Genomic DNA, 72,089 nt, shown 5'->3' on the forward strand with positions numbered 1-72,089 from the left:
GAAGTTTTGCTCTCTAAATATAAAAAGGAGTTGAGCAATAAAAAATATTTTAAACTTTATTTCCTTCATTACTTCCACATTTAAGATAATATCATGGGAGGAACAATTATTGGCTTGTTTATTTTGATTTATTTGGTCCTCTGCCTCTTCACCTTGCTGATGCAAAAGAAACCATTTTACATGGGTCATTTATGATGTGATTTAATAAGATGCTTTTTGTATTTCTAGGCTGCAGCATAATCTATTAGCTTCAAACTACCCAGCAGGAAAGCACTTCTTGGGTGGGTGTGAGGGTTGTTGGGTCTTTCTGTCTAATGAGTAACTTAAAGCATAGGTGTTTGTCATCAGTATAAGGCTTATAAGATGCAAAGGGTAAACAATGACTATTATCAAAAGAAGGTCTTTTGTTAAACCACGTTCCTCTATTTCCTAATATCCTGGCAGTGCTGCTGTGTAAATAGAATCTTACTCTTGTCCGCCATGCGGACAAGAAAATAAGTGTTGCTTATTTTTATATGTATTATATATTTATGTGTTTTGGATGAAGACTATGATCTCTTTTCTTTTAGATGCATTTGTAGATATTTCTCAGCATTAATAATTCAGAACTTAGTTTCAGGTAGCCAGCTCTATGTAGTCACATTACAGTAAAGATATTAATTTTATTTTTTCTTCCAAAGACCTACCAATATAAATTTAAACTTCATCAGTTTCTTTTTCAAGATTATGCACCCTCCTAGGTTTTCAGAGTTGCTGTTAATCTTAAAGGTGTTTCTCACAAGTACACAGGTATAGGTACAAAACAAATGAATATAAAAATTTCCATGGAAAGAAAAAGATGTACTTTCATTACTCATGGACTTTATAATCTTGTTGAGAGCCATTATTGTCAGGGAGTGATTGCACAAAAGTACCCACATGAATGCATGAACTATAATTACAATAATTTGCAATAAATCAACACTCTTTTTTAGTCAGAGAGAAGTACTCTTCTGCCCGCATTTCTGTGTGGTTATGTATTATGTATTTTGTGTGGTTACAGATTCGAAGGCTCACAGATGGTCATTATAACCTGACATGCTCTGTTGTAGAAGAGCTCCTTAAATTCATTAACCTCATGTTAAAAAGATACAAAAAGCTAAATCAAGAAAATTCCTTCTGATCATTTTAAAATCAGTAATGACTTCATAACAGTAACATCTCTTTTGGGTGTCTGACAGAAGCAGTATGTTTTTTGGAAAGAAGTCATTACAGGGAATTTAATAATCACGGTAATGAATAGGGAACAAACTGGAAGTCTGCTCATTATAACCTTATGAGCAGTGTTAGAGGTGGTGGACAACCGAGAAGTAGAAAGAGCCGTATTCACAGCAGATGCTAAGTTAAGAAGGAGGAAGATGCTACATTTAAAAAGGAATCCCAGAGTTACAGTTGAAAAAACCAGTGGAAGCAGTAAATTCGGGAACTAACTCTACGATACATGGCATAGGAAGATCACTGACCTTCAGCTGATTCAAAGAGTTGTATCATATTTGGAAAATGACTTCAGCTTTTTGAGACACTGAACCTTCCCTAAGACAGAGTTCTTCTCATTTTTGTCATAAAAAAGATTTTCCCCAAGCCAAAGCAGCACAGATTTATAGGTTTAATTGAATTGGAATTGATACTTGTACAGTATCTTTGAAGCAGCAAGGTTGATCACTGAGTACATTCAAATAATCATAAGAAATATTGTAAACTTGTTCTTCCCTAATATTCTACTAACTTGATTCTTTTCAACTACAGTGTATACAGCAACAGACAAAGGTTGTCTTGACTTAAACAGAGTGTCATGGTGCTAGAACAAGATCTTCATGACTATTGATTTATTGAAAAGATATGCTGGGAAGAGGGAGTGTATTTTAGATTGAAGGATCCTTTGGTGGTGAGCACACAGTTTATATGACCAGTATTTATGTCTTTTTTTTTTTTTTTTTTTTTTTGGTGGTACTGGGGGTGGAACCCAGAGGCTTTCTACCTCCAGGCTATACTCCCAGACCTTTTTTATATTTTATTTGGAAACAGGGTCTCACTAAGTTGCTGAAAGCCTCACTAAATAGCTGAGGCTGGCTTCGAACCCGTGTGATCCTCCTGTCTCAGCCTCCCAAGTGCGGGGATTACAAGCATGAACCACCATGCCAAGCTCTTATTTATGTCATTTTATAAGTAATTGCAGAGAAAGGAAGACCACAAGTTCAAGGCCAACCTTAGCCTTAGCAACTTAGTGAGGCTTTTGGCAACCTAACAATATCTTTTTTTTTTTTTCCCTTGGTGGTACTGGGGTTTCTGGAAGCCCTTCTACCTCCGGGCTACACTCCTAGACCTATTTTTATATTTTTATTTGGAAACAGGGTCTCTTAAGCCAGCATGGCTGGCTTTGAACCAGCGCGATCCTCCTGTCTCTGCCTCCCAAGCACGGGGATTACAAGCATGCGCCACCACGCCCAGCAACAACATCCTGTTTTAAAATAAAAAATAAAAAGGACTATGAGTATAGTCCAAACGTAGAATACATGTAGGTTCAATCCTTAGCAGTACAAAATGTCTCAAGAACATTAGATAGCCTCTAAATTTATAATTGTAACAGGCCTTTTAATTTTAAGGTAAATTCTTTTGCATACAAAATTAAGATAATAAAATATAAAAGTAAAATAAAATTTCAATCCAGGCCCAACTCAGGACTATGCCATTTCTTAAGCTGTTTTCTAATTAAGAAATAAATTAAAGAGAAATTAGTAGGAACATATTTTTAACATGTAGTAATTAAAGAAAACAAGTACTTAAAGTGAACAGATGTTTGGCTGAATGAGAATGGAGTAGACATGAAGAAAGAAAGCAAGAGAAGAAGAGAAATCAAGGGCTCTTAGAAAAACCTATTAAAGAAGGGAGGTATTAACGAGTTTCTAGTAATTTACTGGAAACTATTCTTATTTTTTTTCAGTCTCATCCACACACACACAGATCTAGAACCCTGTCCCCTCACCTTCACAAACAGATCTCCTGGTCTTTCATGAAGCCATGATATCTTTGTTCATGATATTTGCCTTATCATGATTCCTCTCTGGTTGGTAGAAGACATTCTAGTACATGTGTGCATGTCAACTTTGATGTCCTTAGAATGGCTCAGTAAACATCTGCTTTTCTGTGTGTCTTATTGTTAATCTGCCACTTGGGCATATGGGCTTGAAGGAAAGACAGCAAATAAAACAGGCCACCCTGCATGCTAGGAGTAGCACCCTACATTTATTCTGGTGGGGGAGACCTCTGCTAGGCTTCGGGAAATCTGGGTTCTGCCTCTCTTTAGCAATTTGACCTTGAACAATCAAGTCTTCATTCTTGTATTTAGTTCCAAGGGATGATTGGATTTGTTCTCTGTATTCTTCCCTATGCTAATTTTGTCCACACTTCCCATCTTAGGGTTAGAGAAATTAAACTATGGAGAGAATTATCTGCAAACATCTCATTTATCTTGTCATAACATCAGTCTGTTTATATTACTTCATTGATGAAACTGTGTTTACATTGAATTATATGTGTATATAAAATAAAACTATTGAAGATCCTCCCCACTCAAAACAACAAAAATATTAATCTCTCTAAACTACCAATAATATTTTTTATATACTCTTCCACTAACCAAAGTTCTCCTTAGGGTTTTCCTTTAGAATGAGTAATAAAATGAATAGTTCCATAGTAGTAGAAGTAAGAGAATGAAAATTTTTGGTGCAGATTAAGTTATCCAGGAAAAGAAAGAAGTGGTCAAGAATCACATGCTTTCTGCAACAAACAGATTCAGGTGTTGTGGCTACTATTATAGAGCAATTGGATACATTCTTATGTGATAGGGTTGGTCTATTTTGTTTTGCTTGGGTTTTTTTTTTCTTTTTGGTTAGGGTAAACAAAAGTCTCAGCTGTATCTGGTTGTTTTTCTATTCCTATGTTGTATTCAGAAAGGTACATAAACACACACTCATCCACATATTCCCAAATGGTATTTTATATTTCATATATTTGTCATCATATGGGTATACACTGGTGGTAACTTTTGTAGCAAATATTTGCTTACCCTATTAGGGATAGAAGAAAGCAGAAATAGGAAAGTTGTTTTTGGAAGAAGCAGCACATCAGGCCTGATGTGTCTCCCCATCTCCAGGGCACACATATTTCCAAGATGTTCTGCAGAAGCCTGAAACTAAAGATTTTTGGTGCATAAGAATAAGCATAGTCTCCCATGTAAGATTTTTCACAGATTGAATAGGATAGAAAAACAAATACAGTTGCCTGACTTGAGTCAAATGTAGCAGAGTACACAAATCAGTCTATTAGAAGCTATGAATGTGATCCAGGCTGCCGTCTATGCCATTCAGCCTCTTGCAGCCACTTTCTCCATTGTGCCTGGCAGGTATGTACACGTGTGTGATGATAGGGACAACTGGCAAACAAAAACTTTCTTCATCTTAATATAAAAATGTTCCCATTTTTATTTGCTAAAGTACTGCCCTGCTGAATTTTCTTGGTAAATATTGCCCCCTTCAGTTCACTCCAAGGTTGTGCATGATGGGAAATGGAGTTAACTCTCACTAGAGAACTTCAAGGCAACTAAACCCACTGATGGCTGATAGGACCTCACTAATTGTTTGGAAACTCTAACTCTTTCCCAGGCTTCACTTACTCAAGAAAAAAATGTGTCTGAAGGAGTAAGGAATAGAAATGTAAATCCACATAAAGAAAATCATTGACAACTAGTGGAAAAGAACGATGTGAATTTTGTGTAATTTTCTCCTAAAATCACATAGCCCCAATTTAATGTTTAGAGATTAAGAGAGAGAGAGAAAAGAGAAGAGAGGGTGGGGGGGAAGCAACAAACATGAGTGCCAGTGCAAGCACGAGCTGGAGAACATTTAATCCAGCCAAGCTTCATTATTGGTTTAATACCTTTAATAGCAGCTATTTTCACAGCATTCTGTTTATTGAGCAAGTCAGGATATTACAGAAAGACTCCTTGTTTGTAGAGGGCTTAGGAGAACTTCTGAGAATATTTGGGAAAAATAGACTGCGTTTTTCAAAGAAGATATAATATGACATTTGATTTTTAAAGAAACTATTGATCATTTTAACAACCACAAAACATAATTGCCGACATTTTGAAATTCTCATTAGAGGCCTAGGAAACTATTTAGTGATTTCACAAAATGTTCCACAGACTCATACCAGTCTTGAAAGTAGTTTCCAGAAGGCAAAAGGTGCAGACACACCATTTGTCACTAGGCAACAGTGTATTGCTTAAGTATTAATTCCATGGTATACTTTGCTGGCTTCTTCCTACTGTGTTCATTTCCAACTAATAAAACTTAAACCTACTTCTATATTTAATTATAGAATTTCCCCACAACCAGAGGTTTTCAAAGAAATAGCATCCATCAAATATTATAGACAGAGGATTCTCATACCATGGAAACATTTTGAAAATGGCTATCTTATTTTTCACAAAATACGTTGACAGAAGATAGAAGGAGCATGTTAAATATGTTCGGTCTTTAATCTTCCTTCCAATATTAAATTACTAAGCTTCATATCTGTGATAAAAGGTGATTAATATCTGTGATAAAAGGTGACTATTTTAACTATTATTGCCAAATTTATGTTAAATGCCATTATGGTGTTCTGTGGGATCCTTTTTTAATAAGGAAAAGTATGAAACACACATATAGGCATACATATATATGCACATATTCTTCTTTGGGGAGGAATATCATACAAAAAGCTGACAAATCTAATACCAATGGCAACTTGGTGTATGAAAAAAACCTTCTGTAATCTCAGTTCTTGGGAGGCTGAGGCAGGAGGATTACAGGTTCAAAGCCAGCCTCAGCTACTTAGCAAGACCCTATTTTAAACTAAAAAATAAAGAGCTGTGGATATATCTCAGTAGTAGAAAGTCTCTGGGTTCAATATCCAGTACCCCCAAACCATCCTATAAAACACAAAAACAAAACAAAAAAAACAACAAAATTTCAGTTGTAAATTTCTTACTTTAAAACTCCACTAAAAGAGGGTCCACATTTTATTTTAACTTTTAAATTGTGTTTCTATTTATGATAGTATGTGTTATTTCCCCCACTAATATCACTAAGATATTATCACTAAGATGATTTTAATAGTAAATATTTGTAAATGTAAAGATATAGAAGGACAAAAAGAGGAAATATGCTTTATTGTTGCTGTTCATATGCTGAATTTTGCTTTATGCCTTCCCTTTTGTTGTATGATTATATTTGACAAAACCTTTGTATCTTCTCATCTTTGTCGAGAAGTTGTCCCTATTATTACTTAAGACACCTCCAAGTCCGATCTCTACTCAGAAGCCAAAGTGACCATTTTTAAAATGAATTCAATTGTGTTGCTCCTTTTCAATGGCATCGCAGTGCACTTAGGAGAAGAGCTAAACCTCTCTTCATGGTCCTCAACGCCGTGCATACCCTCGCCTGCCTCAGTCTGCATGTCCCTCTTATGAAACTCCTTTTCTTCTTCTGTGGAACCCATTTAGAGGGACTTCTTTCAATTTACCAAATGCTCTTTCCTGCTGCAGAATAATACTCTAGGGAAGTTATTACCCCTGTACCTCATGCGACAAAGGGCTCAGTCTATGCATTTTGGTTTGATACCTCCTGAGAGCGGCCAACTTCTGGATCCTTCCAGATGTTCTCTGATGCTGTACTCTGTTTCTTTCTTTTAAAGCACTTATCTTATAAAAATATGAATTTATTTGCTTGTATGTTCACATGTTCAGAGCTTACCAATGCATCCTTAGGGCAGTTGAATGAATAAATAAAGTTATGTACCTAATCAAAATTTAAACAACATTGATTAATATACTGAGCTAAAGGTAGATCTCAGCATAAATATGAAATAATAATTTATTCATTGGTTTTGTTATATGATAAATATTTATTGGCCATTTATTTTATGCCAAGAACCATCCTAGGTTCTGAGAACATGTCAATTAAAAAGCTCTTTGAGTTTCTATCCTGGGCACGGGTGAGTGGGTAGGTAGCCAAATAGTGGGACAAATTAATAGGTCAAAAGTGCTGCAGAAACCAAATAGGAAAGGAGGATCAGTAGTGGGGTACAGGGAAACAATTGTAAGTCAAATGACCAGGGAAGGCTTTACTGAGAAAAGATGAGCTATCAATGAAGGAACAGGCCAACTTCAGACTGGGGAAAAATTCAAGAGAAATAATGCAAAACAAAAATAATGAAGCTGGCCAAGGTGGTACACACCTGTAATACCAGTACTCAGGAAGTGGAGATGGAAGGATCACAGGTTTCCAGGCTAGCCTCAGAAACTTAGTGAGACCCTACTTCAAAATAAAAAGTAGAGTTGGGAATGTAGCTCAGAGGTAGAATGCCCTGGGGATCTAACACACACACACACACACACACACACACACACACGCACGCACGCACGCACGCACGCACGCATACACGCACACACACACACACACACACACGCACGCACACACAGCTGTGAAGTACCATGAGATGAGATAGGAACATGTTTAAGAGGAATTGGAAAAATAAGTATTTTATATTTCAGGCCTTTGGAAGGGCCTAGGCTTTTGTTCTGCTTGAAAAAGCCATTTGGGGTTTTAAGCTAAAAATTAGCAAATTCTTTAACAGACCCTTCTGTCTGCAGGGTTGGAAATGTCTATAGAGGATCAAGAGTGGAAGCCAGGAGACCATTCAGGGAATTTTGGAAATGACCAGGGGAAACAGGTTACCGGGCTGAGCATGGTCAGCAGTAAGAGTGGAGAAAGTAGTTAGATTCTAGCTATACAAATGTCTGACCAGATTTATCACCCAAATTTATCCTGGAAAATAATAGCAAAGAGAGCAGCATTAGTATAGGGCAATGGATAGTCTATTACATGGAGAAAGCATATTTTTTTGGATTTACCTTTATAAGTAGTATGTGTTTGTAAGAAATCCTGTAAGGCATTTAATGTGAAGAGAAAGGCAAGTGTAGACTGAGTCTGAATTTAGGAGAAAAATAGTGTTCTTCCTGGGAAAATAAGGGGAAAAAATGCCAATTACTCTGGAAAAGCAAAGTGCTGAGAGAAAACAAGAGGCCATGGGCTTGGAGCCAGATAACAGAAGTCAGGGTGTTCCACGATGCCATGCAGCCATTGCCTTAGGAGTCTGTCTTTCTTCAGCAAAGGTAATAAAATCATGAAGTGCTTGATGTGAATCCTAACTGTTTGTTCTACTGGCCTTTTGAAATGTTGTGACTATACTTGTTGTCACCTTTGCTGTCAGCTATTCTACTTCTTGGTGACATCATCCGTAAACCAGTTTTGATTCTGTGATTACAATCACCTCAAGGTATTTCATTGTTTGGCTTTTGTTTTAAATGACAATGGTGCACATGTTTTATCTCACTCCTAACTTGGTACTGTCCTGATCCATCTCAGCTGATTGGTTCATATACCTGAGACAAATAGGAGGATCACACAGGTTCGAAGCCAGCCTCGGCTACTGAGTGAGGTTCTCAGCAACTTAGTGAGACCCTGTTTCCAAATAAAATATAAAATAGGTCTGGGAGTATAGCCTGGAGGTAGAAAGCTCCTGGGTTCCACCCCCAGTACCACAAAAAGAGAAAAAAAAAAAAGAAAAGAAATAGCCAATATTGAAAACAGTGGGGCAAAAATTAGGCAGAGATAAGGACAGAAAGTTAGACACGAAGACTTCTCACCAAAGAGAAGGAAGAGCTTGTGTTCTCTCATAAGACCAAGAAATTTGAGGCTGAGGACAGGCTGTCTTGATCTTGAAGGGCAAGGTCACAGCTGAGCTCCTCAAATAAGCCTGATGACTTTTAAACAAAAAACCATTGATGTGGAATTTGTCTCAGGTATATGAACCAATCAGCTGAGATGGATCAGGACAGTACCAAGTTAGGAGTGAGATAAAACATGTGCACCGTTGTCATTTAAAACAAAAGCCAAACAATGAAATACCTTGAGGTGATTGTAATCACAGAATCAAAACTGGTTTACGGATGATGTCACCAAGAAGTAGAATAGCTGACAGCAAAGGTGACAACAAGCATGGTCACAACATTTCAAAAGGCCAGTAGAACAAACAATTATTTGAAATGACAATGCTATCATACAATTTCATAAAATTGTTTGGGGATTAAGAAAGAATCTCAGTACCTGGGAGGCTGAGCCAAGAGGATATGCAGGTTCATGTCCAGCCTTAGCAATTTAGCAAGGCCCTCAGCAACTTAATGAGACTTGTTACAAAATAAAAAAATAAATAAAGTAAAGCTGGGGGTGTGGCTCAAGTGGGCTCACTCGCAGTAACACATACACACACACATACATTCCATAAAAAAATTCTCTTAGGACTCATATTCCAAGTATAACTGATATTTGTCCTAACATAATTTTAAAGTGTCTTTTAAAATCAATACCAAAGTTTGATTTTTGCTACTTTTCAGGCTCATAATAATAGCCAACAACTTGAACTTTTTTTCTATGTTGTATATATTTTGTGGTTTGAATTTTTTAAAAATATATAATATCATTTAACCATGCTTAAAAATAACAAAGCATGCAGACATACTTAACCAATAAGGATAATTGACCAACCAAGGTAGCTCCTGCTTCCTACCTGCACACACCGGAATCATGTCACTCTTACATGACAGGGCTTTCTTTTTCCTTTTCATATGTGACTCGTATGTTTATATTAAGTAAGCTTTATTTATTTTAAAATGATTATAAGAATAGAGGACCGCAGAGTGGAATGCATGATGATATTCCTGAAGTGTCTCACTCAACAACAAAAGTGCTTTCTAGAGATGGACTTTAATTTTTTTATTTTTATGCTTCTATTGGCGTAACGTAATTATATATCATAATGAGATCCAAATGAAACAAACATACAAAATATTCACACATTAGTTGTTGTATTTTCCTCTGTTTACTCACGTTTCCCTTCCCCTTCCTCCTTCCCATACATGTTAGATTGGGAGTGAAACCTTGTATGGACATAACCTTATTTGAACTGTTCTCTTCTTCAATCCTCATTTCCCCTCTCCCTATTTCCTTCCAAAATCCTCTTCTCATGTGACTGAAGTTCCTTTTGTTTCCTAGTTTTTTTTCGAGTTTCAACATATGAGAGAAAACCAGCTTTCTGAGCCTGGCTAATATCACTTATCATCATATTCTCTAGTTCCATCAATCTTCCTTCTAATGACATAATATTTCTTCTTTATGGCTGAGTAAAACTCCATCATGTACATATACCACAATTATCCATTCATCTGTTTCATATATATACGTACTATATATATATATATATATATATATATATATATATATATTACATATATTTTCATTAGTGAGTTGTAGCCTGATATCATAATTAATTCATCTGTTGATGGACAGATTAGTTTCATAATTTGTCTATGTGAATTGTGCTGCTATAAACATGAGTATGCATGTATCACTATAGTATACTACCTTAAATTCCTTTGGAGTGTTATGGCTGAGTCTTATGGTTGTACAATTCTTAGTCTTTTGGGAAAACTCTGTACTGATCTCAAAAGTGTTTGTACCAATTTGCAATCCCACCGAAAGTGTATAAAAGTTCGTATTTCACTACATTCTTACCAGCAATTGTTATGGTTTGAATTCTTGATAAATGTTAACTAATTAGCATCATATGGAATCTCAGGTAGTTTTGATTTAATTTTCCTGATTGCTAATGATATTCAACTTTTTATCTGTTGTCCATTTGTATTTTTTCTTTTAAGAAGTGTCTATTCAGCTGGGCATAGTGGCTCATGCTTGTAATCCCAGCACTTGGGAGGCTGATACAAGGGGCATCGCTAAAGTTTGAAGCCAGCCTCAGCTACTTAAGTGAAGATCCCAGCAACTTAGTGAGACCCTGTTTCCAAGTAAAATATAAAATAGGTCTGAGAGTGTAGCCCAGAAGTAGAAAGCCCCTGGGTTCCATACCCAGTACCACACACACACCAAAATAAGTGTCTATTCATTTCAGTAGTGCAATCCTTTAGATTTCTGTTGTTAAGTTTTTTGTTTTTTTTTATGTTCAAGACATGAGTCCTCTAACAGAGGAGTAGCTGGTAAAGATTTTCTTCCAATCTGCAGCTCTGTCTTCAGACTCTTAATTGTATTCTTCATTGCACAAAAGCTTTTAATTTGATAGTATCTCACTTACTGATGTTCAGTTTCATTTCCTGAGCGTTGGGGTCTTGGTGAGGAAGTCTTCACCACTGCTTACATATTAGAGAGTTGGACCTATGCCTCCTTCTAGTAATTGCAAAATTTCTAGAGATAAACTTTTAAAAACAATAATCTTCCAGAGAGGTAGGTTTGCTCAACTTTTCATCATAGAGCTGACAGCTTTGAAAGAGATTTTACTTATTCATTTGGTTTTAAGCCACATAACTAGAATGAAGACATATACACATATATGCACACAAGTATATTTTCAAATATGTACATATATCTGAATATATACATATATATATATATTAATATGTCATCTATCATGGCTGCATTCAACCCTAAGCCTCAAGATATAAACACCAGAATAAGACAATTAAGTTGTGAGGACTCTAGATAAATAATCTTTGTCTCTAGGACATTGCTAGAGAATTGATTTCATTTACAACCTAAGTAGCAGGGCAACTTAGGAGAAAGGTAAAGTCTTTGCTATAGTCTAAGCGTTCATGTCTTCCCCAAATTCATATGTTGAAATTCTACCTCTAAGGTGATGATATCAGGAAGTTGGGTCTTTGGTAGGTGATTAAATCATGAGAGTGGAGTCATCATGAATGAAATGAGTATCACTTTATAGAGACCTCAGGAAGCGTTTTGCCCTTCTTGCCATGTGAAGCCACAGTATAAAGATACTCATTCATGAGCCAATATTTGAACCCTCACTATACACTAAATCTCCCGGCATTGAACTTCACAGCCTTCAGAACTGTGAGAGATAAATTTCTGTTGTTTATAAGCCATGAGTTTATAATATTTTGTAAAAGCAGGCCAAATGAACTAAGATACACGCAAACAATAGCTCTACCATTTACAAGCTAAGGTAAACTTGGACAGATTATCTAGCCTTTCTGAAATTATATTGCTTTAACTGTGTTGAAAACCACAGTTTCTATTTTATTGGATTTTCCAGAGGACTGTAGTAACATGAAATAATTTATATGTAGCAGTTAGTATCTAGTAATTCTTCTGGAGTTTAATACTTGAAATTAAAAAAAATATGATAGGAGATTAAAGTATATACTTAAAGTGTACACTTCATAGTCAGACAGACCAGAGTTTGAACTCCAGCTTTGCAACTTCCTGGCTTCATGAACTTAATTACTTCACTGGCTTAAGCCTCGGTTTTTTAATTTATAAGATGAAGATGGAACTACTCTATAGTGTTGCTATTATATAAATGAAGTACTAGTTATAAGTAATTTAACTTTTCATTGGTATACAGTAACCACAGTGATGATTATTTTCCCACCAGTAACTAGGCTACCATAGGACTTGCCATTATTAGGGAAATATCTATTTGAAGGATACTTTGGAAAGTTAAAAGTATTGCTAATTGATGAATAAAATGTGGAATTTATCATTTAAAGGAGAAAATTTCATGTGAATTATATCTCCAAAGTTTTTTTTGTTTTGTTTTGTTTTGTTTTTGTAGTACTGGAGATGGAACCCAGGGGCATTCTACCTCTGAGCTACACCCCCAGCCCTATTTTTTAGTCCTTTTTTATGTTTGAAACAGGGTCTCACTGAGTTACAAAGGGCCTCACTAAGTAGTAGCTGAGGCTGTCCGTGAACCGCGATCCTCTGATCTCTGCCTCCCGACTGCTGGGATTACAAGCATGGGCCACCACGCCCGACACAAAGTTATTTTTTAAGTCTTATTTTTTAACATGAACAAACCTGAAGGACATTAACTTAAGTAAAATAAGGCAGGCACAAAAAGACAGAGCTTTTATATGTGAACTATCATAAAGCTGATGCAGATAAGCAGAGAGTGGAATATTAGTACCATGGACTGGAATGGTTGTAGGGATGGAGAGATGCTGTTTGAAGGATAAAGAATTCCAATAGGAGAAATAAATTCAACATATTTATTATACAATAAATATGATGCCTTTGGTAATAACAATATATTATATTCTTAAATTATTGACTTTTAAGGTATTCTCATACATTAAAAATGATGTGGGATAATATATATGTTAATCCCAATATGTGTACCTATATTAGAACATCTTGTTTTACACATTTAATATATACAATTTTTAGTTGTCAATTAAAATTTAAAGTGAATATATGAGATTTAGATGAAGAAATTTTATATGAAAAATAGAGATGTTTAGTTTTAAAGCAAGTCCAATAAGAGGCACTATTTATTTATTTATTTATTTATTTATTTATTTATTTATTTTTGCGGGTCTGGGGATGGAACCCAGAGGCATTTGACCTCCAAGGTACACCCCCTGCCCATATTTTTATTCTTTATTTTGAAATAGGGTCTCACTAAGTTGCAGAAAGCCTCACTAAGTAGCTGAGGCTGTCCACAAACCGCGATCCTCTGGTCTCAGCCTCCCAAATGCTGGGATTAAAAGCGCACACCACCATGCTCGGCTAAAAGGCACTATTTAAACCTTTTGAAAAAGTTTTTTGTTTGTTTGTTTGTTTGTTTTGGTGGTACTGCGGTTCCTGGAAACCCTTCAACTTCCGTGCTACACTCCCAGACTTATTTTTTTTTTATATTTTTATTTGGAAACAGGGTCTCTTAAGCCAGGGAGGCTGGCTTCAAACCAGCGTGATCCTCCTGTCTCTGCCTCCCAAGCGCAGGGATTATAAGCGTGTGCCACCACGCCCGGACAACCTTCTAAAATTTTGAGTTGTCCAAAAATGTAATGGGTTCCACAGGACATAATGAGTTTCTTGTCACTGGAAGCATTAGACCATGGGTGGATGACTGCCTGACAGGGCCATGAACAGGGGATTTGAGTATGAGATGAGTGTTGAGTTTAGATGACCTTTGAGACTGTATTCAACCCCACAGTTCCTGATTCACCAATTCTGTGATCAATGTGGCAAAGATACCAGAAAAGACAATGGAATACAGCTCCCACCAGTAAAAGAGAATTACACTAACGGAGGTAATTTTTTTTTTTTTTAATAGTAACTGTATTCAAATAGAGAGTCTGGAGAGCAGCCAGGTCCAGAATCAGGGTTTTGTGGAGCTCACAGGTTACTAGTTTAGGATTTAAAAGTTGCAAAATTACAAATGCAAAAGAGTATGTATAAAAACTAATAATTATTTAAAAGAAAAGAGTTCATAAACTTTAAAACATAAAACTGAAAAGTGCTATAAATTTCACAAAATTTTCCGCAATAATATACCTCTCAAAAACATCAGTTAACTGTAGAACCTCATATCACCTTTGTATAATGTCCATTTTATATTTTTTTTCAATCTTTCTTCTAGCATGGTTGATTGACATTTTTTTTTATTACTGATTGCCTAGAAACACTGCTTAAAGCTTCACAACTTGGTAACATCATATCAATCTTTATGATTATTGTCAACTTTAGAAAAATTGCTCGATAGTTTCTTTCATATATAAGCTATAAGACTTAAGACCATTTTTTTTGTGTGTGGTGCTGGGGATGGAACCCAGAGGCTTTCTATCTTCAGGCTACACTCCCAGACCCTTTTTATGTTTTATTTGGAAACAGAGTCTCACTAAGTTGCTGAAGAGCCTCACTAAGTAGCTGAGGCTGGCTTCGAACCTGCATAATCCTCCTGTCTTAGCCTCCCAAACGCTGGGATTACAAGCATGCACCACCACGCCTGGCGACTTGATACCATTTTAATTTTATTATGTACTTATTTTTAAAATTAACCAGATTATCTTTATTTCCTTTAGTCAGAATATTTGGAGAGTCACTAGAGCAGATGTAGAAAGACTGCTAGAAGCCAGTTCTATATTAGGACAACTAGCAGTATCTTAATCACAAAAGTGATCACAAGTCATATAATTTACATCCCACTAAACAACCAAAATAATAGCAGTTAGCTAAATTCAAAAATGCCTAAGGCCAATACAAAGTCACTTGGTATTACTACCTAAAGTCTAGAAAGCAAGACCAGTCTCAACCCATTAAGATTTAAATATATTATTTTTGCAAGTTTTGCAAAACGTATTCCAGTGTAAGCACATGGCTCTGTGTCCTCCTATATCTGTGGAAGGGACCCAGGCTAGTATGCCCTGCATTGTCGAGCTTCATGGCAAATCCACTCCTGCTAGAGGATGATTTTTAAAGACAAACCGACTGCTAGAATGCCGAAACCATGCAGCATGAGAAATGTGTGAGGAAACTGGGGATTTTTTAGCCTGGAGCACAAAAGACCTAGAGGGACATGATTATTGCCTTCAAAAATATTTAAAGGACTGTCATGTAGATGCCTGTCCAGACAGTCACTCTAAGTAACTCTCAAGGACAAAACTAAGAACAATGGGAAGAAGTTCCAAGAAAGAACATTTCAGCTAACTAAAAGGTGGAACTTTCTAAACAATTAAAGTTGTTCAAAAATGGAGTGGATGGCCTCATGTAGTAATGGGCTCCCTGTCACATGAAATGCTCCACGGAGACCAAATGATTAACTGTCAAGATGAGTGCTCACTGTAGACAAGATTTTTACAATGGATTGAAGCTCAGGCTAAATAACTTCCAAGTTACAATTCACTAACTTCTCGATGTTCCCAGATCACCAGGAGAAAATTAATCTTTCACTGCATCTGTGGTCAGACTAGCTTAGTAAGCAAATTTCAAAATGAGATATTAGAGAAGTTTCCATGTATATCAAATCATACCTTTTGGAGAATTAAGTTATATGCTTTTAACTATCCAATGGCATATAGTTCTCACCTCCAAAATCAACTCAAAATGAGATGTTATCATATAACTCTATGCACAATTTTCATTTATTCATAAATAATTATTGATTGCCTTCTATGTGACAAATACTATGTTACACTTGCTAGGTGCTAGTAAAAATGTATTAGTAAAACACGTCATAGTTTCTTGCTTATTATCAAGTTATATTTATATGTACAATAAGATTACATATTTAGAAATACAGATATGCTCTAGAGAATTTTATTAAGCATAAGCTTTCAAGACAATATTCAAATCCTAGCTCACTATGTACATGGGCAAGCAACTTAGCCCTTTTGCAACTGTTTCCTTTTCTATAAAATAAGGATAATACACACTCATCCCACATTTCTATGAACATAAATGTGATAATGTCTTTAAAATTTTTGGCACAAAGAAATACTCTGTAAATTATAATAATTCTCTTTTTAAATGAGTTATGCACAGCCATTTTACCAGTGTTATTTATTGTAAAAGAGATTAAAATCATACGCCGTAAACAGAGGCAGCCAAAAGAGAAACTTACATATCCCTACAGCTCCCTTCTAGTCACTGAAAGCATAGCATATCTGGAATAATTTATCTAAATTTTAAAAAGGCCATGTAGTTAAAATAACATTCTTAGCAATAAATCATATAAAACCCTTGTTGATCACTAAATGAAAAGCACATTTCAAGAAATAAAGAGAGAGAGACAACACTTGAGCTTGTATAATAATTAGCTCCATGGTTGCAAAAGGGTGTGCTGCTGAGATTTCATGAAAATGTGGAAGGAAGACCCTTAGGTGCTCCTGAAATACTTTATTTATTTTAATTTATTTTTTGTTTTTTGGTACTGGGGAAGGAACCCAGGGGCATTCTACCTCTGAGCTCCAACCTCCAGGCCTATTTTTTAGACTTTTTATTTTGAAACAGGGGCTCACTGAGTTGGGAAGGGCATTACTAAATAGCTGAGGTTGTCTGCAAACTGTGATCCTCTAGTCTCTACCTGCCGAATGCTGGGATTACAAGCATAAGCCACTACACCAGGCTCTGAAGTACTTTAGATTGTGCTTTTTGATAAGAATCACTGAAACCATTTTATTCCCTGAAATTTTTTCCCTGAAATTTTTTTTTATTTTACATGTCTATGTGTATGCATGTGGTTGTATATTACTGGGAATTGAACCCAGAGCTTCATGTATGCTAGACAAACTCTCGACAACTGCGCTACAGCTCAAGCCCCTTAATTTAGCTTATCATTTTAACAATTTTTTCTTTTATCAACTACTATTATTTTAAGGACTCAAATTAGTAACCACTTGAAATAAGCTGCTTATCAAATAAATAAAATCATAGTTTTCTAAATATGGAGGCTTATAAATGGATGCAAATGCTTTTTAATTCGCCTCTGACATACCAAAGTGTCAACTAATTTTATTAGTTATATTTCATTTATTTATTCCCATAGGCAAGATGACCTAGAAATGATACACCTACCACACTTAATTTATTATTTATTAAAATGAAAAACCCAAATTATTAGGCTAGAGTTCTACCTTCCTAGCATTGCATCTCTGACAACAAATGAAAACAAGTTTTATTGAAAGGTCCAGTTGTCTTTATGGAAAGTTATTGTTTTTCTGTCTTAGCCAGTTTGATCCCAACATGCACCAAGGAACTAAATGCTTATATATCAAAACTGTGATGGCAGGCCCTGGACTTGAGCAGGGCGTGGTGACGCATGCTTTTAATCCCAGCATTCAGGAGGCTGAGACTGGAGGATCGCGGTTCGCCGACAGCCTCAGCTACTTAGCGAGGCCCTCCGCAACGTAGTGAGACCCAAAAATCAAGAATTAAGATCAGTACAGTGGGGCAAGATGGCAGTGGCTGGAGTCGCAGTGGTGATTGTGGCCACTGAAAAGAACATGCTTTCCTCGGAGAAGCCCTGAACACCAGATTTTGGTTTAATATCTGATTGGGATGACTTAAGGAGACATTTCCAGCCATGACTTCCTATCTAGAATACAGGAGAGAGAGTGCATAATGGAATTAGAAGCAAGATGACAAGGAGGTGCCCATCACGCAAGAAAAGTGATTTTTGGAAGAACAACCCAGAAGAGACTAGAGAAAAGACTGCTTCAGCCGCACATGCTGGGGAACCCTTAACAACTTACCTTGTAAGAAAAATTATCCGGGCGTGGTGGAGGGAGCCCAGCAATGCCGGGTGGGAAGCCCAGGGGCACATCCCGGGGAACTCAGTGCTCTTGACCGCCGTGCTCCACTATGCTGTTCTGTGGGCCGTGACGTGCTCAGAACAGCAGATCCTGCTCTATGCAGTGATGCTGTGGCCTCCACTCATGGAGGGGAGATAAAATTCATTGCTGCTGAGTACTCAATCTCACCTCTTCAAAGCACACATACTGTCAACTCTTATTAAAAAAATATTGTAGAGGGTCCAAGATGGTGGCAGCAGCAGCCAGGATTCAGGAGATGCAGACAAATCCTATGCAATCCACCTTGAACTTTTGGAAAAAAAATTCTCCATGAAGGGGGACTGCTCCTGCTGCACATGCTTAGAAATTCTGGACATCATACCATGTAAGGAAGGTACTCAGTGGAAAACCAGGAGAATGGCGACACCAGCAGGGGTGACAGCAGCCAGTATTTGGGAGAGGCAGAGATCTGATCCAATCCACCTTGAACTTTTAAAGAAATCGCCCCAAAAGTAGGCTGCTGTGGCCACAAATGCTCAGGAATTCTGGACAACTTGCTGTGTGGGAAAAGTGTTTGAGAGAGAACTTGGATGGTAGTGGCAACGGCAGTGGCAGAGGCCAGTATTTGAGAGAGGTAGAGTTCTGATCGAATCCACCTGGATCTTTTCAAGAAATCTCCCCAAAGGTAGAATGCTACTGCCGCACATGCTCAGGAATTTGGGAAAACATGCTGTGTGAAAAGGTGCTCGGAAGAGAACCAAGATGGCAGTGGCAAGTGGCAGCAGTGGCCAGTATTTGGGAGAGGTAGATATCCAATTCAATTCACCTTGAAATTTTAAAGAAATCTCTCCAAAGATAGACTGCTAGTGACACACATGCTTGGGAATTCTGGAAAACATGCCTTGTGGGAAAGGTGTTCAGGAGAGAACCGAGATGGCAGTGGCAGCAGAGGCGGCGATGGTGACCCGTATTTGGAAGGGCAGACAGAGCCAGTCCAATCCACCTTGAACTTTTGAGGAAATCTCCGCAAATTGGTCTGCTCCTGCCACACATGCCCGGGAATTCTGGACAACATGCTAAGTGGTAAAAGGGCTTGGGGTGTATCAAAGGGAGCCCTGCATAACTAGGTTGGGCTGCCATGCTGCGTGTTCTTGGAGACATAAGCCCTCATGGCCACTGTGCTCCTCTGCACAGGGCTGGAGGCCAGGGTGCACATGGAGCAGCAGAGCCTGCTTTCTGAAGTGAAGCTGTGGACTTCTGCCTTTGGAGGGGAGACAAAATTCATTGCCACTAGGTATCTGGGGTCCCAGCTTTTGCAAAAGACATGTACTCATTTCTCTCTCTCTCTCTTTTTTTTTTTTTTTTTTTTTTGGTGGTACTGGGGTTCCTGGAAGCCCTTCTACTTCCGAGCTATACTCCCAGACCCATTTTATACTTTTTTATTTTTGGAAACAGGTTTCTTTGAATCTGCGCGATCCTCCTGTCTCTGCCTCCCAAGAATGGGGATTACAAGTATACACCACCACACCCGGCTCATTTCTCATATTAAAAAAAAAATTGGAAGAATGCTGGGTGTGGTCGCTCACACTTGTAATCCCTGCACTTGGGAGGTAGAGACAGGAGGATCCCACAGGTTTGAAGCCAGCCTCACTGGCTTAAGAGACCTGGTTCCCAAATAAAAATATATATAAAAAAAATAGGTCTCTGGGAGTGTAGCCTGGAGGTAGAAAGGTTTCCAGGAATCCCAGTACCACCAAAAAAAAAAAAAAAAAAAAAAAAGGAAGAAAAAAGGGAACATCTGTAGATGACCTGCTCACAGTGACAGACACCAGCAAGTGTCACCACAGTGACACCACTACACAGCAAGGCTGGTGCCAGGGCCTCTGAGGCCAGGTTAGGAGCCTGCCATGTGGTAAGGCTGGTGCTGGGGCCAGTGAGGCTGGGATTGGTGCCTTCCATGAGGCAAAGCTGGTGCTGGGGCCTCTGAGGCTCGAATCGGAGCCTGTGGAGGGGTGATGCCAGTGCCGGGGCTAGCATGGCTGGGATTGGAGCCTGGCGTGAGGCAAGGCCTGTGTTGGGGCCTCTGAGGCCAGGATCAGAGCCTGCCATGAGGCAAGGCCTGTGCTGGGGCCTCCAAGGCTGAGATCGGAGCCTGCTGAGGGTTGAGGCCAGTGCCTGGGCTGGTGAAGCCAGGATTGGAGCCTGCCATGAGACAAGGCCAGTGCTGGTTCCTCCAAGGCCAGGATTGGAACCTGCCGAGGGGTGAGGCCTGGGCCGGGGCCAGCAAGGTCAGGATTGGAGCCTGCTGTGAGGCAAGAATGGTCCTGGGGCCCCCAAGGCCGGGATTGGAGCCTGCCAACGAGTGAGGCCGGCACTGGGGCCAGTGAGGCTGGGATCGGAGTCTGCCATGTGGTGCAGCCATTGCTGGAGCTAATGAGGCCAGGATAGGAGCTTGCCTTAAGGCAAGGTTAGTGCTGGGGCCTCTGAAGCCGGGATTAGAGCCTGCTATGAGGCAGGTGCTGGAGCCAGTGAGGCTGGGATCAGAGTCTGTTGGGTGGCAAGGCCGGTGCCAAGGCCAGCGAGGCCAGGATTGGAGCCAGCCATGAGGCAAGGCTGGTTCTGGGGCCTGCGAGGCCGGGATCAGAGCCTGCCATTTGCCGAGGCCGTTGCTGGAGTCAACGAGGCAGGGATCAGAGCCTGCCGTGTGGTGAGGCTATTGCTGGAGCTAGTGAGGCAGGGATAGCAGCTTGCCTTAAGGCAAGGCAGATGCTGGGGCCTCTGAGGCCCAGCAGATTATCAGATATCAGAATATCAGATTCTATTATGAGGCAAAACCGGTGCTGGACCCAGGGAGGCCAGGATCAAAGTCTGTCCGGTGGCAAGGCTGGTGCTGGGGCCATCAAGACTGGAATCAGAGCCTGCTGAGTGGTGAGGCCAGTGCCAGGGCCTTCGAGAGAGCGATCAGAGCCTGCAATGCGGCATCCACAGAGAAATATCACAAAAAATAAAAAATCAGATGCTTTCCTTAATATGCAAACACTAGGAAGAAATGGGTAATTGGAGGAAATCTAGTTGAAGAAAGGGCCCTATGGAGGAGCAATTAAGGCAACCTATCAGAGGGGATGGGATGGGGGAAGATGGAATCTCTTTAAAGCACATGGTGTACTTAAATATATCAAAGTCAATCAGTAAATCAAGCATGGGATCAAGGGAGAGAGAGGGAATGGGATGGGGATTTGATAAAGGCTAATTGGATAATGTGTGCTTGTATATCCTCACAAGTCTTGTATGCCATTGAGATGTTTGACTACAAAACACCAATATAAATATATTTTTTAAAAATAAAGAATTAAAAACAGGGCAGGAGGTATAGCTCAGAGGTCAAATGCCCCTGGGTTCCATCCCAAGCAAAAACAAAACAAACAAACAAACAAAAATCCTGGACCTTTCCTCATGGTCCCTTTTTTATTTAATTTTTGCATCTCTTCAGCCTAAACCTTTAGTACCTTGGCTGGGCTTAATTCTTGGGCCCTTCATGTTTTGATCATTGCAGAGCCAACTTTGTCTCATGGATATTTTATATTAGTCAAACTTCTGATTGTGAGTAATATAAACTCACCTCAAACTTGATTAATAAAGCCTAATTTATTAGCTTATGTAACTGAAGAGCACGTTTCAGATTAGCTTAGTCTAGGAAATCAAATGATGTTTCAAGCCTTTATCTTTTTCCTCTGATTTCTTATGGATTAATTTTTTTCCTTTCCATCCCATTACCATTAGCAGTTCTTGATTTTTGCAGGCTTAACACTTGGAATTGAGCCTTTTTGCCATGTTGATTTAATCTATCCATCCTTAAAATTAAAGACAGGGTGGGATCACAAACTCAAAAGACTTACACTAAGTGTGCAAGAAGATGGTTCCCTCCAAGGAAAGCAACTAGTTAGTATATATCAAAATAACAGGGCTTCGATTCTTAACTTTAGCACACACACAGTAGATTAGAATTATACTTGTTAAAACACAGGTTACTGGGTTCCTTTCCAAGTTTCAGATTTAATAAGCTTAGAATAAGGCCCAACAATTTGTATTTTTAACAAGTGCCTAGATGATTTTCGTTGTGGATATTCCAAGGACCACATCTAAAGAACCACTAGAATAGGAAATAAAAATCTAATTTTATAAAACATCAGACACTCACTTTATTTATTGGCCTTGTTTCTATGATTTCTGGCCTGTTATGCTGCTTCAGTTAAAAGCTTGTATTTTTGTTCTTAATTCCACAAAATTTCTCTTCAACCGTGAACATAGGCACTTGGCCAATGCCCCTGCCAAACTGTTGAGATTATTAAAATTATGGCCATACTCTCCAATAGTCAATTTAATAAATCTGTATTGAGCCTCTTGAGACCCATAATACTCATTTCTAAATATTACAGAACTTTGTTTTATAAACCATGGTATTTATAGGTCTTGTATCAGAACCACAGGGGATCTTAATTAAAATACCAATTCTTTGATGATTTTGAGACATAACAAAGATGTTTATGACTGGCCTGAGAATCTGGAATTTTAACAAAAAACATTTTTAACCCATTACAATTTGAAAATTAAGAAGGTATTCAGTTCCTGTCTTTGCCAGATCTCTAAACTTTAATACCAGGGTTTTTTTTTGTTGTTGTTTATTTTATTTTTTTTATTTTGGCTACAGAATATGATTCTGGCCAGGCATGGTGGCATATGCTTGTAATCCCAGCATTCAGGAGGCTGAGGCCTGAGGATCGCGATTCCTGGACAGCCTCAGGTACTTAGTGAGGCACTCCACAACTTAGTGAGACACTGTTTCAAAATAAAGAATACAACATAGGACAGGGTACACGTGTAGCTCGGAGGTCAAATGCCCCTAGGTTCCATCCCCAGACCTGCAAAAAATAAAAGATAAAAGAATATGATTCTGTACATCAGAATTCTTTTTTAAATTTTTTTATTGGTGCATTGTATTTATACATCATAATGGGGTAAAAAAAATTGTGTAGACAAACATGCACACATCACCCAGTTAGCCCTTACCCAATTCCCACCACATTTCCTTCCTGTCCCTCCTTCCCATGCTTGGCTTAGTGGTTGACTTCGATATGTTTAAGTACATAATTTGCTTTAGAGTTTTCGTCTGTATATCAGAATTCTTGAACAACTTAGAAATTCACTTGGAGAACTTAGAAATGAGCCAGCCATAGTGGCACATGCCTGTTATCCAAGCACTTAAGATTGCAAGTTTGATGCCAGTGTGCATTAACTTAGCAAGATCTTGTTTCAGAAATAAAAATAATAAAATAAGGATGCAGTGTATCTCAGGGCCAGAATGTTCCTTGGCTAAAACCCAGTGCCATACCAAAAAAAAAAAAAGCAAAACAAAATCATTACTCAAAACAATTGATGGCACATAGAAATCTGTAATAAGCCAACTTTAAAAAATAAAGAACTCCATTTTGGGTAAAGATAAATGATCAGTTATAAAAATAATTAAAAATGTACAAAGAAAGAAGTTTTCAAAAATCCTGAAATCACCTGAGGTTTGAAATTATGTTTTATGCTATAAGGAGCAACTACTAATTTACCTAGCAGTATTAAATAATAAGGCATGTTTTCAACAGGTAAGATTTCTTAAAAATAAACTAGCTTAATACATGTAGGGAAGGTTAACAGTGATTTATATGTCTATAACTTTCTTTAAAAATACTTCAGCATAGCCGGGCGTGGTGGCGCACGTTTGTAATCCCCACGCTTGGGAGGCGGAGACAGGAGGATCACGCAGGTTCGAAGCCAGCCACGCTATCTTAGGAGACCCTGTTTCCAAAAAAAAAAAAAAAAAAAAAAAAAAAATATATATATATATATATATATATATATATATATATATATATATATATATATAAAATAGGTCTGGGAGCATAGCCCGGAGGTAGAAGGGCTTCCAGGAACCCCAGTACCAAAACAACAACAAAAAAAACTTCAACATATGCAGTGTGATTTTGTGTGATGTTTAGATTGAACTGAGTATGAAAAGGTTTGTTGGAATTTTTATTAGAAAGCTCATACTCTAGAGGTAACTACTAGAAGTGCTCTTGTTTTCAAAATGTTAATTAACAATAAAGGCTTCAATAGCTGGTGTACTTTCAGAAATGGGTTTATATTGGACACCATAGTGACTAGCATAAAATTTTGAAATTGAACATGGCATTAAAATTAGTTATTTGTAATATGTGGATAAAATGTTTTAGAGACCTCCAATTCATTCATAGCCCGGGGGTCAGAATCTATGGAAGGCTTCCTTTCTACTTCCTACTCTGACAGGTTTTACATTTTCTTCTATTACACATACATTCTGATTTATAAGAGAGTAACAAATTTCTTGTATGAGCCACTTTCTTGGCACATAATCTTACCAGATTATTTTTAGCAAGTGTTTTAATTGGTAAAAATTTGTCAGCATTACATATAAGATGTATTGATAATACAAAATGACTTCTTACTGACTCAGGGGGTTTCTATTCATTTTGTCATTTTTTAAAAACATATCACTATAAGGGTGTATTTACCATTATGTTTCCGAAACACAGAGTTTAAATACTAGTAGCTCAATTATACTAGGGAGTTAGCAAACCTGTATCATGAGCATTGAGCCAGGCTGGCAGCTCTACGATTCCAACTCCCTCCCAAACATCTCTACCAGTTCTAGAGAAGCAAACAAAATAGCTTTCTAGTCAGCTTTTTCATCATCGTGACAAAATACCTTACAAGCACAACTTAGAGAAATAAAAGTTTATTCCGTGTTTATGATTTCAGAAGTTTCAGAGGTCAGACCATGGTCAACCAGTTTGCTGTGGCAGAACTGCTCAGGGCTTCAGGGTCTGGTGAAAGCAGAAAAGCCATGCTCAGCTCAGGGCAGTAGGAAGCAGAGAGGGAAAGGCTAGGTGGCCAGGGCCAGATACAGCCCCAAGGCCATTCCTCCATGCCTCACCTTAATACCTATCTGCATTGTATAACACATAAGCACTGGGCAGCCTTTTAAATCCAAACCATAACAGCTTATGTTGACTTTTTCCAAATCTCACACACACACACACACACACACACACACACACACACTACATATTATATTATATATCACACATTTATAGCATGTAATGACCAGAGGTGTACTCATTATCTCATGTAAACACATCTTGGACAAATCTGAATTAGTCTCCTGTATTTGTTAAACTCTAAGAATATGACAAAATCCCACGCCTCCTTTTCCTATAAGTAAATAAAAGAGGTAGAAAATATGAGGAATAACTGATGTACAATAAAGAGTGATAAGCAAGCATAAGCCTACACACATATTCTCTCTTCAGGCACACATAGCTCAAGTGCTTCCACAAAGACAATAAAGTATAAAAATGACAGTTTTGTGTCTTAGAGTCCTGTGGGGAGTTGAGGACAAGGTCATTTTAGTGGCAAATAGAGGATATATTTGAAAGTGATTTACCAATGGCAAAGACAGGATAATGTCTACTGAAAATTTCCTGGCACACACAGATGCTATTCTGATAGTTATTTTGTTCATGCATGGGACATCAAAACAAATGGCAATATCCCTGAGGGCATAAAGACACAAAGTTAAAGTGACTTCAGAAGTGCTGCCACTTCTGTACGTTTATTAGAGCATAAAACCCATGTGGACCCTCAGTGCTGCATTACACACTACATCAATGAATCTGAATAAAAAATTAAGGGAAGGTCATTATATAGATAGAGAAGAAGAATCAGTAGAAAAAAATAAAAATCAAAAGTATTACTTTGTATAATGGAACCCAGAGGTTGTCATGGGCTTGTATCTTGTTGCAGTTTTTCACTCAACCAGTTAGTTTAATGTAAAATAAATTATAAAAGCCTAGGTTGGGGAATTCACAGGATCAGAATGAATCTGACTTTAATGCAGCCCTAAGCCTTCGAAATTCAGCTTAAATCATGGCATCTCCACCAGTCATTTTTCAGTCATTTTTAAGATGTATAATGCATGTGTGATAGTTTTTATGAATTTTTCCCCTAAAGGTAAAACCCCATTTGAAATCCTGATGCTTTTAAACATAAATAAATCTTGTTAAATATGTTAAATTATTCCAATGATTTCACCTTTTTTCTATTTGAAAGGAGATTCCGGACTCAGTTTCAACTCTGCTTTCTAACTCTCTCTAACAATTCACAGTTCACCAGACTAGGCAAGCATGAAATTAATACTGTGTAGTAGTAATTTACTAATGCCAAGAAAGTTTGTTGCTTGATTACTAGATAATACTTCTGGCATTTCAGGGCCTGATTTTCATTCAGTGAAATGATGATTGAAAGTGGTCAGAGGTTTGCAATTCTTTGAACCAAGTAATTTTAGATTTGTGAACAAATAAATGTACTTGTTTGTCTCTTTCTAAATCCTCATGAGGGAGAATTACATGATAATTGTTTTAGCAAAAAAGAGATCCACATATTTTTAGCTTCAGTTAAATCTTTTGGATGCATAGGTTTTCATTTTTGTTTCTTTAGCAAATCTCTCCCTGATTTAAGCCCAACTGTATGTTCAACTGGCTTGTAGTATTTGTGTTTCCAAAGAAACTACCAGTTGGGATATTTAGCCAGAGAATTTTTTTTTTGGCAACCTTTCAAACACTTTCTGCATAATGATTTTAGTCATGTGAATGACTTAAATCTGTTGATAAGCTAAAATTATCAGGGCAAACATTTCTAAATCTACTGTGGAAAATCAATCTTGGTAAAACAGTTCTCTTCATAGTATTTGAAATCTTTTAACTAAATATTACTTTGTAAGGAGACATTTTCTGGTATTCTGAATCTCTCTAAAGAAGTGGCAGTCTGTTATTCTTATGTATAAAGCTTGCTCGTGTGATTTGATTATAACAGCAATATTAATTTTGCTGTTACTTAAAAATGCTATACTTGAAATTTGAGTCAAATAGGTTTTTGGTATTTTCTTTTTTTAATATTTTATTGATGCATTGTAGTCATACATCATAATGGAGTTAAGTTAAATCTAAGGGTAGTTTTGATTTGCATCTCTCTGATTGCTAATGATGTTGAGCATTTTTTCATGCACTTATTGGCCATTTGAATTGAATTTCTTTCTTCATGAAGTGTCTGTTTCTACACACAGCCAATTATTTTTTGACAAAGGAGTCAAAAGCATACATTGGGAAAAAGATAGCCTGTCCAATAAATGGTGTTGACAAAACTGGTTAATCATATGTAAAAAAAAGAAATTGAAATTTAAATGGCCAATAAATGCATAAAAATGCTCAACATCATTAGCAATCAGAGAGATGCAAATCAAAACCACCCTGAGATTTCAAGTAACTCCAACTAGATGGAGAAGTGGAAACTCTAATGCATTGTTGGTGGAATTGCAAATTAGTGCAAACACTTTGAAAAATAATATGGAGGATCCACAGAAGAATGAGAATGAACTTACCATATGATCCAGCAATACTACCAAACAAATGCATGCATATCTATGTTCATACATTCACAATTCACCATTGTCAAACTATTGAACCAGCCAAAATGTCCATCAACAGATGAATGGATTACAAAACTCTTGGATATGTACACAATGGAATTTTACTCAGCCATAAAGGAAAACACAATTATATCATTTACAGGGAAATGGATGGAACTGAAGGATATTATGCTAAGTGAGATTAGTCAGTCACAAAAAATAACCAATCAGATGCTCTTCCTAATTTGTGGAAGCTAGGAAAAAATGGGTCATAGGAGGAACTGTAGGAGAAGGAGAAATCTTAGATGAGCAAATAAAGTGACTTAAATAGGGGTAATGGGAGGGGGGAAAGGCAAATTTCCTAATGTACATGATATACATTCACAAATATATCAATGTCAATCACTAAGCCAAATATGAAAATAAGGGAGAGGGAGGGGATGGGGAGGGAATTGGGTAAGGGCTATTTGGGTGATGTGTGCATGTATGTCTCCACCTTCCTGTACCCCATTAAGATATATGACTACAATGCACCAATAACATTTTTAATTAAAAAATAAAAAATAAAAAAGACAAGCTGGGCATGGTGGCACACACTTGTAATCCCAGCATTTGGGAGGCTGAGACCGGAGGATCTCGGTTCTCAGACAGCCTCAGCTACTTAGTGAGGCCCTCTGAAACTCAGTGAGACCTGGTTTCAAAATAAAGAATAAAAACTAGGGCAGGGGGTGTAGCTCAGAGGTTGAATGTCCCCAGGTTCCATCCCCAGACTTGCCAAAAAAATTTTTTTTTTCAAAAAAAGTTTCGTAGCCAACATTGATATCCAAAATGATCAAAAGTCATGAGATTTTTAGCTCATAATTTTTTAGTATTTTCACATTTTAGTCATAATGGTTTATTTTAAAAATTAGGCAACTGATAGCCTGATTTAAAAATATTCCAACTTGTTAGTTCTCCTCATAGAGATTTGTATTTATGGTTTGTTGTATGAACTGCAGTTAAGTGAAAGTTAATTGAGATAGAAAGTTCGCAACTCAGTTGGCTGCATGAGTGGATTGACCTAATATTATTTTTCTATTATTTTTTGAATTTGTGAGTCATCAGGTCATTCTAAACAAGATTGTAAATAAACCTTAGTATCAGAGAATATGATTTGGTTTCTATGTCCTCAATAGTACTTTATTTAAGAGGGTTTTGTAAAAAAATTAATTGAAGATATTTCTGATATACAGTCCTTGGAACATAATATCATGACAGCACTGAAATGTAACTAAAGGCACCGAGTATAACTTCTTTTGTGTGCTGTGTTGAAATTTGTTTATGCCACTTAAATGTTATACTAGTGCCCATTTTCTCTATCTCCTCCCATGTTTCTGTGATCACTGCTTTACTTCACTCTCATTACCTTCATGTACTCTATTTCATAACCTGCCTTCTGGAAGATGTGTCTTTTTATTCATTTTACCATAAATCTAGGTCAGTGCATCTCCCAGAGGTATCTGCTTTGCATATCCAATGCTTAATAACATCATTAAAGAATTTCATCTTCTGCCAAATGTTCATCTTGATATTACAGTGTAAAAAGAGATGCCTAAGGTAAAGGCCAATACCTGGGTCCTTAAAATTATATAATAAATAGACATGAGCATATCCACAGTTAAAGTTGGTCTTGGAATTATGTACTTGTGCAGGGAATAAGTGACCATGAGCATGGAGCAGAGTCTTGGGGAGATTTTTCTCCTCTAGCTTGATGATAAAATGTTTTAATATCAATAAAAAAGCCACACTAATTTAGATGTCAAAATAAGAAAGATACTTTGGGTTATTGAAAAGTAACCATAGGGGAAATAAGCACATTTAGCTCTGTCACTGGGGAAGTCAGTACTTACATTCAAAGATCTAAAATATCTGTGAAAGTAGAGCATTAGTAATTTTATTAGATGTCGACAACCCATATTTCCCTTACACCCAGACCTCATTAAACCACCTTCCAAGGCTTCCTGGTCTCACACAAGAACTCTGGGCACTGCAATGTTTGTCCATACTAGATGGCTTTTTTTTTCATTTCCCACTTGAAGAAAAATCAAATTTACTTTCTAGCCAGTGTTTGAATATTAAATCAGATATTCCAAGTTACAAAGCTCAGATGGATGTTCTATGAAGTAGAACATCTTACTATGTAGTCATATTGGAAAGTTCTGTGATTGATTTCAAATAGAAATAAGCTTCTCTTGAGATCTGCAGTATATTTTGTGACTGATCCCCTCTTATGGTATAATCCAAATTATCACCATCATCCATTGGATATTATGCATTATCAAAACACTTATACAGTGAGATTCCATTCAAAAGCATGTGATATAATTTTAACCTGACCTTTGTAATACAAAGTATTGGCCAATTATTTAGTTCTATTTAAATTTAGAATGTTATAAAAATTAATACTAATTCATAAATGGGGGAAAAAAATCTTAAAAATAACCTAAAGCTATAAGTAGCATATTGCATGTAATAGATCTACATATTATTAAAGATTTATTTCCTTCTCCCAAGTTTATTTTATTTTACTTCCCCCAAATATTTTTTACTTAATGCTTTTACTCACTTCTATTAATTAGAAACAAATTGGATCAAAATAAAAAGCTTGAGTTGACCTGTGCTAACAGAAAATTTTGTTGTATCAATAAATTTTTACTTAAATTATATTTCTAGAATTATAACATTTTGACAATTCAGTAAAAATGTTCTCAGGAAGGATTTTATGAAGATAGTATATGAACCCATCCATCATTCACTTTGTGTGAACATATAAGTAATAAAAGTATAAGGATTAAAATCTGTCTTTAATAACTACCATAATTTAGGTAAGATGATCTAAAAAGAGGACACATTTATTTAGAGCCTTGGAAAAGTGCTTTTAAAATGATTCGTGTGCCTTAATTATGCCAAGGAAGAGAAAAAATTTACTCCTTCTTCATAAAGGACACTTAGAATTTAATTTTAGGTGTTCTGCTTGGTGAGTATTTGAAAATAAAGTTTGACACAACTTATGGCTTCAAATTTAATCTAATCTTCTTGTGACCTACATCTTAAAAAAAAAGAATGAAAGATATGTTATTCTCATCTTTAAGTCTTGAGGTAGTGTATGGTGTATTTCCTAGCATTAGGAAATATAAAGATTTTAAGCCATTCATTAAATTAGTTATATTTATATTATCAAGGGGGACTTTGGAATGACAAAAATGATATTGATATTTTTGCAAACTCTAGAACTGACTTTATGGTTTTTATTTTAAAATAATCTTAGAAAAGTCTTTCACAAAGATTCCACATAATTGATATATAAACAACTGTTTTCTTCATAGCTCTAACAAAATCCTAATTGGCAAGGCACCCTGCTCATATTTCAGGCCACCTACTATGATCATGCAGCAAAAAAAAATATCTAAAAATTGAAAATAGCAGTAAATTTGTTTTCTCAGGATTGCATGTATTCTACCTCCATATTTAAAAGGTGATTATTAGAAATTCACTTAAAAAATAAAAAGAGCGAGAAGAGCAACAGGGTAACCAAAGGGGTTAGCTGTATACTCCATTTATTTGTTTTCTTTGAATTTATTTTGAATTGAGCACATAAGAGTTGTGGAGAGAAACTAGATTGTTGCAGCGAAACTTGACAACTTGAAAGCTGACTTACATCTGCTTTTCAGAATCCTTTAAGATTCCAGTGAGACACTTTAATTCTCTTCTTCCCAAGATGGTCTCTATGATTTGAAAGCAAGTGAGATTGTAGGTGTTGCGCCTGACTCAGACAGGGTTTGAAGTGAGGTTGGGTCACCGTCAGGATGAAAAGCAAAGGCAGTGATTTAAGCATCTGAGAATGTTGAAAGCAGGTGGAAAGTTTAAAAAATTACTAACTTCACTTCAATCAAGACTGTTCTGGAGTCATTGGTCGAGTAAAACTGTGTTAAGGGAATTAGTTTTATTTCCTTCCTTTTTGTGGAACAGATGGAGCATTACACACCTTCCATATACTAAGAGAAAATGACAAGTATACTAGTGCCTATGGTAGTCCCAACATGTTCTACTGTGCTCAGTGCCATGGAGTCTGGGATCTCTGTTTACACCTGACTTCAGAACAAGAGGGCTTGATTATTCAATGAATGTCAAAACAAAACAAATGTTGGTGAGGGTATAGAGAAGTGGGAAATAATCTAATATATTGTTGGTGGGATTGAAAATTAGTACAACTTTGGATAACAGTATAGAAGATACTCAGAAAAATGAGAATGAACCTACCATTTGATCCAGCAATACCACTTCTGGGTATCTACCCAAAAGAATGGAAACCAAACTACAAAAGTAATGAATGCATATCTATGTTTATAGCCGTGCAAGTCACAATTGCCAAACTATCAAACCAGCCAAGATGTCCATCAACAGATGAATGGATTACAAAAATATGGAATATGTACTCAATGGAATTTTACTCAGCAATAAAGAACAAAATTATGTAATTTGCAGGGAAATGGATGGAACTGGAGAACATTGTGTAAAGTGAGATTAGTCAGTCACAAAAAGTAAAAAAAATCAGATGCTTTCCCTAATATGTGGAAGCTAGGGGAAAATGTGTCATAGGAGGAACTCTAGACAAAGGAGAAGAAATATTAAAGGAGCAAATAAAGTAACTTGACTAAGGGTGATGGGAGGGGAAAAAAGGAGAATTTCCTAATGTAAATGATGTACATTCACAAATTGGTAAAGGCTTAAATGAGTGATGTGTCCATGTATAACTTTATCATCTTGTACCCCATTAAGATATATGACTGCAGTGCAACAATAAAGAAAATATGTCCCACATCAGAACTACTTCAGTCTTACTGTTTGCTATTGAGGAAGCATACAGATAAAGCAAACTACATAGAGACTGTTGTTCATATTTTACTATGTATTTCAATATAATTTCTCTTTAAAATTAAGCAGCCAGCCAGGCATGGTTGCATATACCTGTCATTCCAGTATTTTGGAGGCTGAGACAGGAAGATCACAGATTCAAAGCCAGCCCCAGCAATTTATCAAGACTTTCAGCAATCTACTGAAACCCTGTTTCAAAGTAAAAGTGGCTGAGGGTATAGTTCAGAGGTTGAATATCCCTGAGTTTAATCCTCAATAACAAAAATAAATAAGTAAATATTAAGAAGCCATATTTTTTACTTTTTATTTTTGCAGTACTGGGGATTGAATACAGGGGTATTCTACCTTTGAGCTACACCCCCAGTCCATATTTTACTCTTTATTTTTGAAACAAGGTCTCACTAAGTTGGGGGAGACCTCACTAAATAGCTGAGGCTATCTGCAAACTGCAATCCTCCTGTCTCAGGCTCTCAAATACTGGGATTACAAGCATGCACCACCATGCCCAGCTTGTATTTTTTCCATTTAAGAGAGAAAATATTAGGTTATTGAAGGGCAAGGGAAAGAAAACACCTAAAGCTAAAATAAAGAAGCTTGCATATTCTAAATATCACCTTGATCTCCTATCTCAGTGTTTTTTGTTTTGTTTTTGTTTTGTTTTTGGTATTGTTATTGGGGATTAAACCCAGGGACATTTTACCTCCAAGCTACACCCGCAGCCATATTTTTTATTCTTAATTTTGAAACAGGTTCTCATTAAGTGGTGAGGACCTCACTAAGTACCTGAGGCTGGCCACAAACCTGCGATTTTCCTGTCTCACCCTCCCAAATACTGGGATTACATTGCCTGATTTGCCTCAGTGTTTTCAAGCAAGGATAATTTGTTGACAAATACATTTCCATAGAATTTGTGAGAATATTAACTATATCCATGACTGTAAAGGTGTGATTGTTGCTTTAGTATATTTTAGAAAACAGCTATTAAATAACATCTACTGTATAAATGTAAATAAATATTGCAACCCCCAAACTTATAGACATACATGAGGCAGTTACAAGAGCAACTTCAAGATGTTTCAACCAAAAGGTAGGAGTAAATAAAAGCGTTTTCATTTTCTTTTGAGTGATGTGTAGAAGGAGTCCCCTTCCCCCAAGAATACTAGCCGCAGTGTCAGTTTAATCAGCATGTGCTTAAGTACCTTTTGTATAACAGGCATTGTTATAATCATAGAGGGAGATCCAATAAAACTAAAAAGAAGTCTATAATCTGCAAAGAAAAGACCAACCCTCCCTCTACCTGAGCCAGGAATTCTGCAAAGTGCTTCAAGTGTGGTGACAAATTCTCACAGCCTCCACATGGTAGAAGATACAAGAGACTAGGGGATGACTAGGTTTTTCTAGGTAAAGGGTAAGAGAGATATCAGGCTATAGAAACCAGGGTGATCTATGCCTTCTGGTCTGTCTTTTTTTCTGTGTAATGTGGAGAATATTGGAAGGAGGAAAAAGAAAGGAATTTGTCAGTCAGCAATCCTCTACTACAGAATTCCTCCTTAGGTCAGGCATGTGTCTCTAGAGAGAGTAGGCACAAGTGAGCTCAGTTGAACAAAAAAGAGGACAGTATAGGCCTTGAAGCTTCTAGTAGTCAGATGGTATTTAGTTGAAGTGAACTTAAAATGTCAAGAGAATTCCACCCAGAGGCCACAAATATTTATCCATAGGTTTGTGCTCATTTTATGAGTCTCAGCTAGAACAGCAGTTGTGACTCATTGATGTTTTTCAATTAGGCTCTCTTCTAAAAGAGGATGTTTGTCTGCAGGCTCTCTGCTAGCTATGCAAAGTTCCAGGCTGACATTCATTTTGTTGTTTTTGGAGTTTCTTCTGAAATAATGTATACAAAAGGGCACAGTAAGCCTGGCATGGTGGCGCATGCTTGTAATCCCAGCATTTGGGAGGCTGAGACCAGAGGATCACGGTTCACGGACAGCCTCAGCTACTTAGTGAGGCCCTCTGCAACTTAGTGGGACCCTATTTCAAAATAAAGAATAAAAACTAGGGCAGGGGGTGTAACTTGGAGGTAGAATGGCCCTGGGTTTCATCCCCAGACCTGCAGTAAAATGAAATAAAATAAAATAAAATGAAAGGGCACAGTAAAAAATCAAGATGTCTTTCAAAAATATACATACAACCTGACTTGAGATTTCTAAATCTAAACAATGATATGTATCTTTCACATAATTATCAAGAAACTAGCAATAACATAGCAGTAGCTAGGGTAATACTTTGAAAATTCAAAGGCTTATGAATAAGTTCCAGCCAAGCATGGTGGTGCACTCCTGTAAATTTAGTACTTGGGAGGCTGAGACAGGAGGATCACAGGTTCTAGGCAAACCTCAGTAATTAAACAAGACCCTGAGCAACTTAGACCCTGATTAAAAATTAAAAATAAAATAGGTCTGAGGTTATAGTTCAAAGATAGAATGCTCCTGGCCTCAATATTTAGTACCAAAATAATAAATTCCAAGATTTTCTATTGAGCTCACCTCCCATAAACACAACATTCTATAACTTGACTGGAAAAAGTCTTATAGAAAAAAATATCTGCCCCTGACACGTTTATGGTTTAAGAGAGAGTAATTTCCTCATTTATTGTTCCATAGTGTTGCAAAAAATCATAACATAACTGTTTACATAATAGGGGTTGAGAGCAGAGACCTAGTGTTTTCTTTACTTCATATTTGCTATTTCAATGAGATTACAAGACACAAGGAACAACTTAAAAACTGATGAAAATAGCATATCTGACAAAATCTTTTCTAAGATCATAAAGAAAGGTTATCAGAGTTAGAAAGAGTTGGGAAAGGAGTGGGGTCTAGAATTTGAATAAGCTAGGAAGTGGGAACAGAAGAAGGGAAATTTTGAAAAGGGAATTTTTCATGAGATTTGATGATACAAATAAGCATAGTGAGTGGTATGGAAGGGGATGAGAAGATAGGGCTGAGTGGAGAGTCCACAGAGGTTGGATGAATAGAGTGGGGTCAGGCTAGAAGTCTTGAGGCTTGGTATAATGCCAGGATTTATAAATGGCTCCATAAAAGACAGACATGATTGTTAGTTCCTGAGGTGTAGGTTCACACCCTCCACTTCTATGCTGACTATGCTCATCCTCTCTGCTAGCCCCAAGCCTGAATGGGAGGAATGAAAAGTCTTGAGTTGAAGAAAGTTGGTTTATCTCAAAGGTAAAAGAGGTATGTGCAATGGAGTACCACACAGAAGGGAGAGAAAGACAGAAAAAGAAATGTGTTTTGGAGAGAGAGATGTTGATTACTACTCTACCATGATTGTTTTCCTAGTTATATCCCAGAGAAGGGGAAATTAAACTTTCTTGTTTCTCAATTCTCTTATCTTTAAAGTGATCATTAAAAACTCTTACATTTTGATGAGAATAAGAATAATTGTGAGACAGTTCAAGGATTAGGCACAGGAAAAACAGTAACTATTACAAAGATCTCTTTTCCAAACATCTCTCTCCTTCAACTTTGTCAGTTTTTATAAGTTTCTAATGAAATAAGAGTACCTTTTGGTAGATGAAGGCTATAATAATATTTAGAGTAAGAAATCATGCACAGAGCTAAACTCTACATGACCAAGAATCCTATAAAAAAGCATTAAAGAGGGAGATAGAAGATATCCAAGGGAATTGATTTATAAATTGGCCTATGATAGACCTTGAAAATAGGTATTGTGAATTTCTTTCCCTTATCTCAAAATCTTCATTCAAGTAAAAAATCCATCTTTGCAACTGAGTCCTCTACTTGACATCGTCATATTGATGGCCTAGAACTCTAATTTTCTCATCCAGTTTGAGTGCACTCTATCAGTGCATCTTACCCTTTCATGGTAAAAGATTAGGACCTGTTCTCATTCTCCTTTGAAGAATTATGTCATCAAAAGTTCTTTGGCTCTCAAAGACTCTGCAAGTAGCAGAAAAGCAGAATTACCTCTCGCCTGATTTCTTTCACATTAACTCTCATAGAAGTAAATTAAAATCTTGCAACTGTTTTTACAATGTAACATACAAAGTAATTTACATCTGAAAAGATATTCTTTTAAAAATGGTAATATAAAGACTTAACTTTACATGGATCCCAGCCCTGTTTCCTTTGTTTTATAGGATTGTGTTTAGGTGCTAGGTGGCTGAGTATGCCTTTGTATGGTCATTGTCATGGACTGATCAAAGCGCAGCCTCTCAAACTTTCATTTAAGCATTTCTGTAGTTCAACACCTTCTTGGGGAATGCAGCATAGGACTACTAACACACTTTGAAGCATTTTGCCTGTAAAATCACAACTACTGTTTTTAAACAAGATGCCTCTTTTTGTGAGCTGCTGAGATGGTTGTCTTAAGATTAATTGGCAGGTTACTATAAGGCCCATTCATTTAGAAACAGATCAATTTATGAGTAATCTCAAATTATATTTACAAATAGTAAGGATTAAGCTGTGTATGGTGGCAAATGCCTATAACCCCAGCATTTAGGAAGCTCAAACAGGAGGATCACATGTTCAAGGCCAGTCTCAGCAACATAGTCAGACTACTAGAAAATTTACCAAGACCCTGCTTTAAAATGAAAAATGTAAAAACAAAAGGGGTGGCTGGGAATGTAGCTGGTAGCTTGGAGGTAGAATGCCCCTGGGTTAAATTCCCTGGCATCAAAAATATGTATATAGATTTCAACCAGATTCATTCTTATAGTTCCTATTAATACATTAGTGCCCCCCCTCTAATTTCTCTAGTTTACAATTCAACTTACAAATTACAGAATTATTCATTTAAAATTTAGGGATTCTGTGATGGTACACTGGATTTCTCTTCCCTTTTGTAAAAATACTATGCATTTGCATTTTTATGGAAATTGCTCCTTTACTGTTATATATTTTTTCTTCTATATCATTATTTCATAATACAAATATCAGATAAAGTCAATTCTAAGAGCATAACAAAATAGAATCATATTTAAGGTAAAACCACCCACTTAATTCATGCATGGAGAAGTTAAAAATGAGACTGCTTAAGTGATGTTAGAAACATTGAGTTAGTAGAAAAACTGAGTATGGCTTCTGTTATGGTTTAGGAATGTTATGGTTTTGGGGAAACTGTCCCCAGGGACCTCTGTTAGGGTCCCAGACACAATTTCCCTCAAACCACAACAAAACCCAAAAAACAGAAAAACAAAAACCACTGGTTCTTGTCTTGAGCTAAGGATAAATACACATTAGCCCAGACACTTGCTGAAGATTTAATGAAGTTTATTAAAAAGAAAGTAATACAGAAGATAGTTACATCCCCATGCCAATCAGGCATGGGAGGGGGTTCAAATGGATTCACCCAGATACAACACGTGGACTATACTTTTTTATACCTATGATCTCCATCTTGTTCATGTAATTCTGATGTAGTAAAAACCCTGTAAGGTTCCTCCCCCACCAAGATGTCTCCTTTCATGAAGGTCGAATGTAGAATGTCCCCCTTCTTCCAACCTAGCTAGATTATTATGTAGATCTGTCTTTAGAAAGAGGAAGCCCTAGCTCCCTCTTGTTAATTACATTTGTTATTGACTTGTTAATTACATTTATCTAAGTCAATTTAAGTTTCAATAGCTGTTTGCTTCCTGAATGAAACTGAAACCAAGTCTTTCTCTCCCCAGGTCTGCCATTTTGACACAATTATTTTTTAAATATATCTATTAATATCATATATCTATTAGTATTGGGAATGGCCTAGGAAGATTTGAGAAAGCTCTGATTATTAACAGATATATTTCAAAAATTGGACTGGGGCAGATCTGTGAAAGGACTTGGTTTCTGCCAAGAAGCAGGCAACTATTCTAATATAAATTAACCTAGCTAAAAGTAATTAGCAAGATAGGAGAGGGGAACTAGGACTTCTTCATTCTAAAGACAGGTTTACATAATTGGATAATCTAGCTAGGATAGGAGGAGGGGGTCAACCTTCATGAAAGGAGACACCTGGGCATAAACTAAGAGTTCGGCGGGAAAAGTAAGGGGAGGCACTTTACAAGGATTTTACCTACATCATAGTTACATAGGAGAGAATAGGAATAGAGGCAGTCATGTCTATAAAAAGGCTGTTCGGTGTTTTGTGCTTCGGTGATTTCATTTGAAGCACCCCCCTCATGTTACATGAGGCTGTCACTGTCTTCTGTATTTCTATCTTCTTAATAAACTCCTTTATATCTTCAGCAAGAGTGCAGGCTATTACATATTTATCCTTAGCTTAGGACAAGAACCCGTGGTTTTGGGGGAAATTATTCCCTAGGGTTTAACAAAGGTCCCTGGGGACAGTTCCCCTAGACGGTAACAGTCACAGTCCAAACTGTAACGGATTCCAGTACTCTTCATACTACGAGGTCCAGTGGACTTTTCCATTACACTGTATTTTTCTGTTTCACATTCTCCATAGATCAACCAACTGAAAATATAAATATATTAGCAATCTATACAGAAGTTATTATAATGTGTGGCATTGGAGAATACTATATATTACAATTCTTCTCCTCCCAAATATCTCTCTGCCTGAAATTTTTCTAGTCAAGATTCACTCCTAAAACATGTTGCAGCTATATAAAAGCTGCTTGCAAAGTGCCAATATGCCCTTCATGAAAATAATTTAATTGTTAGCACTTTAGTAAGAATTATTTCATTATTATTTCATTGCTTCATTGCCCTCAAAGAATACTGCAAAGAAGTAAAAATTTGTGTTACAAAGAGGAACTATGTGAGAGGTGATTCCAGAGCAAAAGGGCCTGATCTCCAATAGAGGGGCTGCACATTGTGGCAAGTTTGTGTGTGCATGCATGTGTGTGATGGTGGTACTGACATTCACATTATTGTGAATGTTAAAGAGTATCAAAATCTAAGAAAAAACAAGTAGAGAACTGAGGTTCACCTAAATAACAGTGTATTTGCTGGATGCCTAGATAGGGTGATAGCTATAGGGAAAAATATTGGGAAGACTTCTTAATAGTGTGTGTGTGTGTGTGTGTGTGTGTGTGTGTGTGTGTGTGTGTAAATAGCACTGGTGGTGTGGTATTAAACTTAGTTATACACAGCATCATTGCTGCCATGCAAAACAAATACTCTGAATTCTAAACAGTTTTTGAAGTTCCAAAATACATATCAAATTCTGAATTCCAGGACATATGTCAACACAAATACAAATATGAACACAGACAAAAAGGATAGAGAATTTTCACTGTGAACATTCTCACATCAGTGCCAATGATTGTATATCACATTAGATAATAGGAACTAGCATCCAAAGAGATAAACATGACAGGAATAATATAGTAATTTGGGAAGAGCTATTAAAGAACTTTGAGGATTCCTACACACTTGTGCAAGCCTGAATTTGACAGCAGATGGAGATGCTTTTATGAGAAGTATGGAAGCCTTAAATAACAAAGTCTTAGAACTTAGATAGAGCTTCGAGTCTAGCAGGTGGTTAACACATTGTAGTTAAATGGACTCAAGTCTATTCTGTGGAAAGCTTTTCTTTTTACCCTGAGATGAGATATTTGCATTCCAGTGAATTGAATGAAACTGAATTCTCCTTTTGTAGGTGGGTGGGGGATTGGGAAAGATAAAAGAGGCTAAAAGCAAACTAACTAAATCTGGAAAAAGAAAAGAACTTGCAGTGACTATATTAGCAAAGAAATGGCAAGAAAATGCACAGCAAAAGCCTATTAAATGTGTTTTAGCATTTTTTAAGGGCTCTGAGTATGTTTTTAGTCATCAATCACTAGGAATGAAGCAATAAAATGCACACTTTCCCTAATTAATCACTTTAGCACATTCTTTCCTCTGGCCCCCAACTCACTTATCTACACACACACAGACACAGACACACACACACACACACACACACATGCACACAGACACACACACACATGCACACAGACACACACACACAGCTCTCTTTAAGTGGACTATTGATATAATGTATTTTCTATAAAAAATAAATGAGTCTATAGAGGAGCAACCACTCTGAGCTAGTGCATTCCTAAAGATGAATAAACTTCCATTATCTCATCCCACTCACATTCTTCACAGACTGACATTTAAAAGTTTCATCTGTATGCCCCATTAATTTCAAATGTACCTTCATAGATATTTCAAGTTCTCTAATATTTGCTACCATAGATAACACCTTTACTAGGTTCTATCTTATTTACCTCATTTATTTTGTATGGCTAAGTTGGAATTTGTCTTAAAGACCTCAATCTCTGAAAACAATATTTTATTACTTGCAAGGTACATAAACCCTTTCTTAATGATTCCACTCTTGCTAGCCCCTATTGGGTCAGAGTAATTGAAATTCTCTGTGCTTAATGCCTTCAGCATTTGCAAGTAACTTTATCAGCATAAATATTTCATTCCCTACTCATCCCAAATAAAGGCTCTATTTTTGATAAAATTATTGCTAGAATTTGAATAGTGACTCAGAAAACCTGGCTGGTCAGTACAACTTTATTTTTAAAGATTCTCATTTCAAAGGCAATTGGATTGCTGCATTCTAAGGACCTATATATGTGATGTGGCCAATCTATACACTTTATGCCTTCCTGATCAAACTCAAAAGCAAAGACATTTGTGCAAACTACTAGTTCTACAGAAACCATTGGTTTGTAAAGGAGTGTTGTTCAGTGGCTTGATCTCTTCAACCTGTAAGTGTCACAGGGTGAGGTGTTTGAATATTCAAACCTGAGTTAATTCACCAGTAAGTAATCTTATTAATAACCTAGCTCATAGAATTGAGGTGATGTTAATTTTTATGAAGCCTTAGAAAAAATGTCCAGCACTTAGTTCAAACTCAATTTTTAAAAATAAAAATTGTGACTTTTGTTACATTACAATTACACATCTTAATGAGATTCAGAGTGATAAAAACATACATGTACACAAGACTTGTGTGTTTCCCTCTAGGTCCCATCCTACTCCATCCCCCTCCTATACATAATATTATAGTTGGTATTAATAATTTCAAATGAGCATAGGATTATTTGAACTGTTTCCTTCATCAAATTTTCCTTTTAACCTCCCCACTTCCCTCCCCAAATTCCCCTTTTTTTAAATTCTTCTACTATCTCCCTTATTTATTTTTTTTTTTTTTTTTTTTTTTTTTTTTTTTTTTTTTTTTTTTTTTTTTTAGAGACATGGACAGAGGTTTATTGGGGAAAAGGGGAGGAAATTCACATTCAGGAGAGAATGCGGGCCCCTCAAGATGAGGAAGGCATTTTGGGGAGTTCAGGGTTCTCTTCTTTTTTTTTTTTTAATTTATTTATTTTTATTGGTGCACTGTATTCATACATCATAGTAGGATACATACTTTTGTAGACATACATGCACACTTTTCCCAGTCAGCCCCCACCCAATCCCCACCCCATTCTCTCCCTATCCCTCCCTCCCATGCTTGGCTTAGTAGTTGACATCTAGTATTATGGCAATTTATCTAAAATTAAAAATGATAATCTCACATAACAGTTTCATTTGTCTGATACCAAGCTTTTGATGACTTAAAGATAACATTTCAATATTTCTTTTTGCTTTCTTTCTTACCAGAGAATATTTTTTTTCTATTTTTTAGGTGAAACTATCATATATTTATATATTTATTTTTCAGAAAAAAATCTATCCTAATATGGAATATGGACTCTAGGTACCCAAAACGATCTTGAAAAAGAACAAAGCTAGGAGATATATATTTTCTGATTTCAAACCATATAAAGCTACAATAATTGAAACAGTGTAGTACTATTCTAAAGGCAGATATATAAACCATGGAAGTTAAATAAAAGCCTAGAGCTAAATTCTTCCCTATATTGTCAAGTTATTTTTGACAAGGTTTCCACAAACATTTGGTGGTGGAAATATTAATCTTTTAACTAAATATTGTTAAAAAATAATAATTACATGGAAAAGAATAAAATTGGACCCTTACCTAATCCCATATACAAATATTAACTCAAAATAGATAATAGACCTAAATATAAATCTTAAGACTATAAACTTTTAGGAGAAAATCTGGGTCATAAAACCTCACAACATTGAAATTGGCAGTGATTTCTTGGTTATGATTTCAAAGGCACAGGCAACAGAGGAGTATACAAACTCCCTAAAAAAAAAAAAATTGTATATCCAAAGACAATGTACACAGAGTTAACAGTTACTAATAGAATGGGATAAAATATTTCCAAATGCTATATCTGAAGGTGTATTAATATTCCAACTAGGAATCCTAAAAATTAACAACAATAAAGGCAAACAATACCCTTTAGAGATAGGTAAAAGACTAACATAAATAATGAATCTCCACAGATAACCAATCTTAGTTGTTTGTTGGATGGAAAATCTTGTTTCTCTAGTTCTGGAGTGTGTTACCTATTTCTTCTTTGTAGTTAATCTCTTTGAGTATTTTCTCTAGTGCTGGTTTTGAAGACATAAATTCCTTCAGTTTCTGTTTGTCATGGAAGCTTCTTATTTCTCCTTCTAATTTGATAGAAAGTTTTGCTGGGTAGGACATTTTTGGCTGGAAGTTGTTTTCTTTCAGAGTTTGGAATATGTTACTCCAAGCCCTTCTGGCTCTCATAACTTGGTTTGGGAAGTCTGGAGTGATTCTAATTGGTTTGCCTCTGAATGTCACTTGGCCCTTTGCTTTTGTTGCCTTTAAGATTCTCTGCTTGGCTTCCACATTGGTCATTTTGACAATTATGTGGCGTGGGGATCCTCTTCTCCGATCCTGTCTATATTTTATCCAATTCTATTAGTAACTTTTAATTCTGTTTACATTGTCTTTGGATATACAATATTTTCTTTTATTTTTTAGGGAGTTTGTATATTCTTCTGTTGCCTGTGCCATTGAAATCATATCCAAGAAATCACTGCCAATTTCAGTGTTGTGAGGTTTTATGACCCAGATTTTCTCCTAAAAGTTTATAGTCTTAAGATTTATATTTAGGTCTTTTATCTATTTTGAGTTAATACTTGTATATGGGATTAGGTAAAGGTCCAATTTTATTCTTTTCCATGTAATTATTATTTTTCAACAATATTTAGTTAAAAGATTATTATTTCCACCACCAAATGTTCGTGGAAACCTTGTCAAAAATAACTTGACAATATAGGGAAGAATTTAGCTCTAGGGTTGTATTTAACTCCAATGGTCTATATATCTGCCTTTAGAACAGTACTACACTGTTTCAATTATTGTAGCTTTATATGGTTTGAAATCAGAAAATATATATCTGCTAGCTTTGTTCTTTTTCAAGATCATTTTGGGTATCTAGAATTCATATTCCATATTAGGATAGATTTTTTTCTGAAAAATAAATATATAAATATATGATAGTTTCACCTAAAAAAACAGAAAAAAATATGCTCTAGTAAGAAAGAAAGCAAAAAGAAATATTGAAATGCTATCTTTAAATCATCAAACGCTTGGTATCAGACAAATGAAACTGTTATGTGAGATTATCATTTTTAATTTTGGATAAATTGCTATAATACTAGATGTCAACCACTAAGCCAAGCATGGGAAGGAGGGATGGGGAGAGAATTGGGTGGGGATCGGGTGGGGGCTGACTGGGCGATGTGAATCTCGCTCTTAGAAGATGAGCAATCCAAAAATGAACGCATAGTTTCTAATCTAGAAAAAAATATCCGACAGCAGGAATCTGATATTGAAGAAATATGGGCCCATTTTAAGAGAGCTAACCTAAGAATAATTGGAATAGAGAAGGGAAAGGAAAGTGATACCAAAGGGATCAACAATCTCTTCAAGGAAGTAATAGCAGAAAATTTTCCAGACATAGAGCAAGAGGTCGATACACAGGTCCAGGAAACTTATAGAACTCCCTTTAGACAGGATCGGAGAAGAGGATCCCCACGCCACATAATTGTCAAAATGACCAATGTGGATCCCTTATTTATCAGAAGTATTTTTTTGTTTTTTAATTTCTCTCTATATTCCACATTAGGGTGAAAAGATATGGCTCTTCACTTTCTTGAACTGGCTAATCTCACATAGCATGATATTCTCTAGTTTTTTCAGTTTTTCTGCAAATGACATTATTATCTCCTTTATGGCTGAATAAAATGCCATTGAGTGTATATACCATAGTTTCATAATTCACTCATCTGTTGACAGATACCTAAGATACTTCTATAGTTTTAGCTATTGTGAATTGTGCCGTTGTAAACATGGATATGCATGTATCCCTTTAAGCTGATTTCAGTTCCTTTAGAAAGATCCCCAAGTATGGTATAACTGGGGAATATGGTATGGTTCCTTTCCCAGACTTTTGATGCATTTCCACACTGATCTCCATTGTGGCTATACTAATTTTCAGTCCCACCAACAGTTCCATAAGTATTCTTTTTTCCTCTTATCCATGCCAGCATTTATTATTGTTTGTATTCTTGATGATTACTGAAGTTAGATGATTACTGAAGTTAGTGTTATTTTGATTTTCATTTCCCTGATTGCTAATGACATCGAGCACTTTTTAAATATGTTTATTGGCTATTTGTATTTTTTCTATTGAGAAGTTTCTATTCAGATCCATTGCCTATTTTTTAAATTGGGTTTTTTGGTTTTGTTTTTGTTTTTGGTGGTACTGGGGATGGAGCCCAGAGGCCTTCTACCTCCGGGCTATACTCTCAAAACTATTTTATATATATTTTTAATTTGGAAACAGGGTCTCTTAAGCCAGTGGAGGCTGGCTTCAAACCTGCGTGATCCTCCTGTCTCAGTCTCCCAAGCACAGGGCTTACAAGCGTGTGCCACCACGCCCGGTGGAGTTATTTGTTTTTTTAGAGTTAAGTTATTTTAAGTTCTTTGTATGTTTTAGATATATTTCCTCTATTGGAGGAGTGGGCAGCAAAGATTCTTTCCCAATCTATAGACTCTTTTATTAGGTTCAAGACAGATTCCTTTCCTGCCATGCCATTTATTGAGTTTTTTATTTCCTGATCTTTAGGGAATCTTCTTGAGGAAGTCTCAACCAGTGCCTATATGTTAAAGAGTTGGTCCTATGCTCTCTTCTAGTAAATGTAAATTTGCTTGTCTAATTTCTAGTTCATTCTTCTTTAGTTGACTCTAGTGTAGGATGAGCAGTTGGGGACTAATATATTCTTTTACCTATGAATACTCAGTTTTACCATGGACCATATGTTGAAAACACTGTCTTTTCCCCAACTTTTGTGTTTGCCATCTTTGTCAAAGATGAACTGATTAAGTTTTAAAGATTTGTTTTTGAACCTTCTGTTCCATGGATCTATGCCTGGTTTTGTGCCAATACCATCCTGTTTTGTTACAATAGCTCTGTAGTATAACATGAAGTCAGGTATTGTGATGCCTCCAATGTGGTTCTCATTAATAAGAATTTTTTTTTCTATTCTGAGCCTTTTGTTCTTCCATGTGAATTTTAGAACTCGTTTTCTAGTTCTCTGAGGAATGACATTGAAATTTTAATAGAGATTGCGATTGCATTGAATATGTAGAACACATTTGGTAGTATAGACATTTTGATAATATCTATCTTTTCAAGATGTGAAGATGGCTTTTCATCTTTTAAGGTCTTCTCCAATTTTTTCCTCAGTGTTCTGTATTTTTTGTTATACAAGTCTTTCATTTCCCTGGCTAGATTTATACATATTTCATTCTTTTTGAAGCTATTGTTGATGGAATTGCTTTCCTTATTTCTTTTGCAGTAGATTGATGGTATATGGAAAAGCTATTAAATTTTATAAATTTATTGTGTATCTGACTACTGAATTTAGCAGTGCTAGAAGGCTGATAGTTGAGTTTATTGAGTATTATAAATATAAGATCATGTCATCAGCAAATACATGTAATTTTCCTTCTTTCCCTATTTGATTCCCTTTAATTTCTTTTTCTTGCCTTATTGCTCTGCCTAGAACTTCAAATACTACATTGAATAGATATAGTGATAATGGGCATCTTTATCTTGTTCCTGGTTTTATTTTATTTATTATTGAAGATAATGGATTATGTATGGTTTAATTTAACTTATTTTTTATTTTTTATTTTTTGTGGGTCATACTGAAAATGTCATACATTCAGACAGTGGTTGGTGCCCTCTCCACCCCTGCGTCTGCTTCCACCCCCCCAACAAGGAGTGTCTAGTCTGACCATGCTACATTCATACTGTTACACATATTCAAATGTAGCTCCTCCATTAATCAACATCAGCCTTCTTCCTCTCCTACCTTTCCATTCTAGCTTTGCTGAGGTTTTCCCTCCATTATCTTGAGTCCCTCTGGTATCCCCAATACTCTCTAGTTTAAGCATATTAGAGTAAACATATGTCCCTTCTCTTTCTGTGCTAGGCTGATCTCACTTAACATAATGTTCTCCAGGTCTTTCCATCTTATTGTGAATGACATGAATTTGTTTTTTATTGCTAAGTAGAATTCCGTTGTGTGTATTTTGCAATCCATTCATCTGTTGATGGAGACCTAAGTTGGTTCCATATTTTGGCTATTATGAATTCTGCTGCTATGAACATGGGTATACATATATTACTTTTGTTCTCTGATTTCATCCCCTTTGGAAAGATACCCAAGAGTGGTATCCATTTCCAAGTTTACTAAGGAATCTCCACACTGATCTCCATAATGGCTGCACTACTTTGCACTCCCACCAACAGTGTAAAGGAGTTCCTCTTTCCCACATTCTCACCAGCATTTGTTGTTATTTGACTTCTTTATGTTTGCTATTCTGATTGGTGTTAGATGGAATCTCAGCATAGTTTTGATTTTCATTTCCCTGATGGCTAATGATGTTGAATATTTTTTCATTTATCTAGTGGCCATTTGTATCTCTTCTTTTGTGATGTGTCTATTGTTCCTGATTTTAAAGGGAATTCTTTCAGTTTTGCCGCCATTCTGTATGATGTTGGCTTTGGGAACTTAAAATCAGAGCCCTGGGTTTTAAGTTGAAATGCTTTGGAATGAACCTAGGATAAGAGTAGTACCTTGTATGCTCTGATTAAGGATTTGAGGAAGGACATTTTACACAGTCCTTCTTCAATGGTTCATGATTAAAAATCCTTTAGGAGAAAGATATTTTAAATCACATGCAAATTTTTTAAGTAGAAAACAACTTCATTATACTTTGTTCATTTCTTTCCTGCCTACTGTACTCTCACCCTGTGATAGAGAAGAATATTTAGTCACTCTGTGCACATTTAATTATTGAATTACAATGGCTTTTTATCTTTTAGTTAGACAGTGTTTCCTTCTGCATCTGTTTATTTATTTAAAATTAATTTTTCTGCTCTCTCATTCTATCTCAAAATATGCATTTTTCTTATTTTATGGAAATTAAAATGGAACAGTCTTTAGATAGTCTTTAGATAGATAGATTTAGATTTAATAGTCTTTAGATAGAAAAATGACAAATGCTAAATATAACAAGAGGCTATATTTTGGTTGCTCTATTTTATATAATACCTTATTAAACCAAATGTTATATTTATTCCTTTTTTGTAGTACTGGAGATTAAATTCAGGAGTGCTCTACCACTAAGAGAATACCTAGCCACTTTTTTTTTTTTATTTTGAAAAACAGTGTCTTGTTGATCCTCCTGAATCAGCCTCCCAAGTTACTGGGATTACAGGTATGCACCACAGTGGCTGGCTGTTCATATCTTGGACAGTTCAATATTATATGCATAATGAATATAATGCTTTTATGATGGATTTATGCAAGTCAGTGTTTTATCTTAGGAATTTTTCTAAATATAAAAATAGTCTTAGTGTTTTTATAATGTAATATAGCAGCCAACTATTCAGCACAATCATATGGTGCACTAAGAAGGCTCCCAGTGAGTAACCTGAAGCTCTGTACCATGTATATTCTTGGAGGAATCCATAACAACTGAGTAGGCTTGCCAAGGGTGACACGCATGGATGAGTTTTCCATTTTGTAATTATTTGATCTAATCAAGCATTAGATGACTTTTAGTTTATTTCTAAGAATGCCAAAATTAGGTTTAGGAATACCTGTTATAAATGCTCAAAAGTATTTGTTCAATAAATAAATCATTAAATGAAGAAATGAATGCTGTAAATAAGGAATTTCTTGTTTCTGTTATGAAACAGTAGATGAAGGTAATATTGCTATGAGACACCAAACACTACTACGTTATTAACTAAGAAAATTAATTCTTTCTTTAAAAAAGAAAAAAACGGTGCAACATTTTTTATATACCATTGCTCAGAATTAAGCAATGTCTTAGTTTTCTTCCTTGAATCTCTAATATCACTTGACCTGTAATACTATCCCTCACCTCAAGACCAGTTTTATAAAATAGTGAGCCCTGTAGCGAGAGTGTTGATTGTTAAATTTTCTTATTCCTTTTTCTATGCCCTAGTCTTAGCATCATTTTAATGCACATCTTTAAGTGTTAATGGTTCATTAAAGGAGAATGTTGACCTCTGCAACATCCTCTACAGTGCTATTAAGTTTTACCATCTACATTTGTGTTTGTAGATTTACTTCATGTGTCAGAAGTAATTTTGTGACTCCTTAGCTTGCATATTCCTTGTTAGAGAGTTCAAACTCATTAGAAGTACTGTGTTTTCTCTGCAAAGTAGGTCACTGATTTCAAGTGGTGTCTCCCTGTTGCAAAATTAGGTGACTTTATACTCATTTTTTATTTACTTGCTTTTGTCCTTTGTAGCATTAACAATTTTATAATTATGATTTTTATCTATTTGTTTAATTATTCTCTTTATATCTCATTACAAAATAAGCTACATTGAAGCAGGTCTCTAAAAGTATTGGTTAAGAGTCCATCAAATAAAGCATCATAGCTATTTAATAGACAGATTAATGAAAGTGTACAATGAACAACTCACAATACTAATAATGTGCTGGGATTTGGATATTTCACTCTTATTGTTTCAAGCATTTGGGTTTTATTTATTTATTATGTGTGTTTTTTATTGCAGTACTGGGAATAGAATCCAGGGACATTCTACCTCCGAGCTATACTCCCAGCCCTATTTTTTTATTCTTTATTTTGAAACAGGGTTGCACTGAGTTGTAAAGGGCCTCTCTAAGTAGCTGAGGCTGTCTGTGAACTGTGATCTTCCTGTCTTAGCCTCCCAAATACTGGGATGACAAGCGTGAGCCACTATACTCAGCAAGGATTTAGGTTTTAAAAATTCATGAATCTGGAAACTAAGAACAAAGACATAGCTATATATCTTTATATGTGACAAACTAAAGGAGTGTCTGACATATTAGAAATAAGTAAATGTTTCAGACTCAATGTCCAAACATCTTGTTGAAATAAAAAGTTTTAAAGTATTTTTCTGCTGTATAATGGACCAATGTAGGTTGTTCTGTTACTAATAAGAGTTTTTCAAAAACTGAAATTATTTTAATTCATTCAGTTCTTCTGTTCTATATAGGCAAATATGAAATCCAGTAGCATATACATATTTTGGTTACTTGATTACAAAGCAAAGCTAATTACAGGGAGGCAAGAGATCTTGGTCTCAGCGCTGCTCCATCGGGGACTGTTCTTGTGATCAATGATTAGGTGGTTAAAAGTTTTTGATGTGAATTTTCTTTCTGATCTCCCCAAAATATTGCCCAGATACATCATAGGAGGTCATCACAAGTTCATACACTGGCCACAACCTCTCTCACCTCACTTCCTTTCATCTTGGCTTCCACCATTTTCATCCTCTGTTTTGCAACTTACCCAATTCATGTTGCTGTTGTTGTATTAAAATAGCTCGTCAAAATATCCCTGTAGATTATTTGGAGAACCGGAATGAATGAATAAAGTAATTGGTTAATTTTTTTATTACATTATATTGAGCTTCTGAATCTGTTTTTATGCTGTTGTAAAAAATATCCAACACTGCTGGGCATGGTGGCACACTCTTGTAATCCCCGTGCTTGGGAGGCAGAGATAGGAGGGTCCCGCATATTTGAAGCCAGCCTCATTGGCTTAAGAGACCCTGTTTCCAAATAAAAAATATAAAAATAGGTCTGTGAGTGTAGCCCAGAGGTAGAAGGGTTCCATCCCCAGTGCCACTAAAAAAAAAAAAAAAAATCCAACATATTTAATAATCACTAATGAGTCCTCAAATGATGCAGAGAAATTATCCACATTACAGGAATAACTATGTTAAACAGCTAGCTAATATAAATTTTCAAAAACCTGGATGGTATACCTTTGTACCTTTCCCTGGTTACTTATAAATTCCACTTTATTTCTTAAGCCATAAAGCTCTAAATAACAATTTGAAAGAAAATGTTCCATTTTCAAAGGATCACAAGACTTAAGGTGATGTTTAAGTGTATAAACTTACTTTCTATTTGATTAAACAAATTTGTGAGCTCATTGATTAAAAACAAATTTGACTGAATAATTTATTCAAAGTGTTAGTTTGGAAATATACATCACCTAAGTATATAATATACACTGGATTTCAGGCCACTTTCAAGACCAGGATTTAGGAATTTATAAGAGTTTGTGTCTTGAGGTAAAGGAGTCAATTAAGTTATAATGTAATATTTTTAAACTTGCTTTAGGCGAATATTAAAAAATGGCTGCCAGCCAGGCGTGTTGGTGCATGCTTGTAATTCCAGCATCAGGAGGCTAAGAATGGAGGATCGCAGTTGCGGACAGGCTCAGCTACTTAGTGAGGCCCTCTGCAACTCAGTGAGACCCTGTTTCAAAATAAAACATAAAAAATGGGGCAGAGGGTGTAGCTCGGAGATCAAGTGCCTCTGGGTTCCATCCCCAGACCCGCAGAAAAACAATGGTTGCTTTATACAGCACTAACAAGCACAAGTCTTGAACAAATAACTTGTAGTTAAAAATGCACTCCAAAATGCCTTTGAGTATTTAAATACATCAGCTGATTTTAATGATAAAATATGTTTGGGTCAGTATCCCTGGATACCAACATATAAAAAATGTTGAAGAAATCTATTGAACTGGTAAAAAGAACACACAAATCAAAAGCTTTTTAAGGTTGTGTAGGACTTTGTTTTAAATGTGTAGTAGTTGTTGCACATTGGAAGTCACAATAACGTTTTATTCTGTCGCCAGTCTCATGTTTCTCAATGGTAGATATAGGATGAATTTTCTCGAATTTTTTTTTTTTTTTTGGTTGTACTGGTACTGGGGTTCCTGGAAACTCTTCTACCTCCGGGCTACACTCCCAGACCTATTTCATATTTTTTATTTGGAAACAGGGTCTCTTAAGCCATCAAGGCTGGCTTTGAACCTCCGAGATCTTCCTGTATCCACCTCCCAAGCGTGGGGATTATAAGTGTGCACCACCATGCCCAACTAGTACATAAACTTTCTATAAAGTGGTGTTTTGTGTGTGTGTGTGGTATTTGGAATGGAACCCAAAGGCTTTATACCTCCAAGCTACAACTCAGTCCTATTTTATTATTTAATTTGAAACAGGGTCTCACTAAGTTGGAGATGGTCTCATTAAATTGCTGAGCCTGGCTGTGAACCTATGATCTTCCTGTCTCAGCCTCCCAAGTACTGAAGTTAATAGGTTCCATAATGTATTTTTTTTACATATTGCACTTCACCTTTATTTTGCTTTAAAATCAAACAAATCATATGAAGATTTAAAAGTTAAAATATGTGCCCATTTCATATATCTAAACTTACCATGATCTATTTCAGGTCAAAGACTACGTCATATGCAAGTTGGTGTGACTCTCTGTCCCTTACACACTCCTCAACACAGAATAAATTCAGATTGCTTGGGGGATTTTAATTATGTAGCTAAAGAAGACACATAGACACCTAAATGTTTTCTTTTCTTTTAGAGTACTTTAAGCCAAATTTTCAATCATGAGGACATATTAGAACTGTAATATTAGAACAGGCAGGCCGAGCATGGTGGCACATGCTTGTAATCCCAGCGCTTGGGAGGCTGAGACAGGAAGATTGTGTAGGTTTGAATCCAGCCTCAGGTACTTATTGAGGCTCTCAGCAATTTAGTGAGACTCTCTTTCCAAATAAAATATAAAATAGGTCTGGGAGTGTAGCCCAGAAGTAGAAAGCTCACGGGTCCCAATTCCAGTACCATTAAAAAAAAAAAAAATTGAACAGGCAAAATGCAGTATTTGATTCAAATGCAACTGACTTTCTGCAGGAGACCATTCAGAATAACACCCAAACCCCCAATCCCACAAATCTACATGTGTAATTTGACACCTCTGATTCACAGGAGGCCTTGCTAATGGTGGAATATATCTAATGGTATTCAGAATAATAGTGCCTAGGTGTAGTATTTGCATAATGAGTTTGAAACTGACAGTACATCTCCTACATGTGGTAGGGGTAGCAGAATGAACTAAATGAAACATTGAGGTAACAGCAATGTATCATGTGCTGCAAACATTAGGCAATTTGAAAGGTTAATGAACAAAGCAGTGATTCTCCGAGAGCCTCTGGAAAATATTAGCCAACAACAAAGTGAAACTGCCTAGAGCATGAGAAAAGATCTATACAACTCCATTTCTCTCTTTCTTTCTTTCTCTCTCTCTCTTTCTCTGCTGCTCTGTGGATAAAACAATAACAACTTCAACAAAAGGTATGTGTTAGGAATTAATAACTTAATGGATTAATTGCTTTTAGTTTTGTCTCTGGTCAGCTATTTCTTCTAACTTGTCATTAATCCTCAAGAAATGCTCTGTACAGCTATTGTTTTTGCCAAAAACATGCTAAAGTGATAATATAAAGAGTAAATAAATATATCTTTCTAGGACTTAAGTGTTATCAAGCAAATTAGGTACAAGGCCAAAAAAAATCTTATGATCAAGGGTAAAGCTTTTAATAATGTTACTATGGTTTTGAGATAGAATTATTTTATCAGTCGTCTCTAAAGAGGTCAGCTATCTTCTATTTCTCCTTTAAAATACAATTTATTCCCTTGCCATTATATCTTTACAGGAAGTAAAATGCCCAATGTGTATTTGACATGGACTCTGGACTAGTTCTTGTCAAACTTTCATATGCATATGAGTCACCCTGGGATCTTGTTAAATATAGATTCTGACTCAGGAGTTCTAGGGTATCCAGATACTGTCTGTTTTTAACAAGCTCCTAGTTGAACTGATGCTACGGATACAAATATATGTGCAGTAGTATCCCAGCAGGTTTCCAATGGACCCAGTGGACTTTAGCTCCAAGGCAGTATAAGAGTGGGAGAGGAAGTTTGAGATGATGGAAGCTGAGCTAATGGATGAGACATGTTAGGAAGAGGAGAGAGGGTAACCTGATGATCATTCCACTGTACTCTTGCTTTAATGGACTGAAATGAGATGGTCCCTCTCATCTGCAGTATCCCTGGCTCTGTGCTCCCTGTTCTGGGTGCAAAGATAAGCTAAAGATGCCCAATCTCATGCTTTTTATGAAGTTCAAAGCCTCTGGAAGACCTGCTGTATTTTTTCTTTTAGCAGCTAAGGGACATGATAAATGTGATGAAATTGGGTGTTTTAGAATTAAATGACATAAATCCAGGGGTGGTGACACACACTTGTAACCCCAGAATTTGGGAGGTTGAGATAGGATAATCATGGTTCAAGGTCAGCCTCAGCTACTTAGTGAGGTTCTTTGCAATTTAGTGAGATCCTGTTTCAAAATTAAGAATAAAAAATAGGGTTAGGGGTGTAGCTCAGAAGTAGAATGCCTGTGGATTCCATCCCCAGTATTATTAAGAGATAGAGATAGAGATAGAGATAGAGATAGAGATAGAGAGAGAGAGAGAGAGAATTATATGATATAGATTCTAGTTCTTGTTACTAGTTCTCTTATTTAGGAAAATCAGGCCTCATGGGTTCCGTTTTTTTCATGACTCTTTAAGTAAGGGAATTATTTTGGAGTTCCTATCAATTTCAAAATTGTATACTTATAAACATAAAGCATGTGACTTTTTTTCTCATAACACCAAACTTTAAAAAAAACTAATTTCATATTTTAAGCTAGTTACCTTGGAAATCCACTCTTCTGAATATTTTAGGAACTGTACTTTTAGAATTTTCTACAGTCAGTTTCACAGTCACCTAAAAATCAGTGACATTATTTTATAGTCCCATCGAACTGAGACATAAAACAATTGCAATTACCTCTTCAAAGGTTAGAGAAAAATCTAATCAGAGAAGTTTGAGAAGTTGTGAAAATCCTTGAGACTAGATTTCACATCTACTGTATCTTGGTATTTCCCCTAGGATTTCCCAGACTCCTTTGTTTATTAGCACCACCTATCGTACATGATAAAAATATATTTTTCTAGGATGAACTCTACCCTTACTAAGTAAGAATCTTCATATTTCTTTCACATAGATTATTCTGATGGGGAATTTCAGTAAATTAGTCTAGCAATTCACAAGTGTTTGACACAGAAGAGTTCCTCAACTGTTGATTGAACAAAAGAATGAAGAATGACAAAAATCTGTCACATAAATGATAAGTTGCTATTAATGCATCTATAAACAGAATGCATTAGTTAACTTTAGAACTTGAGACATTTTCTGTATATATATAATATATATATAATATATATATATTATATTATATGTATTATATATGTATATATGTATATATGTATAATATATATATACATATATGTGTATATATGTATATATGTATATATACACATATATGTATATATACATATATACGTATATATGTATATAATATATATACATATATATGTGTATATATGTATATATATGTATATAATATGTATATTATATATGTATATATATGTATTATATATATATATAATACAGACAAAATGTCTGTATTGAGACATTTTATGTGAGTTACATAAACACATCAGATGGAACACTACACATTGTTCCAGCATTCCTAGTTCCTCAAATTTGATTCTGTTCCCTTAGTAGTTTTACTCTGGTTTTCCTAAGTAACTCTTCCCCTTGCATATTTTCTTTGTAACTCATCCTCCCTCTCTTCCTTGCTTTATTTCTCTTCTTTTTCTTCTCTTCCATTTTTTCTAACTCACCACCAGTTTTTCTCCTTCTCTTCTTTCTTCATTTCCCCCTTCTTTCATTTGCAAGCCTTTGTGAGGTGCAGAGTACATAAGGTTAAAGCATTCTGCTTTGGGTTATCCATCTACCTAATTGCACTCATGAAGATCAAAGGCACTGTGAGATCAAATGCATTCTGTTAGCCTCAGTGTCCATGAGAAAAAAAAACCACCTATTTATTTTATAATAGGGGCACTATGAAAAGTAAATGAGTCAATACTTGTGAATCTGGTATAAAATTAGTATGGGTTAGTTGATGTGTTTTTCTTCTAAGAGAATTTAGCATGTCAAAACCAAAAATGGTCACTTTTATATATGAGCACCAAATAGATTGGAAAGAATACCTGCTAAATCAGTTTTATGTCATAGATATAAAAATATTCCTTGGAACAGAGGAAATAATGATTTGGAAAGGGAAATACTTATATGAATGAGAAAGAATTTCTGGGAATACTTTGGACAAAGGGCACATGCTGTCATTCCTGTCAGAGGAAGACACAGTTCCCAGGTAATCTCAGTCTAAGAAATGGCAGCATTCCAGGAGAGCAGCAGAATAGAAAGGGTCACAAGTCCTGTCTCCAAACATAATTCTGAGGCTGCCAAACATCACCCTGAATGGCACAAGGAGCAGCTGCCTGTTTTCTAGAGGCCAGCTCTGGAAGAGAGGGGTGCCTTGGAAGGATTGGACCTGGAGAGCCACTTCAATTCATGGGGGAGAGTCAACCACAGATGCTTAGAGATTCAAGCTAGAGAAACAAAGAAATGTCAGGGAAGGAGGATGGTAACCATAATAGGCTGATGGGACAACACAGAGCTCAGCAGAGGTCAGCCTGAATGGAAAGTGGCTAAAGAAAAAATACTTTGTATCTCCAAGACTAGACACAGCATCAGTGTCTCCATCTGTTGTCACTACCCCACTCCAGTAACAGCATAACTTAGAAGACCGAGTGGAAGAAACCCTAAGTGAACTTATTTCACCCAGAAATTCTGCCACCAGTTAAGAAATAGAAAATTCAATCACAGAAAAACATGAAGTTACATGTCTGGTTCAGTAAATTTATAGTCAGTAAAACTTGTACTTTCTATATTTATGAAGGGATAAGCCTTATGACTGATCATAAGCCTTATGACTGATACAGAAAATCCGATCTATAAAGGATAGCTGGCTTTACTGTTAAAAGGAACTCAAGGTGAAAAGAATTTGAGGATTAAGTAATAAAATTGAGGCTCGGGAATGTAACTCAATGGTAGAGTGCTTGACTAGCATGCAAAAGGTCCTGAGTTATATCCCCAGGATGGCAAAATAAAAACTACAACTGAAAAGCTTGTGCTTAGAACTGAGTAGAATCTCAATATTTGTCAGAGAAACTTCTTTAATACAGAGCCTGGGTGGTTGATTGTAACCTTATTAAGACAGAAGCACACCTTACATTTATCTGTTCTTGATAATACCTAGCCCAGTGTTGGGTCTCTTATTTTTGCTTCCTCCAATTTGCTAAGATATTAAAAACTGGAGGAATATAATGCACTGTTGGTGACATCAAAACAAGTGAACAGACAGGGCTTTTAAAGTAATGATTCAAAGAAAGCTGAAAAATGATTATGTTAATATTAAGCAGATTGTAGTTAAAGTAGATTGAGAAGGATAGAAAAATGCTCTATAGAGTGAAGAAAGCCCTTAAACAAGTCTATATTTGAAGAAATATTCTACATCATGATACTATAATATCCTTAAATCTCATGAGAGAATTTTTTCTAGCTATGCTGAATACTGCATGTGTGTGATATGACTACCTTTTTAATGTTCTGTTGTAAAACAATGTATTTTTACTTGATAATCATTGTATATATTATATACTTTGGAATACAATGTAATGTCTTGATATATATTTACATTGTATATCCAAGCTGAAATTAATCTTTCTGAGCTTGTACAGCAACAGTGATTAGGTACTAGGAGGTGAAATATAGATTATTAGTTAGCCTAATATATTCTGTTACATTAGAATTGTTTTATTTTGCTGTATTTTTAAATGTTTAATATTTTTCAAATTTCTAAAATATTTAAATAGGTAAGAAATTACAAATAAAACATAAATATAGCGAAAAGTCTCCCTCCAAACCTCTATCCACCATCCATATAATTTAAAGCAACCCCCTTAACACATAGATAATAATTACTAGTTTCTTGACTTTATGCCCCACTGAAAAATATACATATCTTAACTTCAGTAATTTTTCATAAGAAGTAACTTTTTATAAATAATTTTGCAACTTTGTTTCATTTAATTTAACTTCATATCTTAGAGATGTACCCATTTCAATATACCCATATCAACAGTTTTCTGTTTTTTACAATTGCATAATATTCTACTATAGGAATGTATTATGGGTTTACTAATGGTAAAAATATATGTTAATTCTCAGCTTTGCAATTATTAAACAATAGAAAGTTGAACAAGCTTGCATCATTTATTGCATATGCTAAATTTCTGTAGCATAAATTCTCAGAATTTTCTGACACTAAATTTTTAGGTAATTATTTTACACTTAGAGCATTGGGTATAGCCAAACTGCCCTCTATAGTTTGTTTCTTTGGAATTATTTTAAACTTCTTCAACCATATCAGATTTCTTTTGAGAAAAAGTTCAATGACATCTAAATTTGAAAGACAAGAAAAATTAAATAAGAGAGTCTGTTAAATTTTGAATGTTAAAAAAATAAAGATCTCTGTGATCTTTATAATTAAACATAACTCCTGAACCCAAATTATTCAGAACAGTAACTAGAGAGTCAGCTGAGATATATTTTGTAACTCCACAGAAGTGCTGAATGTCAAGTTAATCTTAGAGATTGGTATAGGGCTTGAGTTATTTGACAAGGTACTTTAGTTTTACTATGCACTTGAGAGTTACCAGTCTTTGAAACTCAGAGAGAGGTATTGTGCTTATTAAGTTTTCCACCTCTGTTCAACCTAAATGTCACTGAAGAAAGAATTTGGTGCCAGTGTTATTAACTAACAATCCTAAACCTCACACATATATAAAATTGCAATGGAAAGAGACCCAAGGATCATTAAATGTGGACTCTTGAGGACATTTTAATTAGGCTGTAATTTTAGTTAAAGCATTTTTTAGAAATTCATGCAAAAGTATTTGGCCCCTACACACAAACATACAAATATATATCACATGATTATCCATGGGACTGAACAGCAGTTACACAAGGATCCTGGAAGTGTCAGCTATAAGAGGTTAATGGTGATAAACTCTGGCATGTGAAGAAGTGTTTGTTCACACAGGACTTAAGCTGCAGAAGGGTTTTGGGCAGCTGTGGAGTCTTGAATCAAGAAGGCAGGTGTGGGCCAAAAAGGAGAAAAAGCTTGTGTAATGCACAGAGATAGAGAGAATAGTCCCCCTTACTGTGTATCTGTGATTGGCTCTCAAATAAAAAAAATGGATGAATGAAGAAATAGATGAAATCTATAATCCTTTATGTGAGTATAGTGGAATCTGTTTTGTAACTACAACATGCCAATGATGCTTTCTCTCCTTTTAATTTACTTATATTACTCTCCTGAACATGTGAGAATTCCTAAAATAATTCTAAACTATATTCTTTTCAGTTTTATTTATGACAATAAGTTTAGAAGCCTAAGAAAAAATATACATGAAAAGCCTGGAAGAATATCTTTGTGTTGCAGAAATTAGATCACTAGCAAGATAGATATTTCAATTTTCCCTCAATAAGAGTCTATTTATTTTTTGGAGGGGACATAAAGCCATTTATTACTGTTATTTTTATGTAATATGAAAGAATAAATCTTCAAATATATACTTACTAGCTATACATTTTATTTAAATTTATCACTTAACTGATATATAAAAACAAAAATTATACATATTTATGGGGTGTTTTGTAATGTTTCAGTACATTTATACATTTGTATAATGCTTAAGTCAGATTAAACATATTTATCTCCTCAAATATCTATCATGTCTTTGTGGTTAAAAAAAAAACTCAAAATCCATTCTTATAGCTCCTTGAACTATATTACTTATAGGCACCCTTCTGTGCAATGGCATGGCAGAAGTTATTTCTCCCAACTGTAAATCTGTGCCCATTGATCAGCTTCTCCCCATCTCCTCCCTCCCTCTACTTACACAGCCTGTGGTGACTACCATCTACTCTCAACTGTGATGAGATGAACTTCCTTAGATTCCACATATGAGTGATATCATACAGTACTTGGCTTTCTGTGTCTGGCTTATTTTACTTAACAGTTATCTTCAGTTATTTGCATGTTACTCCAAGTGACAGAACTTCAATCTCTCTATTGAGTGAAGAGCATTCCGTCCTGTATGTGTACCACATTTTCTAAGCTGTCCATCAGTTGATGGGCATTTGGGTTGCTTCTGTTTCTTGGTTATTGTGAATAGTGCTGAAATAAACATGTGAAGGGGGGCAAATGACTCTTCAACATGCTGTTTTTATTTCCTTTAGATAAATCTCATAGTGGGAGAACTGAACTGTATGGTAGTTTTTGTTTGTTTGGTTGATTTTTGTTGTTGTTATTGTTTATGTTTGGGCTGTTTTTGTTTTCTTAAGAAATTTCCATGCTATTTTTATAATCATTAAAATATTTACATTCCCACCAGCAATGTGCAATGGTTTCCTTATCTCCATATCCTCACCAGTATTTCTTTTATCTTTTTGGTAATGGCTATTTTTACTGGAATGACATGATACTATTTTGGTTTTAATTTGCATTTAATTGATGATTAGCGATGTTGAATCTTTTTAATAAACTAGTTGAATGTCTCTTTTGAGAAGTATTGATTTGTTTCTATTGACCATTTTTTAAATTGTTTTTTTTTTTTTGCTATTGACTTTTAATTTTTTTTTTTTTTGTACTTTAAATATCAGCCCCTTGGTAGAGGTTTGGCTTGAAAATACTGTTTCTTATTTGTACATTATAACTTTGTTGCTCTTTTGTTTTCTTTACTATATAGGAGGTTTTAGCTTGTAATTCAATTAATCTATTTTTGCTTTAATTGCCTATGTTTTTGAGGTCTTGTCTAAAAATTCCTTGTCTGCTCCAGTGACCTGAAATATTTCACTTATGTTTTTTTTTTCTGGTAGTTTCATGTCTTAAACTTAAGTTTTAAATCCATTGTGAATTTGTTTTCCCAACTGGTGAGAGATGGAGACTACCTCCATTCTTCATGTACATAACTGGTTTTCCTAGCACCACTTATTAAAAAAGACCACCCTTTCTCCAGTGTGTGTTCTTAGTAGCTTTGACAAAAGTTAGTAGCTATAGATGTGTATATTTACTCCTAGACTATCTATTCTGTTTCATTGATCTATGAATTTGTTTTTATGTAAGTACCATACTGTTTTGATGACTACAGTCTTGTATATATCTTGAAGTCAAGTAGTGTAATGTCTCCTGCTTTGTTTTTGTAAGTTTATGATTTTACTCATGATAGCTTTAGTTATTCAGGACTTTATTTTTCTGTTGTTTCATATAAATTTTCTAGTTCTTTAAAAAATGTCATTGGTATTTTGATAGGGATTGCACTAAATATATACATTTCTTTGTGTAGTATGGACATTTGAGCAATTGGTTCTTCTGATCCATGAATACAAGATGTCTTTCCATTTTCTATTATGCCTTCTTCAATTTTTTCATTACTATTTTATTGTTTTCATTGTAGAGATTTTGCACTTCTTTGCTTAAATACTTCTAATATTTTATTTCTGTAGCTATTAAAACAGATTGATTTATTTCTATTTCAGATAATAAGCTATTTGTTAATAGCAGTGCTACTGATATTTGTGTGTTGACTTTGTACTGTACATTTTTTCCTGAATTTACTCATTAGTTCTAGTAGGCTTTTATTAGGCAGACTTTAAATGTTCTATTTGTAAGATCATGTCATTTGTAGACACTGACAATTTGACTTCTTCTGTTACAATTTCTATACCTTTTATTTCTTTGTCTGATTGCTCTAGCTAGGACTTGTAGCATTATGCTGACTAAAAGTGGTTAAAATGGACCTCTTTGTCTTATTCCAGATCTTAGAGAGCTTTCAGTTTGCCCCCATTCAACGTGATGTTAGATATTGGCTTATTATATATAGCCTTTATTATGTTGAAGTATGTTCCTTCTACTACTAATTTGTTCAGATATTTAATAATGAGGAGGTTTTTAATTTTATCCCGTGCTTCCTGGCACGTTTTCAAATGATCACATGTTCTTTCTTTCTCTCTTTCTTTCTTTCTTTCTTTCTTTCTTTCTTTCTTTCTTTCTTTCTTCTGTAGATGTGGCATACCATACTTACTGATTCATACTTGGATCTGTGGGCTGAATCCCACTTGACCTGTTGGATTTGGTTTACTAGAATTTTATTGAGGTATTTTCCCATTCTTTTTCAGAAAGGATATTCATCCTATAAAATTCTTTCTGTGTTTTTGTCCAGTTCTAGTGTCCAGATAATGCCAGCTTTGGGGTCTATATGAATTCTCTCTTCCTCACTTCTTTAAAACAATTCAAGAGGAATTATATTAGCTTCCTTTCTTTTCTTTTCTTTTATGTTGCTCTATTATCACTATATATAATCACAGGATTTGTTGTTACATATTTGTGTATGCACATAACATAATTTGGTCAATTTTATTGTGTTTTCTTTTCTTAGTTCTTCTTTATATGTTTAGTAAAACTCAGCCCTGAAGCTGCCCAGTCCTTCACTAAGATTCTTGTGCATTTTTCCTATATGAATAGAATTTATTTCAAGGTCAGTAAAAGAAAACTGGCCTAGGCAACAGTGCCTTTTATTTGCTGCCTGAATTGGAATAGAAATTATAACACTGTGGCTAGTTCATTCAAAGTTATTCCTAATATTCCCAAGGTTCTGCCTTTGGCATAGTGGTAGAAGACATTTAAGTAATTCAATTATAATTTTAAAGTAGTATTAGGTCAGCATAAAATGTAAGCTGGGTTTATGCCACAGAGACTGAGTCAAGAGTGGTAGAATTCAATGCCTCCCACGAGTATACAATCATATAATCTCAGGCCATTGGGGACATTTTTTTTTTCCTCCAACAAATATCAAGTATTTTATTTGGCAGAATTTTTTCCTCCTAACTGTTAAACTATTATTGTACATCTGGATTACTTGGCCTGGAGTTACTTTTAATCATACTTCCATTTCATGAGCCTGTCGGATATAATTTCTCAAAAAATAATGCAATTACTTTTGAGATTGCTCACTGGGGCTAAGGGCAAGACCTGTAGAACCCACGTCATTCTGCTTCTAACCCAGTCATTATATCCTGGGTTACCACATGAATATCTCAGGCTCTGTTTTCCTCTGTATTTTATTTGTGAGGAAAAAACATGCTCGTAACATATTTGGGGGATTCTCAAGCCAGTGTGGGAGGTACTATTCAATAATTCCTTCAGAGTTTCTATTAGGCCATATGACAGATAAGATAAATATAATAAGTATAAGATTTATCTTCACAGATAAAAATACTGGTATTTAGATATGAATATTATATAATAAATTGAATAAAAGGGTATAAATCCATTATCAGAACACTTTGTAGTGTAGAATGGAAATCCAGAAGTGCCATTAACAAAATTTGCCTCTAGGGCACAGAGTCATGAAAGGGGCCTATCCTTACTCTCTTGAAATTTAGGGATAAATGATTTTTTTAAGCTACAGGAAACTCTAAATATTCCCACTTGACAATGTGAGAGAAGACCTCTCAGAAGGAATGCTCAAGAGGGTGACTACTTGATTGCTCAATTGTTCTTTTTTAGGCTATGTGACAGGAATTTATTGGTTTCCTAGGGCTGTTGAAAGAGAGCATCACAAAATGAGATGCTTGAACAACAGAGACCAATAGAGACTTTTTGTTTCATAGTTCTGAAGGAGTGAAGGGCTTTGTTTGTTTATAAGGTGCTGGGGATAGAAAACAGAGGCATTTTTCCTCTGAGCTACACCCCCATATTTTTTATTTTTTCTTAAATCAGGCTCTTGCTAAGTTGCTGAAGTTCTCATTAAATTGCATCTCATCCCTCTCTCATCACATGGGGTTCTCTCTGGGTGTCTTTGCATCATCTGACCTCAGCATACATGTCCCTGGGTGCTCCTATTCCCTTTCTATCAGGACAATGCTTCTATTGTATTTTGGCCTAACTTGATAGTCCTTTAAGGACACTACTTCCAAATGAAGTCACATCCTAAGATATAATGAGGGTTAAGACTTCAACACATCTAATGGGAGGACACAGCTCACACAGCACATGGTCTGTAGTGACACCATTGCTGCTCTGCTCAGATCCCCTTTCTCAGAAGTGGCATTAAGAACTTTTGCTGCTGTAAGCATTCTTCAAAGACTCACTGCTGTACCTGTGACAATTGCCTTTAGACAAATGGGAGCCATCTCCACTGGTAGAATATGGCTCTATCTCAACTTCTGCCAAAACCTCTGACTAAAGCTGAACTTCCTCCTGGCACACTTTGTGAAGAGATTCCACTGAGGAGCTGGTCTCCAGCAGAGATCACATCTTGGCTCAGCTTTTGTCTGCAAACCTGCCCTGCTCTTCTCACTCTTGTGCTACTGAGAGCATTCTCCTGATAAGTCAATTGAGTGGAGAATCCCATGGTCCACAGAACAATGGCCCTTGAAAACATCCACATCCTCATCCCTGGAGCCTGTGGGTGTATTAAGTTACAAGGCAAATGGAAAAGTTGCAAATGAAATTGAGAATTTTAATAAGCTGACCACAAAATAAGAAGCATGTTCTGAGTTTCCCAGGTTTACCCACTATAATCACAGAGATCCTTGACTGTGAAAAGAGAAGAGGTCAGAAGGGGGATGTTCAGAGAAGACTAACATCACTGTTTCTGAATATCCAGAGGAAGGGGCTGAAGAGGCAAGAATGAATGCAGCTTCTAGAAGCTAGAAAAGGAAACAGTGTCTGGTGGAGAGCCTAAAGAAAGAAATGCCACTCATTGAACACCTTGATGTTAGCCCCAGAAGACCTGTGTTGGGGAAGACTTCTGGGAAGATGGAAACCTAGGGAAGCAGCACATACCAGTGCTGCTGACATCCTGAGTTTCTTAAAAACAGCACTCTTACAAAAGACAGAATACACCATAACTACAAAAAATGCAATAAGTAAAAGATGGTAGAAAAGCTAGAAGACCAATGAGAAAGTAGGAAAGAAACCCACCTGCCATGCAGCCAAGGGCACTGTGGTGGCACTATCTTGTCTCACTGCACTCAAATAAAGAGACAAACAGGAAAACAACCAAGGACCCAAAGTATGCTGCTGCAGATCAGCAGAACTGTAATACATCAGTTACTCCTGCACAAACACTGGCTACAACTTGTAGTAGTGCTGGCTGAACTCACCATGCACTCTAGAGATTCAGACTAGTGTGCAGCAATACCATAAGTGAACCCACCTAACACACAAGAGAATGCCCAGTGCAGTGCCCCCAGAGATTTTTGCAGCTACTATAAATTCCCTAGGTCTGAGACTTTGACGTTCAACCCAACAAAGGTGGTGTAGAGCCTGCTGTTGGGTATAACAGAGGCTGGGAGAGACTTAGGCTCTGCATCAGTGTAAAGTATTGGGGGAGACCTATGCTTAATACTAGATCCAACTAGTAGAATCTCAAGGATCACCACAGATCCAATCATGGTGAATGGGAAGCAGTCAGATCAGCCCAGCACTAGCTGTAGAGATTAGAGAGTCTCACATTGAGTTTGGTTTCAGAAGCATCTGCCACCTACAGAAACAGGGAGAGACCAAGACTCTACATCTGTAGAAAGTGTGGTGGGTGACTTACACTTAACAGTAGGTCCAGCCCTATTGATACTGGCAATCTGCATAGACTAAGAACAAGTCAGAGAATCAGGCTTGCAGCAGGAAAGGTTCTGGTGGCACTCAGTATCTGCACAGAAAAAGACTGCAGAGGCCCAGGCTACTGAATATTCACATATTTGTAATGTTGTATCAATTTGTTGTTTTTGTTGCTTTGTGTGTGATTGTGTATACTTTTTTGTTTGCCCTCTTCCCAACTCTATCCCAAGCTCTTCTCTGCATAAACCAATTATTTTCCTTCTATCCCTTTTCTTTTTTTCTCTCTTCTTTTCTCTTCTTTGTCTAGTATTAAATCTACTTCACCTAACTATATTAAAAACTATACTTGGTTACTAGACTACTACTACCTACTCAATATCTCTAATCTCTAATATATAAGACATTACCAAACTTATACTCTCATTCTATTTGATCCTATCTGTGGCTTTATTCTTGCATTTACAACTTCAGTTCCTTCCTCACTCAATCTTCACTGTTGAATAAAACAAAACTTCCCCTTGGATATACCAGCTGATACCTAGAGACTGAGAGAAATCTATCTAAAGCAACAGATACAAATTTATAACATCATGAGAATGAGTAATAACAAGGAAGCAATGAGCTTTCACAACCCCAAAATAACAGAACCTGACAACGCAAAATTGCAGAGATTTCCAGAAGGTCAAATCAGGAATGTAACTGTAGAAATAATACAAGGATTCTGAAAATAATTTAGAGAGAGTCTGAAAGAAATAAAGGATGCAATCATTGAAGGAATTAAAAGTATCAATTCAAACTTTCAAAAGTTGATTAGACCATATGAGAATAGAATCTCACTCCTAGAAGATAGTCACTCCAAAAATGAATGCATACTATATGACTTAGAAAAAAAAACAATTTGACAGCATGAATCAGACATTGAATAAATATGTTGCCATTTAAAAGAGCTAACCTAAAATAATTGGAATAGAAGAGAAATTTGAAAAGGGATCAACAATCCTTTAAAACGAATAATATAAGAAAATTTTCCAAACATAGAACAAGATGTAGATACACAGGTACAGGAACCTTATAGAACCTTCTTAAGAAAAGATCAGAGAAAAGGTTCACCATGCCACATAATAGTCAAATTGACCAATGTAGAAGACAAGGAGAGAATCTTAAAGGCAACAAAAATAAAAGATCAAGTGACATTCAGAGGCAAACCAATTAGAATCACTCCAGACTTCCCAAACCAAGTCATGAAAGCCAGAAGAGTCTGGAATAACATGTTTCAAACTCTGAAAGAAAACAGCTTACAGCCCAAAATTTCCTACCCAGTAAAACTATCTCTCAAATTAGACAGGGAAATAAAAATCTTCCATGACAAACAGAAGCTGAAGATTTTTTTTTCTCCCAATCCAGCACTAGAGAAAATACCCAAAGAGCTTAACTGCAAAGAAGGAATAAGTAATACACACCAGAACCAAAGAAGCAAGAATTTCCACCCAGCAAACAACTAAGCAGAGAAGAACAAAAACTACCTCAAACATAAGTTAAATCTTAGTATGTTAGGAATTAAAAAGCATCTTTCAATAATTACACTGAACAGAAATGGTCTCAACTCCACAATAAAAAGACCTAGGTAGCTAAGTGGATTAAAATATAATCTATTTATCTTCTACCTGCAAGAAACACACCTTAAAAGTAAAGATAGCAATAAACTAAAGGTAAAGGATGGGAGCAAGATAAACCATGCCAATGAAACTTGAAGACAAAAAGGAGTAGCAGCTATGATATGAGACAAGTTAGACTTCAAGCCTGAGTTTATTAGAAGAGACTAAGCAGGTCATTATTTACTGGTAAAAGAAACAATCCAGCAAGAGGAAATAACAATAGTCAACATTTATGCCCCAAATATAGGGGCAGCTACTTGCATAAAACAAACTCTTTGTGATATTAAGTCACACATATGTCTCAATACAATAATACTGGGAGACTTCAACACCCCTCTCACAACATTAGACCTATCATCTATACACAAGGTCAGTAAAGATGTCTCAGACCTAAAGAACACCATTAGCCAAATGGACCTGTTAGACACATATAATATATTCCACCCAACTACAGCAGAGTTTACATTTTTCTCAGCTGCTCACAGAAACTTCTCCAAAATAGATCATATCCTGGGCAACAATATGAGCACTAATAAATTCAAAATATGTGATATACTTCCCTGTGTCTTTTCAAACCATAATGGAATGAAACTAGCAATTAACTATAAGAAGACAGAGATAAACCACATAAACATGCGGAGACTGAACACCGCACTGCAGAATATAGAATAGGTCATATAATAAGTAAGGGGTAAAATCAAGAAATTTCTAGAAACAAAAAATGAGATATAACATATCAAGACTTCTGGGACACTCTAGAAACAATATTGATAATCCCACTATTTCTCAATCTATTTCATGAAATAGAAAGAAACATAACTCTCCCAAATACATTCTATGAAGCCAACATCACATTAATAGCAAAACCAAATAGAGACAGCAGCTCAAGGAAGGAAAACTACTGGCCTATATTGTTGATGAACTTGGATGCAAAATTGTTAAACAAAATATGAGCAACACACATTCAAAACCATATCAAGAAAATCAGCCGGGCGTGGTGGTGCACACTTGTAATCCTGTGCTCGGGAGGTTGAGACAGGAGGATTACACAGGTTCAAAACCAGCCTCAGCTACTTAGTGAGGCTCTCAGCAACTTAGTGAAACCCTGTTTCTGAATAAAGTATAAAATAGGTCTGGAGGTATATCCCAGAGGTAGAAAGCCTCTGGGTTCCACACCTAGTGCCACACACACACACACACACAAAAAAAAAAAAAAAAAAATCATATACCATGACCAAGTAGAGTTTTTCCCAGGGATGCAAGCCTGTTTCAACATACAAAAATAAATTCATGTAATTCATCACATAAACAGAACTAAAGACAAAAATTACATGATTATTTCAATAGATGCTTAAAAAGCACTTGACAAAATATTTAATTATGCTAAAAGTACTGCAGAGAATTGGAATAGAAGGAACATATCTCAACATCATAAATGCAATCTACAACAGGCTCACAGCCAATATCATATTAAATAGGGAAAAACTGTGTGATTCCTTCTAAAAACCAGGAACAAGACAAGGATGTCCATTATCACAATTTCTTTTCAATATAGTACTTGAGACTCTAGCCAGAGAAATAGGGCAAGAAAAGGAAATCAAAAGAGTACAAATAGGAAAACAAGAACTAAAACTTTCACTATTTGATACTATACTTAGAAGACCCAACAAACTCAAACAAAAGGCTTATAGAACTGATTAACAAATTTACCAAAGTGTCTGGATACAAATTCAACTTTTCTGTGTTCCAACCATAAATCCACTAAAAAGAAATCCAAAAACACTTCCACCCAGGATATCCCACAAAAAAATAAAATATATAGGAATAAACTTAACAAAGGAGGCAAAAGACCTCTACAAAGAAAATTATAAAACATTGAAAAAAGAAATCAAAGAAGACCTTAGAAAATAGAAAGATCTTTTATGATCATGGATAGGCAGAATAAATACCATCAAAATGGCCATACTTCCAAAAATGATCTACAGATTCAATGCAATACCCATTAAATTACCAAAGTTATTCCTTACAAGCATAGAAAAATCAGTCCTTAAGTTCATTTGGAACAACAACAACAACAACAACAAAAAATACAGAATAGCCAAAGTGGTTCTCAGCAACTAAAAGCATGAAGAAAAAATCATAATACCTGACTTTAAACTCTACTACAAAGCCATAGTAATAAAATAACATGGTACTGGCACAAAAACAGATACATAGACCAGTGGCGCAGAATAGAAGACTCAGAAACAAATCCACATACAGCCAATTGATTTTTGACAAAAGAGCCAAAACATACACTGGGAAAAAGAGAGCCTGTTCATCAAATGGTGCTGGCAAAACTGGTTAACCATATGCAAAAAAAAAAAAAAAAAAAAAAAAAGGAAATAAACCCCACTTTCTCATCCTGCAAGAGTCAATTCAAGATAGATCAATGACTTGGAAATTAGACCAGAGAACTTGAGGCTCCCTGAAGAGGGCATAGGTCCAACTGTAACACATAAGCACTGGTAAAAACATTCTCAACAAGACCCTGAAAGCAAGAGAAATAAAAAGATGGATCAATTTGTGAGATTGCGTGAAACTGCAGAGCTTCTGTACAGCAAAAGAAACTATCTAGAACCTCAATCTAGAGCCAACATAGTGGGAGAAGATTTTTGCCACCTACTTCTCTGATAGAGGACTAATATCTAGACTATACAGAGAACTCAAGAAACTCAACACTAAGAAAACAAATAACCCAATCAAGAAATGGGAAAGTGACCTAAATAGACACTTCATGAAAGAAGAAATTTAAATGGCCAATAATGTATGAAAAAATGCTCAATATCATTAGCAATCAGAGAGATGAAAATCAAAACTACCCTGAGATTTTTACCTAACTCCAACTAGAATGGCAATCATTCAAAACACAACAACAAATGCTGGCAAGGATATGGAGAATTGGGAACTCTAATACATTTTTGGTGGGACTGCAAATTAATGCAAACACTTTGGAAATCAGTATGGAGGATTCTCATTTAAATGGAAACTAAATTACCATATCATCCAGCAATACCACTCCTGGGTATCTACCCAAAAGAATGGAAACCAAACTACCAAATTAATGCATGCATATCTATGTTCAAAGCTGCAAAATTCACAATGGCAAACTATGGAATCAGCCAAGATGTCCATCAACAGATGAATGGATTACAAAACTATGGGATATGCATATCCCCATAAATTTTACTCAGCCATAACGAAAAAAACAATTACATCATTTACAATGAAATGGATAGAACTAGAGAACATTATGCTGAGATTAGTCAGTCACAAAAAGTAAGAAATTCAATGCTTTCCCTAATTTGTGAAACTTAGGGAGAAAATGGGTCATAGGAAGAACTTTAGACAAAGAAAAAGATACTATATATGAGCAAATAAGATGACCTAACTGAGGGGATGAGAGGGGAGAGAAGGGAAATTCTCTAATATTCATGATGTACATTAGCAAACATATCAAAGTTAATCACTAGCTAAACATAAGAAGGAGGGAGGGGGAGGGAATGGGGCGGGAATTAGGTAAGGGCTAATTGGGTGATGTGTCCATGTATGCCTCTACCATCTTGTACCCCATTAAGATGTATGACTATAATGCACCAATAAAAAACTTAAAAAAAAGAAGACCCGTGTTGGCCTCCTGACCTCCAGAAGAGTGAGAAAATAAATTTATGTCAAATGAAGTCACAAAGCTGTGGTTGTTATAGCAGCAATAGGAAATTAATACAAATTCCTGTTTCAAACTCTGCTTTTAGAAAACTTGAACTCAAGAGTCCTACTTCCTGGTTTCCACAGAGATGTCATTCCTAGGTATCTTGTTTCCTTCAGATTAAAAATGAATAAATGCAATATACTGTGCTGGTCATGTGCTAGCACGACTGTTAAAAGACTGAATCATGCAAGTTATTTCTGTTTTCTAAACCCAGTATCATTTTCCACAAGGACAAGATACTTTCTTGCTCTATTTATTCATATATTTATCTATTTATTTATATTTTGGCTTTACTTCTATCCATCAATGGGGGGGAGTAATAGTCACCTCAGAGATAGTATCACTGAGAGATAGTACCCAGAAAGTGCTTAGAATGTTGTTTATTAAGTTTTTTGCATTTTACTGATGCAATGTGATTATTGTAGTAAGAGTCAAAGTAATACTGTCATACCTGCACACACATTTTTAGTATATTTTTTCATGTTCCTCTCCCAACCCTTCCCCACTCTTATACTAGTGGGATAGACAGTGATACTTTCATCCATGATGATAACATTATTTAGTTTGTTTCCTTCCTCAAAAATAAATTATTTTCACTCTCCTTCCTGCCTTATCCCCTTTCACTGTTCTAAAGATTTCTCTCTCTCCATTTTCATGAATATCCTTTTTCCCCTATTTTTTCTCTAGTTTCCATATATGAGAAAACATTCAAACTTTGACTTTCTGAGATTGATCTCAACAAAATGTTCTTTATTTTTATCCATTTTCCTGCAAATACCTTTGTTTTTCTTTGTGGCTGAGTAAAACTGCATTGTGTGGAATACCAAATTCTCTTTATCCATTCCTCTGATGATAGATACCTAGGTTGGTTCCATAATTTGGCTTTTATAAAATTTGCTGCTATAAACATGGGCATACATGTATAAGTATAGTATTCAAACTTTAAATATT

This window comes from Muscardinus avellanarius (genome assembly GCF_963383645.1).
Source record: "Muscardinus avellanarius genome assembly, chromosome: 1".
NCBI lineage: Eukaryota > Metazoa > Chordata > Mammalia > Rodentia > Gliridae > Muscardinus > Muscardinus avellanarius.